This window comes from Rhinatrema bivittatum, chromosome 4 (genome assembly GCF_901001135.1).
Source record: "Rhinatrema bivittatum chromosome 4, aRhiBiv1.1, whole genome shotgun sequence".
NCBI classification, from domain to species: Eukaryota; Metazoa; Chordata; class Amphibia; order Gymnophiona; family Rhinatrematidae; genus Rhinatrema; species Rhinatrema bivittatum.
Window position 1 is genome coordinate 73,063,294 of NC_042618.1, and position 72,089 is coordinate 73,135,382.

The following is a 72,089-nucleotide window of genomic DNA, read 5'->3' on the forward strand; positions in this document are numbered from 1 at the left end:
GTGCACCTCTTGGCTAAGGCATCCATAATTGCTACTAGAAAAAGCAATCCCCCCAAAGTCACAGAAAATGAAGGGTTATGCTGTCTGAGCATAAAACAACTGACCATGATGTAACCAAAATTAAATTGCTCTCATATTGTGTCTATGGATTTACAGCTGAATTTTTCCCCCTCATTTCCAAAAGCTGTTTTCCAGTTTGGATCCTTTCTCTGCTATTCTCAGTCCCTGCACAGATCAGCAGTAACTGTGAGCACTGTGGTCATGTCCCATCAAACAGTGCTCTCGCTGCACAGAGACCAAGTCACTCCCTGTGCAGATGTTTCATGCTGGCTGCATCGGGTACCTACAGTCAGCCTTACTGTTTTAAAAAAAACATTTGTTCAAAATAATGCCATGGGAGGACAGGAGGGAAGATAATTACAGAACCAGATAATTATACTTAGCACAGTTAACACAATCTGCTTATGTGGTGAACATTTCATGAAGGTCCACTGCCTTTCAAAGCAATTCAGTGGAATAAAAAACCCAGGCAATGTGGGGCAGACCTACTGTTCATTGAACAATCTCAATTAACCAAAATAACCAACAGCCGTTTAGATGCGAAAATAATAAGCGACAAGCGTGATTCTTTCGGGTTTAATGCAAACCTTTTCCAATCAAAGAGAATTGGATTAATTTGATCCAGATGGTAGGAACGTGAGCCTGTTTTGTGGTTCTGCTTGCCATGGCAGTGATTGAGGCAAATGCATAGACTTGAGAAAGATTGCCTCAGGTACCTGCTTTTCTGTCTACGGATGGACTGGAGAGAGCATCAGGTGGACAAGAAGAGAGCAGAGAAACCACTGGAAAAAGGCGAAACACAAAGAAAAAACCCAGTGACAGTCCTATTATCCACTGCTAGGTAAGAGGATTGGGTTTACTCCTGAACCCAGGTTTTGCTTCTCTGGCTGGTCAGGGCTACAGATGCAATTTTAGAGAGCCCTTCCCCATCCCCAGGGAAGGAGATACAACGATTTGTGCAACAGTGACACCTAGTGGCTAGACTAGGTTAGAATTGAGGAGGGGGTTATAAAATAGTAAAAAAATAAACCCAGGTAGTTGGGAATAGCACCTCTTGGAGCTGTAGACCAGTAGGGGGTCACTTCCAACTGAGCTGAAATTCCAAAGGAGCAGGAGGCAACTGCTGGGCTACATAAAAAGTACATACATCAGAAAAATATAACAACCAAGAGAAGATATGTTTTTAAAAGCTGGATACAGTCCTCATACAATATCCCCAGTATTTACTCTAAGTAAAGGCAGACATACAAGAGTTGGTTAGGTTGGAGTGCACCTTTGGATTAAAAAGGTGATCTAAGAATTAGGCAGAATTGATGTTTCAAGAGGTGTAGAATGTATTCAATAAAGATCTTGAGAACATCACAGCTCAATAATGAAGATATCATTTAGGTAGAAAATTGTCATTTAAGCATGTGACACAGTCTTTGATCATAAATCTATCAACACTGATTGAATCTTAAGTATAAATGTGATTCATTGCTCAAAAGACATCTTACAGTCACCCATGGCTCAATTAGGCATGTGATGAGAAACTGAAGTACAGGGAAGGACAATTTGCTTATCTTGCCATAAAGAAATTCTGTATGTTAGACTGACAAATTGAATAAAAGAGCTATATTTAAAGAACCATGATTTTCTTTGTGAAGCTGAAATGAAGCAAAATTATTCCAGATAATCAACCTCAGTTAATGAGATCTCACAAAAATGAGTGGGCAAGAAAGTGGTGAAGGAGTTACTGATAAGTGCAAAGTAATTCAGATGGTAAGGGGGGGAAACAGTCCTCCTGTACAATAAGGAGCTCTAGTTTGGCTGTTCCCACTCATTCCTCTAATTAGACTCACCTGGTGCCACAGGAACTGTCCCTCTAGGACTACATTACCCAGCAGTCCTTTCCTTAAATTACCATTACCAGTGAGTGCATGCTGGCTCAAGTCTCCACGCTGACTTCCATTACAGGCTGCTGGTGCCTGAAGAGCACTGCCATCTGATGTACACAACCCAGAGATCGAGAAGTCCCGCCATACTGGGATGGGGATGATTATGCAATTTTTTTTTTTTTTGCTCTCACCTATAGAACATGTGAAGTTTTCTTCCATGTTTCATTCTGTCTGACTTGTTCTCTTTCAACTTGTTTTTATTTTGCCACTGAACTAACTAGAGTGTTTTTCAGCAGCAACATTTCTGAACAGTAATTATGAATGAAGATTTAGACTAGTGGTTAGAGAAGCAGACAACAATCTCAAGGAAAGCAGCGTTCAAATCCCACTGCTACTCTGTGTGACCTTGGGTAAGTTACTTCACCCTCCATTGTCTCAGGTACAAACTTAAATTATGAGCCTTCTGGGGACACAGAAATACCTACAGTACCTGAATGTAAGCCACTTTGAAGTGTCAAAAAGCAGTAGACAAATAAAAAAAAACAGCCTTAAACATCTTTGCTTTTATTTATTTTAGAAACTACTAGGTAAAAAAGCTAACATCAGAGAAAGTTTATTGGCCAAGAACCAGGTACACTGGCAGCAAAGAGGAAAGGACGTGAAGCTTTTACTGTTTATGCTCTTTATCCAGCCTCACTCTTATCAGCAGCACCCTTACAGATGATGTCCAAAAGTGATAGTAAAGCTGAAAGATTAGGACCTGTGTTTTGTCACTTGAAAGGAATGTTCATAGTGAACTTTTAAGCTTTGTTTTTTGTTTGTCTATCGGAGTCAGATCAGAGGTCTAAAACATTTTGGTTTCTTTTAAAGTATGCTCTCACTGCTTCAGAAGAAAACACAAGCCTGCAATACTCTGTCTTCATGATTGATCAACTGCCCTGTTAATGTTTTCCCAAGATACATCTTCAGCGTGGCCCCCCCCGTGCTTCTGCTGTGTGGCCAGAAAATGGAAAACAAAGGCACAGGATCTGATCAGCCACCAGGAGATCACTAGGGTTTTGAGAGCAGGAGGAAAAAAGGTAACAAAAAGAGAATGAATGTTCATACCAGTGATGGGGGATCTCTCTGTGAACCTGCACCAACACACACTTATATCAGAAACACTCATACCAACAAGCTTAGGCAAAACAGATAGCTTGCAGCAAATGAAAAAGGAAGGGGAAAAAGGAATACAAGTGAATGGAAGTATTGAAACACACTGTGTAACATTTTAGGGAATGAGTACAGTGCATCTGGTTTTATTCCTAGCAAAATTAGCAGTCTGAGGAACTGCTACAACCCAGCACTACAAAATATAGGACCCAATTCATTAAGGCTTTTCTCCCATTTTATGTCAATAGGGAAAACGCTTAGTAAACTAGACTCACGTATGTTCTGCTCCATCTGCCTAGGCAAATGGCACTTAAGCTTGACCTGACTTTCAAACTCTGCATGTGCCTGTGTGCGTGTCATAACCTACACAATTTGGTTAATAGTCCATTACTCTATGGGAAGCCCTTAAGAAAGCAAAGCTTTAGATTAGTTTTTCTTCTTATCCAAAGCGCATAGTCAGAAGAATAGTCATAGTCTCACATCTAGAGCCACCCGGGAATCAAATTTCAAAACGCTGTCTCCTATGTCGATGAAAATATTCTTTTTCTCAAAACAGGATTCAGTGTTTCGAATCGAGTTAACGAAGAATCTCTGTCCTGGAAAGATTTTAAATGACCTGGAATGATTTTCTGCTTTCTGCTTTGACATTTGTGCACATTGCATGGGCATTCTGGAATTTCAGTAGCACTGGAAATGGGTTTAGAAAGAAATAGCTGGCACTGGTCTGTGGAAATTCACAATGATTTGGCAGGATACACAGAAGGAAGGGTAAACATGGCAAGCCACAAAGAAGCAAAAGCTTTACTGACGGAAAAGATAAACAATTGACAAATTCACCCTTCTGTTTTGAACCACTTTGAATCAACTGATTAACGCCCTTCACCAGTGCTGTGTCACCACCTATTCCCTTGTTTTATGAGTACAAAAACTAAAGATAAATGCTCACTAACAGGAGGCACAGACCCAACAAAAGTATTAACGCAATTTACAAACTGCAGAATAATTTGAAAATATACTAAAATATATGCAAATTAATCTAACTCCATCCCAATTTGTTGTTAGATTTTTCATTGCTCTGGTCATTTAATTGAATATATTGTAAATGTCAGAACTACATCAGACATGCTGCTTGCTAAGCAAGCTTTTTTTATTTTCTGAAACCATTTTGATGTGTGGAGGTAGCAGACAAGCATGCACAGGAATGCATCCACAGCGCCCTGCTTTTCCATGTACATACCATCATGAAAGCACACATAACAACAACTGAGTTTTGCTGAAGTTTGAACATTTGTGCATCAGACACTTGTGCATGTATTTCGCCGAGCAGCATGAATAATCTGACCCACTGTGTAGATAATAATTTGGAAACCAGAGACTTGCTTTGGCAAAGAAAAATGAGAGGGAAAACAATAACCTTTATATAAGAACATAACAAGCCCAGCATCCTATTTACAGCCGTGGCCAATCCTGGATACAAGTACCTGGCAAGTGCCCATACATTAAATAGATCCCATGCTACTAATGCCGGTAATTAGCAGTGGCTATTCCCTAAGAGGTAGATTTTAAAAGCGTTGCACAAAAATGGCCACATATGCACGAATGTGGGCCATGCAAATTTTAAGCAGGGAAGAATGCAGAAAACGGGGCAGGACCAAGACTTGACGCATTTAACCACGAATTTTGCAAAGGCAATGCACATTTGTTGTCTGCATACCTTTGCTGCAGGAATCCTAAAGAGAGAGACTGTATAGGGTCAGTCTGATACTGACCCTATACAGGAGGTGTGTTGGGGTTAGGGTGGGTGGTGTCACCGACACATTCAGAGGTATTCATTGCAAACTTGACATCACTAAAGAATTTTAGTCCTTATAAGCAATAAAAAGGAGTTGATTTGTACAATGCAGATAGCAGAGACAGCAGTGTACAAATCAACTCCTCTTGTGAGATTTTTCATTGCTTATAAAGACAAATTATTTAGTGATGTCAAGTTTGCCATGAATACCTCTGAATGTGTCTGTGACACCACTCACCCTAACCCCAACCCACCCCGATTCAAAGTGCCCCTCTACAGAGGTGCATATATATAATCAGACTGACCCTACACAGAAGTGTGCTCCCTCTCCCTCCTTGTGTGAGCATGTAAGATACACGTGTAAAGGCTGTTGGCATAAGCGTGCTGAATGTTTTAAATGCTATGTGTGTAATTTATAAAATGAGGCATATGTTTGCTTGTGTTGCAATAAGCACACTTTTAAAATTTACCAGTTAAGTCAACTTGACTAAAAGAAATGTATGGACTTCTCCTCAAGGAGCTTGTCCAAATCTTTTTTTAAACCCAGCTAACTTCCCTAACCATATCCTCTGGCAATAAATTCCAGAGCTTAAGCATGGGTTTAGTGAAGAAAAATTTTCTCTGATTTGTTTTAAATGTGCTACTTGCTAACTTCAAAGAGGGCCCCCTAGTCCTTATATTACCTGAAAGAGTAAACAACAGATTCACATTTATCCATTCTAGTCCTCTCATGATTTTGTAGACCTCCATTATATCCTCCCTCAGCCATCTCTTTTCCAAGCTGATCATCCCTAACCTCTTTAGCCTTTCCTCATAGGGGAGCCATTGTATCCCCTTTATCATGTTGGTTGCCCTTTTCTCTACCTTCTCCAGTTCATCTATATCTTTTTTGAAATGCAACAACCAGAATTGAAACAGTAATCAAAGTGTAGTCTCAGCATGGAGCAATGCAGGGGCATTATGACATTCTCTGTTTTATTCACCATTGCCTTCCTAATTCCTAACATTGGGCCTCATTTTCTAAAGTATCGCAGGCCTGCGATACTTTAGGTAATGAGGGGCGGGGGGGGGGGGGGGCGGTCCTGCACTAGCCAGCAGCGATCGCACCGCCACGGTTTCGATCGCTGCCGGTTTCGCACCCAATAGCGCCACCATAGAAGGTGTAGCTATTGGGCGCGAAATAGGACACGAAAAGGCCCTTACCTTTTCGTCATCCGCGACGTCTTCATGGAGTCGGCCCCGGTGACACCTCGACTCCTCCTCTTCTGGGGACAACTCCACCCCTTTCTTGGTATCACACAAAATAAGGGACTTTTTGCATGCGAAACATCCCTTATCGCATGCGATCCGTCTGGTAAATGACCCCCATTGTTTGCTTTTTTCGCCACCGTAGCACACTGAGCCGATGAGTTCAAAGTGTTGCCCACTATGACACCTAGATTTTTTTTTCCTGGGTGGTAACTCCTAACATGAAACCTAACATCATGTAACTGCAGCATGGGTTATTTTTCACTGTATGCATGAAATTGCACTTGTCCACATTAAATTTAATATGCCATTTGGACACCCAATTTATCACAATCTGCTTATGATTTAACTACTATGAATAATTTTATGTAATCTTCAAATCTGATCACATCACTCATTTCGCTTTCCAGATCACTTAGAAATATATTAAAAAGCACCAGCCCAAGTACAGATCCCTGAGGCACTCCACTGTTTACCTCTCTCCACTGAGGAAACTGACCATTTAATTCTACTCTGTTTCCTGTCTTTTAACCAGTTTGCAATCCCGAAAAGTACATTGTCTCCTATCCCATGACTTTTTAATTTTCTTAGGAGCCTCTTATGGGGGACTTTGTTAAAGGCCTTCTGACAATCCAAATACACCTCACCTTTATCCACGTTTATTAAGTCCTTCAAAAAAATGTGGCAGATTTGTGAGGCAAGATTTTCCTTGGGTAAATCCATGCTGGCTGTGTCCCATTAAACCATGTCTATATGTTCTGTGATATTGTTCTATATAGAATAGTTTCCATGAGTTTTCCCACCACTGAAATCAGGCTCACCAGTCTATAGTTTCTTGGATGACCCCTGGATCTCTTTTTAAATATCGGGATTAAATTGGCCACCTTCCAATCTTCAGACACAATACATGATTTTAATGATAGATTACAAATTACGATTAATGGATCTGAAATTTCGTTTTTGAATTCTTTCTGAACCCTGGCATGTATATTATCTAGTCCAGGCGATTTGCCACTTTTCAGTTTGTTGATTTGATTCAGTTCATCTGATTCATCACCCTTGAAAACCGTCTCCAGAACAGGTATCTCCCTAACAGCTTCATTAGTAAACACCAAAGCAAATAATTCATTTAGTTTTTCCACAATGGCATTATCTTCCCTAATGCCCCTTTAATCACGCCATCATCTAACGGTTCAACCGACTCCCTCACAGGCTTCCTGAGAATATACTTTTTATTATGAGTTTTTGCCTCTACGGCCAATTTCTTTTCAAATTCGCTCTTAGCCTGTCTTATCAATGTTTTACATTTAACTTGCCAATGCTTATTCTTCCTATTTTCTTCCAATGGATCCTTCTGCCAATTTTTGAAGAGTTGGTTTTTTTTTGGCTAAAATAGCCTCTTTCACTTTGCCTTTTAACCATGCCTGCAGTCGTTTGGACTTCTTTCCACCTTTCTTAATGCATGGAATACTTTGGACTGTGCTTCTAAGATGGTATTTTTAAACAATGTCAATGCCTGTTGTACACTCAGTCTCTGTAGCTGCACCTTTCAGATTTTTCCTATCTTCCTCATTTTATCAAACTCTATCTTTTGAAAGTTTAGTGCTAGAGCTGTAGCTTTACTTATTGTCCTCTTCCTGTCACTGATTCAAATTTGATCATATTATGATCTCCATCGCCTCTCACAAATAAATTTGATAGCAAAAAATTTTCCATGTCATTTTTATCTAAAAAACAAGAATTGTATACAAAAACATTTTTGTAGTTGATGCTGCAGGTTAGATTGTTCAAAACAAAGCAGGCCAATGTACATGGGTGCAATGTAAAGGAACTGAGAGTCTTCCAAGGATCAAAGGCACTACTAACAAACGGGGTCATTTATCAAATAACGTTAAGGCGTTAACGCATGCGATAGCACCATAACGTATGGTGCGATGCAAATCAGAAAAAGAGGAGGAGTTAGGGGTGGGAGTGGGCTGGGTTTACTGTTTTGTGAAGCCCTATCGCACTGCTTTAACGCCAATTTTAGCCTTTTTCAGTAGCGTTAACTTTATCGCATGTTGCAATGTGTTCATGCCGGATTTAGTAGTTTTGAAGCTCCCGGAGAGCCCCAATAGTAAACATGGTCCCCTCAGTGGTTGTATGTAGAAAATACCACAATTCTGGCACTTATCTCAAATTGCAAAAAAGCTATTGCAATTTGCGGTAACTTAGCGCTTCGCATTGGTATTAGCGCAAATTGCAATAAACTGCCTATTACCATAAAACATGCCCCTTTTTCTATCGCATGTGATATTCAGTGCATTTTGATAAATCCATGCCAAAGTTTGTGGGTATACATTGATCATATAAATATAAACTTGGATCCATACATCTTCACTCTCTAAGAAGCTTGCAGGCTTTTTCTATAGCATCAGATGAAATTCCCATTTACTTGACATATTCATCTGTAAACATCTGCTACAGCAGAACTCTTGTGCCCTCTACAGTTCAGTCATGGCACATACTTAGTCTTGAACTAGATCAGTGCTAGTCAAACTAAAAATGAAATGGAATTGTAGAATTCAGCTTTATTCACTGCTGTAAACTGGCTTGAACATATTCTATAACAAAAAGTATATTACTTTTTATTCAGTCACAAAAAGGGCAATTTATTTATTTTAAAAAGCTTCAATACTGCTACTCAAATCTCAGCGGTTTACAGATACAACAATCAATCTACCTGTGTGGACAAAAAGCAATAAAATAAGAAAAACATAACTATGTTGATAGATTATTAGTACAAACTAATTGTTTGACTGCAAATTCTTGTATACACAGCCAGGTTTTCAAGGCTTTCGTAAACATTTTTACATCCATTATCATTCTCAATTGTTCTGGTAGGGTATTCCACAAAACAGGGCCAGTCACTGAGAAGGCCCTGCCTCTAACCTCTCCAGTGTGTGCATATCTCATTCCTAGGACCTCAAGGAGAGCCTTGTTTTGTGATCTTAATGTTCTAGATGGAGTATAGATCTGCGGAATTGACCTACCTATGGTACATTTGTGGTATAATTTATGTATCAACATTAAGATGCTGTATTGAATCTTAGTATGAATTGGAAGCTAAATGCAGGCTGGCAAGAAGTGAGGTAATATGATAAAAAAAATTTTTTTTACCTGAAGGAAACCAAGAAGCAGCATTTTGTAGGAGCTGGAGGGACCAAAGGGTAGACAACGATCAACAATTGAAATACTGTTCTGAAATCTTTGACAGTTAATATTAGTTTCAACTGTTTTAACATGCATAGTTTCAAATACCCCGAATGAATCAGGTTCTTGATATGAGACCTTATGGAAAGATTGGAATCAAGGGTCACTCCTAAATCACTAACAGTCAGAGATGGGTACGATATTCTCCCCAAATTCAAAATTCATATTCTTTGGTGTTTCTTTAGTTTGAGATAAAATAATAATCAATATTTTGGAGCTATTCAATGATAATCGATTATGATCCATCCATTTGTTAACTGCTCCCAAAAAAATGTTCAGATAATTCAGTTTAGATGTGATGGAATTCTTTATATGGACAAAGAACTGGATGTTATTAGCAAAAATGAAGAAAAAAAAAGTTAATCCTAAACCAGCGACTAATTTACACAATGGGATGAAGTAGATATTTAACAGTATTGCTGAAAGTGCCAATCCTTGCGGGACACCTGTATGAATGTTTCAATTCAGACATCTTCTCTTTAAAGCAAATTTGTAAAGATCTTTCGCTTAGATATGATTCAAACCATCTAAGGACTGTTCCAGCAAGGCCATAATCGGCCAATCAAAATGTTATGGTCTATGGTATCTAAGTCAGCAGACACATCCAAAAGAATTATAAGATAATTTTGGCAGCCATCGAACCCATGCCATCTAGTATCTAAAGCAGATAGTAAAAGTTTCTGTACTGCTATTCTTCCTGAAACCATATTGATTCAGGTACAGTAAAGTAGAATTTTCTAGATAATCGGTAAGCTAAGTCCGGACAAATGATTCAATAAGCTTTGAGAGGAAGGATAAATTGGAGATAGGTCGGTAGCTCAACATCTTCTTTGGATCTAATTTAGCATTTTTGAGTATGCGTCTCACAAATGGCTTTTTAGTGTCCTGTGGAAGGGTTCCTTCTGATAGGGAGTAATTCACTAAGGGGTCAATTTTCAAAGGAGCACGCGTCCATCCATGTGCAGGCGGTTCCCGGTACGCGCATTATAAAATAGGATATCCACGTGCGCGTATGCGGGCAGATGGCCACAAAGCGCAGGGCGAGGAAATTTTCACAGCCTATGCGTGGCGACTGGATTAAGGCTTCCCCTGTTCCCTTCCCCCTTTCCTCTCCGATCCCTAACCCCTTCCTAACTACTTACTCTTTTTTTGTTTGATTACTTACTGCTCCTCTGGAGTGAAAGTAACCTCTGCACACTAGCCGGCGCTTCCCTGGGACAGCATCAAATGGCACTGTCCCAGCCTACCCCGTCCAGACCATGCCCGCCCTTTTTTCAGGGCCTGGCCCTTCGGCACATACCAGGGTTTATGAGTGGGGCCGGGCCCGTTGTAAAACGCGCGCAGCGCATGCAAGGCCCAACCTCTCGCAAAAGCCCCAGTAGTTGCACGTGCAGACCTTTGAAAATTTACTTGCAATTGTGTAAAAGAGAAGAAATCTCTTCCTATGGGTTTCAATAATCCAATAGAAACGGGGTTTACTTTGCAATAGGCCGGATTTAACTTGCAGCCAGCGTGCTATACTCTTATCATAGAATTTGAAAATCAAGCAGAGTGCCAGTGCCAACGGGGGGGGGGGGGGGGGGGAGAGGAGGAGTCTTTACCCTCACTTATGTTGCAGGTGCAAAACTAAATCCCCATGCTCTAACCCCACCCTTCTCCCCTAGCCTCACCCTTTCTCCCCCACATACAGGGAAAAGCAGAGCAATTTCCAAAGTGGCCTTTTCTACAAGTAAACAACTGCTTAGCTGTAGAAACTCCTTTGAAAATTTCCCCACAACTGTCATCTGAACCTTTACCCACATCATACATCTTATGTTGTATTGTTGATTTTAAAAAAAAGTTATATATTTAACATGTGGAGTAGGTCTGTAAAGCATGTAAGTTTTATTTCCAGGTAGTCCCATAAGTCTAAAATAGGACAACTCCCGTTTCACTAGTATCATGGCAATCTATAAAACCTTGATTTGACATTGGGCCATCCTTACCTTCAAAGGAGTTTTGCTTCAAATAGAAAATGGAACATCACTTCCTTGAAAATAGGTCCACAAGGATACAAAAATATAACATAAGGCAACCACATTATAGTGTTATGAGTTGAGTACACACACATGTATATCAGTGTGGATTTTAATGAATCTACAGGGTGAGGAAATGTCACCTGTCAGATGAAGAGTATGTGTAAAAGACTGTTTCAGCATTGTGATTTTGATGTATGTTTGTTAACTTTTTATAATTGGATGTTAATAGACAAGGGCAATGCCTTCAAAATTTAATAGTATTTTGTAAGCCAACTACTAAAAATCTGTTTACAGCTAAAGAATGTTGTCAACTCATATTGCTATTTCATCAGACTGTCTCATATGGTCTGCCTACCCTTTTAAAATAACAAAAGATGAATATGCCTTTCAATCCAAGTTGCACAATATGTCACACAATGGAAGATCTGCCAATGAAAATTTGTAGCTAACTCCTCCCTTTTTTTTTCTGAGGATTTGTTTTGATACTAAAACAGCTGCTAATCTCAATAGGACATGTATTCTTTGCATCCAGCTAGGTCGTACTGAATATTATCTACAAACACAGTTCTTTTACCCTTGGCAAGATCTTTCTGGTAGGATTAACTTCCACATTTTTAGTACATAATCGGACATAGTAGATGTCTGCAGATAAGGATCATTTGGTCAAACCAGTTTGGGCAGATGCCCCTGCCTAATGATATCTCCCAGCTAGTAGCCGTACAAACGTAACCCCCTGCAGAAGATCCCATTTTCTCCTTTTTGGCCTTAGCTGGGAAGTGTAGCAAAGTCAATCTACTGCCTATGCTTGCAAACTTTCCATCTACCTCACCCTGATTTAGGACTAAGAATATACCAAAGTCTGAGAACTACATGCATGTTGGTTGAGCTTACCTCCTATTTTAGGAAGCCTCACATGGCTGCATTGTTGCTATGTGCAAATCAGCTTTGTCATCTCTTTTTAACTCTCTGCTGCTCTTGGTCTTACCATGGCCCAAAGTGTACTTAAATTGTCAGTTTTGGTCACTACTAGCTTAGGTATCTGCAACCCTCTCATTAAAGTATGAGAAAATATTATTCCCCTACTCTCTCTGCCTCATCACAACCCCTTGCCCTTGAATTTAAGACAAAAAGTACCACCTTTACTTTATTGAAGGCTGTAAAATATTTGAATGTTTCTTTCACATCCTGCCTTTCCTCTCTCTCTTCTATTGAGTACATTTGAGTTCCTTAGCCTCTCAGTGTATGTTTGTAATATATGGATAGCGCTGAAGGATCACTGATCCTTGTAGTGAGTTAATCAAAAAATGAAAATGAAAACTTAAGGCAAGAGAGTTTCCACCTTTTATTCAGGGATACTTGGAGTGAAGTTTCAGTCCCCTGACATGGGCCGTGTTTTGGCACATGGGCTGCAGCAGGAGGGACAGAGGCCCAGAGGACACTGCCAGCAAAACCCAAAAGGAATGATTAAATAAACAAGCCAATGAACATAGAACTGTAAATATGACCAAGAATCCACATGAAAGAAAAAGACACCATATAGCAGACAATTCAAATTAGGAACTTAATAAAAATAACAATAGCTTAAAAGGACCAAGATATAGCATCTATTGAAGAAAGATCAGGGAACATCTTTCCCTGTTTTTAAGTTCCCTGATCCTGTACAGCTTAAGCATTGGCAAGTTACATGCAAAACATTAAGGCAGGCCAAAATAGAATTTGAAAAGAAGCTTATGAAGAGACAAAAAAAATCTGAGGGAGTCAGATGGCACACTAGATGACAGAGGAAAAAGGGGCTCTCAGGAAAGACAAGGCCAAAAAGAAAAACGAAATGAATTATTTGCTTTGGTTTTTACTGAAGAGGGTGCTGGGGAGGTACCTATGTCAAACTCTGCTGATGATTCAGAGGAAATGAATCAAATCACAGTGAACCAGCAAGATATAACAGAGCAAATCGACCAACTAAAGGGTAACAAATCATCGGGACTTCATGGTATACACTCCAGAGTTCTGGAAGAACTAAAAAAATGAAATTTTTACTAATAATCTATAACTTCTCATTCAAACCAAATATGGTACCTGAGGATTGGAGAGTGGCCTATGTAACACCCATTTTTAAAAAGGGCTCTGGGGTGATCTGGGAGACTACAGACGGTGAACTTGATGTTGGTGCCCAGTGAAATGGCAGAAGCTATTCTGAACAACAAAATTACTGGCCATCTGGATAAAGACAGACTAATGGGGCAGAACCAACATGGATTAACAAACAGAAGTCTTACCTTACAAATCTGTTAGATTTTTTAATTTTCAGTAAGTGCTTGACAAAGTCTCTCATTAGAGACATCAGAAAATCAAAAGGCATGGGGAGTGGAGTGATATGGTTCACTGAAATAGACGCTTAGAGCCAACAGCTGTGGAGAAAAGTTTCTTTATTAAATGCTTGGAAGTATTTAAATGTTTTTCACATCTCCCCTATTTTGCCTTTCTTCTAAAGCAGGGATGGTGAACTCCAGTCCTTGAGTACCACAAACAGGCCAGGTTTTCAGGATATCCATAACAAGTTTGCATGAGAAATATCTGCATGCACTGCCTCCATTGGATGCAAATCTTTCTCATGCATGCTTACTGTGGATATCCTAAAAACCTGGCCTGTTTGCAGCACTCGAGGACTGGAGTTCACCATCCCTGTTCTAAGGCATACATGTTTAGATCTGTAAGTCTATCTCCATATGCTTTAGAACGAAGACCACTGTCCATTTTAGTAGCCACCCTCTAGATTGACCCCAACCTGTTTATACCCTTGTGAAGACAGTCTCCAGAATTGTAGCCAGTATTCCAAATGAGGTCTCATCGGGAGCCTATACAGAAGCATCACCACCTACTTTTTTTTTTTTTTTTTTGCTGACAATTGCTCTGCAGCCAAACATCTTTCTGGCTTTTGTCATTGCCTTATTTACCTGGTAAGCAACCTTAAGATCATCCAATACAATCACCCCCAGATTCCTGCTCTTTTTAGTGTTCAGAATTTCACTCCCTAAACTGTCTGCTCCCTTGTTTTTGAAGGCTATATGGACTCTGCATTTTATTTTATTTTTTTTTTAACATTAAATCTTAGATGCCAGACTCTAAACCATTGTTCAACCTTCACTAGATCTCGCCTCATGTTTTCCACACCTTCCTGTGGCTGTCTACCCTGTTGCAGATTTTGGAATCCTCTGCAAAATTACAAATCTTTCTCCGCTAATCCTTCCACAATATTACTGATGAAAATTTTGAAAAGAACTTGTCCAAGGATCAATCCCTCCACTACACAACCAGTAACACCCCGCTCTTTGGAATGAACTCCATTTACCACTGTTACTTCCCACTTAATCGGTTTATAACCCAGCCATCACCTTAAGGCTCATACCACATGGGCTCAGTTTATTTATGTCACCTATGCAGAACTGTATCAAAAAGCCTTTCTGAAATTCAAATATATTACATCTAGCATTCTTCCTGATCCATCTCTTTGGTCACCTAATGAGGTTTTGGAAAAAACATAAGTAGGACTATGGACTGATTTAAGTGAAACTGAGAAACCAGTTTAGGTAAAAACAATGGGCAAATTTTAAATCGCCCACACGCGTAAAATACAGGGCCTACGCACGCAGCCAGGCCTTGCGTGCGCTGTGCACATTTTAGAAGGGGCCCAGCCGTGTGCATAACCCTCGTTACGCACGCAAAGGCCAGACCGAAGAAAAGTGGGGGAGGGGCAGTGCTTGAGGCATCCATACAGTGGCCATTTGCTACTTGCTACTGCTCCTTTGGAGGAAAAACAGATAAAATTAAAAAAAAACAAGGGTAGATAGAATAGGGAGGAGAGGGGATGCGGAAGGGAGGTAAAGGTAGGGGGTAGCGAACCGGGGAAGACCACGATGTGATGCCGCAAGGAACTTGCATAAATCTACACCCCCTTGCAAGCAGCCAGCCAATTTTATAACACGCACATGTTATAAAATCAGCGTGTCTATGTGTGCGGGCGCATGTACTAAAATGTACTCCTTAATTTGAGTCCTTAAAACTATTTTAGTTTTAAAAACTGGTATATAGAAGGTATAGACTACTAAGGCCTGGATCTCATTTATTGTGTGTGCTGACATCACTGTTATTACAAACAATAACTGCCAAGTAAGAAACTTGAGATCCACCGATGCTTTGGGTTCAAAAGGGAGCTTCATTAGTTAAGAAAATACATTTAGATCCCACTGAGTAGGAGGGATTCTCATGGTAGGATGAAAATGGAAGAGACTTATTGGATGACAAGAGATTTGAAGACCTTGTAAGTGTTGGTGGCACACTGCTATGGCACTTAGGTGCACTCTGATGGAATTAGTCTTCAACCCTGACTTGGAGAGGCCAAGCAGATATCAAAGAAGAGCAGAAGTAGAAAGATGAACAGATCTTTTTGTGATATACACCGGATGGAAAATCTTTTCCATTTGAAGATGTAAGAACACCTGGTGGAAGGTCTCTTCTTGATGCAAGAATACAAATTTGACTTCCAAGGTTAACGATTATGATGAAGCAGTTGTATTGAGATACAAAAATCTGTGAATATTTTTAGGCAAGCTGGTGGAGCAACAGCTAGGCACTGAGGCCATGGAAACCATATCTGTCATGGCCAAAAAGTAGCTATTAGTAACATTTTCCCTTTGTCTTTTTGTAGCTTGAAGTTTGTTCTGAAAATGAGTGATGGGTGGAAAAGCATACATCAATCCTCGATTCCACCGAATGTAAAAGGTGGCTGAAGCTAAGCGGTCGGGTGCTAAAGAGGTAATTTGTGGTTGAATGGGGCTGCAACATGGTCTACTTGTGTAATTTCTCACAGGTGAAAGAGGAACTGTGCTGTGCAGCAACTATTCATGAGGCTGAAGGGAACAACTCAAAGTACTGACCAAGACATTGCTCTTGCCCAGGAGACAAATGGCATTAAAAAAAGTTTAAGATAATCCAATTTAAAATCTTCCACCTTTCCTTGCAAAGTCATGAGTACCTTGTTTGCTACCCAAACTGTCTATCTGGATTTGAACTACTGCTCCTTTCAACCATAGCTCAAAGACTTTAAGAGCCTTGAATGAATATCCCTTTTAGTTCCAGGAGGCTTATGTGAAGTCTTTGCTCTTGTATGGTGCAAGTCCCCTGAAAGTGCACACTACTGAGATGTGCTCCCCATCCTTGAATGGAAGAATCCATAGTTAATACTTGCCGAGTCTGGAGGATGAAAAGTTTGAATGCAAGGGATTTTTGAAGGCTGGAGAAAAATGTCTTGTGAAACATTGGCTGTAAATATTGGTTCCATTGAGATTTCACGTGCCATTGAGCCTGTCTCATAGGTAGCCTTGGAAAGGGTGTGACTTGAACTGTGGCCTACCATATCAAGAAAACCCTAACCGAAATTTGGGTGGCTGAAGATTGTATTATACAGATTATGCTGTACATTCTTTGACAAGGATGAAAAATGTTTCCTTTAAAGTGTCCAGATTTTCTCCTTTGAAGCCCAATTGATGAGTTGGAGTCAGATTGGACTTCTAGAATTTGATGATGAACCCTAGCAAGGAGAGGGTGTGGACCATATAAACAGTGGACAGATTTCCTTCTTGCCAGGATCTGTTAGTTTGCCACCTAAGAAGAGAAAAGCTAAGATATATTTTTCCCTTTCTTGACTACTGCTAGATACTTTGTGAATATTATCGGAGCTGCCGCCAAGCAGAAGAAACATACACAATACTGATAATGCTAGCCATCTCCTGTGAAGCGTACGTGAATAAAAATGTGTGTGAAGGCATCCTTTAGATCCAGACTAGTAAGCTGATCATTCTTTTTAGGTGTGTAAGGATTCTGCTGAGTTCATTTTGAGTTTTTCTCTCCTGAGCTATTTTTTCAGGTCTCTTGAGTCTAGAATAAGGTTATGGTCTCCTGACTTTTTCAGAATAAGAAAATACCTCAAGTAAAACCCTTTGCCCCTTTCCATCAGTTGGACTAAGAACATCTATCACATTGGCTGCCAACAATGAAATTAGCTCCTATTTTAGAATCTGAAGTTGCTTCAAATGAGAAGCAGTAGTTTTTGAAAATTCAGCTGTTTGTACTTGAGAATTATTCTGAGAAACCAACAATCTGAGGTACTGGGAGTGAAAAAATTGAAGCTTTCCCCCTATTAGAAAAGATTTGAGAGAGATGTGAGAATGAGGAATCTGGTAGTAAAAAAATTAGGAGCAAATTCTTCATAGGATTGTTGAAATAGTTGTGGATTTAGCACTTTCCCTGGGATGTGGTCTGCTTTGTTGCTAAAGTTGCAAGTGTTGCCTTTGGAAAGGGTATGTTTGATACTATACAGTTTTGCCTTCTGAAGGATTATGGTGGGAGTTTTTTTTGGGTTTTTTTAATAGTTTGTTTTTGAGAAGTAGCTGCAGATAGCATTTGAAGGGCTGATTAGTGATTTTTGATGAGGGCCACCATTTCCTTAACTTTCTCATCAAAAGAAATTATGTCAGGCATTTGAGGCCTTTTTTACTCAACACATAATTAAACTCTGGAATTTGTTGCCGGAAGATATAGTAAAAGCTGTTAGTGTAGCTGGGTTTAAAAAAGGTTTGGACAAGTTCCAGGAAGAAAAATCCATAAACCATTAAAGGTGGGAAATCCACTGATTGACCATGGGATAAGTAGCATGGACTCTATGAATATAGGAATCCTGCTAGGTTCTTGTGACCTGGGATTGACTACTGTTGGAAACAGGATGCTGGGCTTGATGGACCCTTGGTTTGACCTCCATGGCAAAACTTATGTTTTTATGTAATTCATCATGTATGTCTTCTCATAGACCTGATACTCTCAGCCAAGGCTTCTGGCTCCTGTAACTATACTTGCTAATCTCAAAGCTATCTCAAAATCATCATAAGATTTAATGAGATGCTTAACACATTCTTCAGCTTCATTGATATGAGGCATGAACTGGTCTTGTGAGTCCTAGGAAGATGAGGCATCTCTTATTTTCAGAAGGATATTATATAGATACTGGACCATCTGGAATTGGCTGAAATTCTACTCTGTCACATTCTGACTGAGAAATTCTTCTCTTATATTAACAGTAATTTGGCATCCTTGTCTTCAGAGCAGATTTTACCACTATGGATTCAAGAGGCAATTTAACTATTATAACCAGTACAGAATTGTAACTTATATTGAAGGTCAGGTTTTCTGGCCACCAGCAGCACAAAGAGGAATCTACCAAAATTTAGACTGTAAGTCCTAAAGGACCTTTTAAACTGGTAGGGAAATGGCTTGTTTAGGTCCTTGTATGTTTAAGACACCTTTGTTCTACCTCTTTTTTTTTTTTTCTAATTTAAATGGTACTGCTTCTGACTTTTTGAAGAAAGGCAGGGTAGATCAAGTCCTCTGGTAGAGAGATGCTTCACTAGCACCTGTAAAGGATCTAACAGAAGCTCTATTGATTCATCTTTGGAAAGATATGAGCAGGAACCACAGGAGGAACGGCATTCTGTCCGCACATTCATATCGCACTATTGCTTAGGCAGAGACTCCCAATGATAAGGTAGGTTTGCTTAGTCTGTCTTGCAAAATTTCTTTGATGCATAGAACCCAACTCATCCCTCATAGAGCCTGTTTTTTGTTCTAAGGTGCCCCTTTACCAAAAAACTATAAAGAAAAAAAGGCTCATTGCCACTAAAAACAGTTGTTAGGCCCATTGGCACTGTTTGGTTTTCCTCTTCCGTTCAGGGTAGTCTGTAGCTAGGGATTCCCCACTTGTGAGAGCTGCCATCCTGCTTTTCCTTGGAAAAAAACAGAGTTGGTTACCTGTTATAAGTGTTCTCTGAAAAAAAAGCAGGATGCTGGTCCTCACAAAACTCGCTCACCTCCCCTTGGAATCAGCTTCTCTAATAGAGACCCCTGCATGGACGCATGGTATTATGCCATACATTCCCAGCAGCGCACAATCAAAGTTCTACAAACTGATATAAAAGTTCTGAGCTGGGTCCATCAGATGCCATCACCCACTTGGGAGAGCTGCCATCCTGCTTGTCCTCAGGTTGCCACAGAACAAGGAGTCTTGGTATTATCGGGTACTAGAACCATGATGTAGGCCTGTGACTTATTTTTCAAATGGGATGTATCACACACCGAAAACCAGGGATAGGGCTCTTCCTAGATGAAGCCATGTAAAAATTGGTGATATTGTACACTTGGGAAGGTTTATTTCATTTATTTCCTGCCTAAGAATTGTGTGGTCAAGGCAGGCATTGTGTAGAGAGCAACCACAATATCTGTATACTTAGTTACTAAATACTTGCATTCAAAAACCCAGGGAATAAAATAAGGTTTCAAAAAAAAAAAAAAAGGAAGAAACAACAGATTTCCAGGGTCCACCCTGGGCACTCTGTCTCCAACATACACAAATATATCTCAAGCACATTCACTAAGGACATCCTGAAAACCAAAATGGCCATAGGGTTAATAGGATAGGTTTGTAAATCATTCAACCATGGAAAATTTGTCACTGTGGTTGGTTTAGATACGATTTATTTCACAAAACTAAGTCAGAAGAAATGCCAGGATGTCAGCATTTTGCAGTAAAAAAATAACTGTCACTGCACTAAGATTTCATCATAAAAATAGGCTCCTATTTTTCTCAAAGGCACATACCAATGCCCACTGTCATAAGAGCTGAAAATTCAACACAGGAAATTTACCTCAAAGAGTTAATCTGCTGTGTTACAGTTACAGTTTTAGAAGGTGAACAGCACAAAATATCTCAACACGTTTGGGAGAAATGTCAGAACAGTCATTTAATTCTGTGAAAAACCAAAACAATCATACTGAAATTATATGGTATAAGAGAGAACTTATTACAAACTTGTTGCAAAATGTGTACATCTGTTTGCATGGCTGAAATACAACACACTGGATTTAAACAGGCAAACAACAACAAAAAAAATTCCAGCTTTATTAGAAAATTCAAATTATGATGACTAGATTTCATTTACCATCCATTTGTAAATCCATTTCGTGGAGGGGCAAGTCTTCAAACTTTCTGCATTGGAACAAAGAGCGTGCGTACTCTCTATCTACAGCCTTTGCACCAATTCTCAAAGTGGAAGCAGGCAGCTGCCTTAACTTGCTGCGGGTACAAAGCATGCGAGCTCACTTATGCCTCCTTTTTTTTTATGGGTATTTTACTGGAAAAAACTAATCCAGTGAGCAGAAAATGCAATGTACTTTTCATCCCCTGACCTCAGCACCTCTCCTCCATGAGACAAAGTCCACTTTCAGCCACACTGGAGGAGGCAATTTTCAGTGTTGATTAGTGCAGATAAAAACACATTTTTCTTGTGTAAATGGCTTTGCAAATTGTCCTCCCCCATGCACAGGTATCTTACAGTCTATAGGGAGTTAATAAGGTAAATACTGATTTTTTTACCATACAGTGTGCGTGTTACAGATAAAATGATGAATTAGGATAATGTGAATATTATCCACTGGATATGTTGCCATTCTGCACTGAATTTTTCACTTTATTTTATCAGCAATGTATACATATTTCTAAACCTTTTAACATAACCAACGATTGCGTACGTCTTGCACTAGAAGTTTGGTAAGTGCCAAAGTTGTAACAGCCTAAGACACTAAAGGAAGACTCCTTTTGTTCCAAAATTATTAGACGGATTTAGGAGCCCACTTTCAATTAAACTTTGACATGCATTTCACATGTTTCATGCCATCTACATGACACTTCTTCTGATTTAATTGTTTGGGTGTGAGAAGTAAAGATGCCCCACTTCTTGCCTGATCTTCTTAAATCCCCCAATTATGTCCATGGCAAGAGAAGACTCCTGCGAGACAGATGACAGACATGACAACTTTCCACCTAAGTTCTAATAACTTCTTGTGCTGGAAAGAGCAAAATATTTGTTAAGCAGCATTGGTCTTAAAAGGGATTCCAAACAGTCAAAAGAGTTTTATTATCTATCCAACCCTTTTGAGAATTATATACAAACACACATCTTATGGAAGATTCAACCTCAAACATTTGGCCATCATTTTAAAAAAAACTGATACTGCATCATTTCGGGACTAATTAAAACCAAGTGACAGCTTCTAAGGCTTGCCATTGAGGCTGTGTCAATTCTATATATGAAAAGGAATTATTTCAATTATATTGCATCCGCTGCCAATGTTCCATCCCAAGGGGTTAGGATTCTATGACATGCTGGATTTAACGCCCAGGCCACTTGGAATATCACTTACTACAGTTTCCGTAGAGCAGCAAACAATCCATCATCATCATCCCTTAAAAAAAGAAAACATCAAAAAAAAAATTCCTTTCCTGGATCAAAACCACGAGACAGGCAGCAAAACTTGTAGAAAATGGGCTGGCCCAGTGACCGCACTGTGTGCTGCCATACAGAAGGTACCTGGATCCAGACTTCCACGCTCCGGATTGGCTAGGGATGCTGTGAAGGCTACATTCACATGTCTAGCAGGGGGAGAAGGGAGGGAGTCATGGTCAAGAGGAGCAACATCTGGGGGCTGGATTTAGAGCCAATGACTGCAAGATTCCAGAAGGAGCCCTGCTGTATAGCTCCCAGCTGCAATGGCCAGACGAGAAATAAGCTGGGGGTGGCCAAACCCCATGTAGCTGCAAATGAAGGCTCTTGGCACCAGGATCCCAGTCCTGGTTCTGCTTGAGCTGGAATAAAAAAATAGCAAAAAACTAGTAGGACTAAAAAAAAACCCCCAAAACATACAAAGTGATGCAGGATAGGTGTCCCCAATACCAAATGAGCCGAAGGGTGCGAACTGAATGGAACACAGGACTAGGGAGCACAGATCACGCTGAGGAATCCTTCACTAAATTTAGAGATCATCATTAAAAAGCACTTATGATGTCTCGTACCTCTTTCACAGTTTATGACCAAGTGCCCAGAGCAAAAACCATCATTGATAAAGGGACCCTAGAGACGACAAAACAACCAACTTTGGTGGGGGAGGGGACGTTTGTTGTTTTCCTGAAGGCTTCTAGTATACCAAAACCATGCTCCTCTGCCTTATAATACTGTTTACAGCAAAATAAAATGTAAAAAAAAAACAACAAAATGAAATACTTTCTCCAAATCTTTAAAAAAGCCATAAGACCTAATACATCTTTCCAAAAACAACTTTTCTAAGCAGGAAGAAAACTTTCTGAAAGTAAGGGCCAGTATGTCCCCCAATTTGCCAGGCTGACTTTGCTATGGCAAAAAAAAAAAAAGTGGTACCATCTTTCCAACCAGGCATGTTATGGAAAAGAAAAACGGCCAAACCATGGTGGCTGTGATGGCAGGAAATGCATGTCTACATCAGCAGCCAGGTAGTTTTTTTTCTTAGCACAGCAAAGAGGCTAATTCAGAACACACCGCACACTAGAGTTTAGCATTCTGAAAACTAATTTTTAAAAATCATTTACATTTATCCCATGATCTTAAAATATAAATATTAGCTGCTTAAAAAGGAGGAGGAGGGGGGGGGGGGGAAACCAACCAAGAAACCTGATGAAAACCATTCCTGAAACAATAAACCAAGGAAGAAATGACCAAGGATAAATTTGGACTAAGTCAAGAAACCACAAAACTAAGACTTCTAACGTTTTCTTCCTTTCAAAACATGAGAAGCAGAAATGCAGTTCTAAGCGTGCTTCAGCTGCTGGCATGAGCAAATGAAGATTCATTATGCTCTCATGTCACAGCACATCCTGATTTTTACCACTTAGGATTCCATTTTTAAAGGATTAGTTTGGGCACTAGTGCAGAGCTTATACACTCCTTTTGTTCAAACTGCACTGAAAAAAACACAACTGTAGTCCTCTTGGCTTATGTGAAGTGACTGGGATGAGGATAAGAGGCAGGTTGCCAAAAGACCCAGTTTAACCAGGGACAAGGGATGGAGGATGGGAAGCCAGAGACGCTGCATTCAAAACATGGATCGAAAGGGAAAAGAAGGACAGAGGGTCAAGTACAAAAGAAAACAGCAGAATAAGAGGAGCAGAGACCTTGAAGAAGAAGAAGAAGAAAAAAAAAAAAAAAGGAAATCTGAGCAAGGAGGAGGAATGTGAAAGAAGGGATAGAGCCGAAAAGGATGAACTGAAGTCTCGGGTAACAAACTATTCTGGGATAGTATGTTCATTATTCCAAACGCAGAGGATATCAGAAATCCACTTAACAATGATTATCTTAGCACTTCCCGCCCGCCCCGCTACATTTTGGTCTATTAAGAGGGGGTTTCATACCGTTTACCCCTTTCTCTGCGCTCAAAAAATTAAATTTTATAATCCCATCTTTCACCGTTTACCTGGGCAAATGGAAGAGTTTTCCCATCTAAGTACACATCAAGTAAGAGAGACAAAAAAAAATGTTATTGATATCCAGGCCTACGCATTTAACAGAGACCTTGTGAAATCCTTTCAGACCCCCCTCGCTTCAGCAGGAGGCGAGTGATCAGTGCCGTTAGCATTTCCTAGCACATAAATAAAATCGATTTACTTAGGAAAGCTTAACACAATGCTATTGCTTGGTACGGTGGAAATCTTGTTGAATGTCATATATTAGGCCCTTCCCATTGATAAAACTTTCAAGAGAGCTTTCAATTAATCTAGGCTAAATCTGGATAAACTGATATTATGAGTCACAGCTCACTTCAAATAAGTTTGAGGACTTCCAGTCCCCCCTTTTCTGCTTATCTGTCCAAATGTAACCAAAACCTGGATAGAAAGCGGAGTTAGGCTGCATCCTTTGCCTCCCTCACGCTTACAGAGGAGCGCTGTCTCAGCGTGTCCTGTGAAGAGTCCCCTTCAAGCTGATAACTGCTGTCATCTCCTTCATCGTCAGACACATCTTCCTCATCCGCCTCTTGTTCGTCGTCCAGTTTCTGCAGTAGCTTGGATCCTTCAGGGGGTGGTTTTCCTTAAGCCCAAAACACAGGCAGTTACGGACATGCAAAGATTCCCTAGGTTTATTTTGAATCACCAATTAAATTTTCCGTAAACATTTACCACTGCTGACAGTTAGTGTCTGTTGAAAATGCAGCAACGTTTTGATCACCTATGTCATTCGCAGTAAAATATTAAGAGTTTTATGTCTTCAAGGTTCACACTTTTCAATGTCCCCAACTGTTTTTCAGCTCTAAGTGCAATACAGTATAAATAAGTGCAAATTCTGTGGGGTTCAATTAGTGAAGTGGTGACAGGATAATTCTTTCCACATAGGTGGGGAAAAGGTCCAGGGAGAATGATCTGTAAACTTTTCAGGTCACCCACCAGATACAATCAGCTAGAGAGGCATTTAATGGCAGGCCTGAATGAACTGCTAAAAAAAAATAATAAAAAATTATCTGACATGCCTGGGGAACAGTTCATGCCGGTTAATCCAATATGCCAGTTATCTGAGAGCCCCCTACTTCCCGCAGGAAAAGGGATGATGCTGGAGTCGACACAGCAGGGGCAAAGCTAAGGTACTCTGCTTCCTAATCCAAGCCCTCCTCTCTTGTCAGTTCCCCTCCGGCACCTTGCAGGCAACAGGAGATGATGGAGTGGATATAGCAGATCACAGAGACTTACTGTGCTTCCTAATCTTGATTAGCATTTAAATCATCAGGATAGCAATTAAAAAAAAAAAAAAAAAGACCATTGCTAGATATCGGTTATTTGAGCTTTCTGGTTGGTTGACTGCCAGATACTGGGGCTTTGACTCTACTTACTTGGGCTGGTGCTATCACGCAGTGGCAGAGCTTCGTGTGGCTATGTGTGTGTGATGTAAGTTTGATTCCAGAGTCTACCTTCAGGTCCTCTGGCTGGAGAGGCAACAAAAGCGTGGGGTCAAGGAATCTCCGCCATTGCACAGTGGTGACTGCTATGTACAAAACTCAAGGTGCATGCAAATAGGGGCTCCAGATGGAGCCACAGTCTATGAAACCTGGCTGAAGACTCTTGCTGCAATGGCTGGGCTAGATGGAAGGACTAAAAGGGTTAAAAATGAAGAAACCCCTTGGGCAGTTGCAAACAAATGCCCATAACTCCACCACCTTTGAAGAATCTGGATCCAATTGAGATGAAAGTCTAAAGAGGCAGAGAGAAATAGCCAAGGGGAGAGATGATGTACTTACTTGGATGAGTGTCTGGCTGTGGTCTGTGCCTTTTTGATGGACATATGCAGTCTGCTATGAACACCAGTATCTGCAGTTCAAAAAAAGAATTGATCGGTTTGTAATTTCCTGAAAGAAATATCTTGGATAAAAGTAATGTAGTTGCCATTTTAGTTCACGTGGATGCACAGAAATAAAGGATAACAAAGAAAAAAATAAATACAAGGTGATACCTTTTTATTGGACTAACAATACATTTCTTGACTAGATTTCAGGAGTTACTCTCACTTCATTATGTCAAAACAGAATGAGAATAGGTCATTCTTTTCTGACCTGATGAAGGGAGCAAAGCACCCCAAAAATCTAGTCAAGATATGTATTACATTAGTCCAATAAAAAAAAATAACACCTACCATTTTTTTTTTTTTGTTGACCTTTGTTTTCACAGAGGCTCCAAGAAACATCTGCACGTATAATCGGACACATGGTAACCGTCAAAGAGGTTCTGAGTCACTTTCTCCAATAAATCTAATTTGCAGCATTTAAACAGCGCCACTGCACACAAACATAAATCCACTAAGACACATGGGCGGGCTTTAAGAAAGTAATTGTGACACAAGGAGTCCCAGTTTTCTAAGCTTCTTTTGGCATGTAATAAATCACATGCACTAAGCACAAATTATGCTGGTCCACCACTTCTGTGCTTCATCTGCCCAGAAACAATCCTCCACACTAAGATGGGAACAGAAGAGAATCAAACATGCACGAAGCAGAAATAGGCACAGTGAAGAACCCCAAAGGGAATAGCTGAAAAGTATGAAATACTCACAAAATATTGTATACAGCTATGAAAAAGAAGAGCTCCTATGAAGGAGTCTTACGACCATCATAAATTGCCTCGAGAAGCTTTCGGCTTATATATGCAGCCCTTATAGCTCTGGGCTTGACTAATCATAGGTCGTAAGAGATCCTGTTATTCTCCAACTGGAGCTGTAACATAAGGTAAGGCACTAGATATATAACTGTTAGTACGTGCACCTAACTTAAATCCACAAGCTGCATGTGAAATCCTGAAGACTATCCTCCGACACGGCAGTGTTTCGGAGTGCAATACTCCTTCTTCAGGGAGCTTCAGGAACCACAGGTTTATTAAGCCTCGGGACGAAACGCTAGCAGACTATTCTCTGTCGCACAACACTTTTTCTCGCTCCCATCAGCCCAGAACTGACCACAATAGCGTCATACAACGCATTAATAAACCTGCGGTTCCTGAAGCTCCCTGAGGAAGGAGTATTGCACTCCGAAACACTGTCGTGTCGGAGGATAGTCTTCAGGATTTCACATGCAGCTTGTGGATTTAAGTTAGGTGCACGTACTAACAGTTATATATCTAGTGCCTTACCTTATGTTACAGCTCCGGTTGGAGAATAACAGGATCTCTTACGACCTATGATTAGTCAAGCCCAGAGCTATAAGGGCTGCATATATAAGCCGAAAGCTTCTCGAGGCAATTTATGATGGTCGTAAGACTCCTTCATAGAAGCTCTTCTTTTTCATAGCTGTATACAATATTTTGGAAGCAGAAATCGGCCATTCTTAGGCTTAAACCACAGAGAGCTTGACAATCATTCTATTTTCAAAAGGTTTTCACCAGCAAATCTCAATAGAAAACAAAAAAAACCCCACATCCCAGAAGTTTTCCAAAACTACATTTTAAATTCTGAGGAACATTTTCTAATTTTCTATAAACTGTTCATTAAAGCTGTAGAACTCTGGAGAAAAGCGCAAGTCAAAAAACATAAATGTTGTTAGTATTATATTTAATGAGTGCCAGTGCAGCGCAGTTGCCAACCTTCATATCAAAGTCCGTACTTGCTGATAATTATATTACTTTGACTTACCAGTCCTAATGCTAAGCCTGACATCAGAGTTGCCAGGGCAAAAAAAGCATAGGAACCCCAGACTGGTATACCAATATCTTCTGTAAAATAATTGTGGCATTGCTAAAATTAAAAACAAAACCATGAGAATTAGCTCAGGAAATACACATTAAGCTATGCTTACTGGATAATGGTAATAACATTTTATATTACATACCCTAATCCACATGGACAACTGAAATAATGCAGACATGCAACTCATCCTAAAAGAAGACAAAAAGTGAGCCAGGATTAGAAAATATTAAGAATCACACTCCAGTGACAGCCACCCCATTTGAGGCTGCAGCAAAGGGTGGGCACATTAAAATCCAATGTTTTTCTGGGGGGGTTTTCCCCCTCGAAGTTTGAGCAGACGCTGCATTGAAAGGCTGGAGTGTGGCGATTTGGGTGATAAGGAGCATACAACGAGAGTTCTGGAGCCGGGCGAGTATAAAATACATTATCAGGCTCATTTTAATAAGAGTGGCATTTGCTTCCCTATAGCACAGCTAGCACTTCACTCATCACACAGCCTAATTCACCTACTCTCGCCAACACGTATTTGACCCCACGCCATAGAAATCTACTGGGAAAACTACAACACACGCACACATTGAGAGAAAAACACACACACAAACAGCTTAACCTGGGGCATTGTTTTTTAATTTATAGTTTAGAATAATATTGTCCTGTAGAGCAGGCATCTCCCCTAATCAGGGATTTAAAAATTGACCAGACAATTCCTAATCTCACTGAGTAACCCTGCTTAGGTTTTAAAGGAAACTACTTTTAAAATCATTTGCTTCCATGTCAAATCTAATAAAAAATACAAGGAAAATGTTTATATTCTTCAATGACTCTTCTTGTTATAGTTTCTTTAGTATCTGATTGATCACTTTTCTTTCTATCATAATCAAAGTGATATAAATACATACCCTTCTCTCCATCACCAGGCTTCATTTAGGATGTTACTTCATTTATTAATTTCTCCCCAAACCACATATACTCCATGTAAAAGACAATATCCTCAATGTGACCGACACTCTCTCCACATGCTCTGATAAAACCCACAGTAGTGTTTCCTGACCGCCTTCAATCTTATTGTTCTAATAACAAAACACTGTACATCATATGCCACCAGCTGGTCTGTGAGGGCAGTAAGCAGGTGAAATTTAACTGTTAATAACTGTACTGTCTAGTCACGTTTGCCTAGCATGCAGCCTTCATCACCAGTCACAGAGATGGAGAGGCAGCCTAGTGGTCAGAACAGCCAGGATTCAAATACTGCAGACACTCCTTGCGACCTGGGGAAAAAGTCACATCACCTTCGATTGCCTCAGGTACAAACCTAGGGCCCTATTTACTAAGAATTTTTCCCCATGGACACAAAACTGACAGACAACCTTTAATAAATAACCCCCTTAGATTGTGAGCCCTCTGGGGACAGGGAATCTACCTACAGCATCTGAAGGTAATCCGCCTTGAAGTGACTGACCAGTCATAAAAGGTGGAATATAAATCAAAAATGCACTTAAATCAAAAACAATTTCTCACAAGTTAGGAGGTCAATATATTCAGACAGAGCTGCCTAAGTAAGCTAGCCAGATAAGACTTCTCCGGCTAACTTACACTGCCCAGTTATGCCTGCTGTCCAGCTAAGTGGCAACCTCTGAAAGTAGCTGGATATTCAGCAGCTGCCACTTAGCTGGATAAGTCCTATGTTTAAATATCAAAGTATTTTCTTGTACAGCACTCCAGTACATTCTATAAGTTAAAAAAAAAAAAAAGTAACCCCATTCCCTCTCCCAACCAGTTACTTACAGCACAGAACAAGGACCAAGCCATGAGGAAACTGGTTCGATACTTTTCCATTCTTTCTCGCTTACGAAGTTTATAAAATCGTTCTTATGCCTGGAGCCATGGTACCTCCGGAACATTCCATCTTTACAGCTGCAGAAAAAGCAGTAACTTATAGTTCTGCCATATACCCATATGCATTTACCATAAGCCAATCACTTGCACGCTACATATATTTTCTTCAGTCAATTCTGTAAAGCTTTCTTGTGGATGGAAAATATGTCAAATGATTAGCTGCATGTCTAGGGGCATGAAGAACGGAAATGGCACAAGTCGTCTTCGGTTGAGAACCAGTCTTTTTAAATCTTTACACCAGGAGCATAAACGGTCCTTTCAATCCGCTAGGGAAGAATAGTGTAAGGCTCGCCTCAAGGAGTCTTTAAATTGTCCTCAGGAATTATTTGAATTAATAAATTACTAAACAAAATAGATTCACTTAGTCTGTTGGAATATTTCAGTCCTCAAGACTATGCTGATTTCTGTGTTCAATGTGTTAAGTGTTTGGTTGGTAATATGAAGGATCCACCAGCTCACTTTACTGATGGGACGTCTCTGGACAATATGGCAAGATACACATTTTCTCTTGTTGATTAAACAGGGATACACTGGGAACATTTTCAGAAATGGATTCCATGGAAGTGACAATCTATTGCATATTTTGAGGAAGGCATGTTACCAACCGAAAAGGTTTTTATCAAAAATGCCATTTGTAGATTGTGGGAGAGGGATTCGGAGAAAGAATATGTAATTTTGCTATTTAAACCACTATAAGAGGAGGCACTAGTAACTCGGAGAGGGGTAGGTTTGTGGGGGCAGTTCTACATACACCGTCAGAGGTACGAACAGCAAAGCTGACATCTATGAACATTTTCTGGCATTTGGAGCGATGAAAGGTAAAAGAGGAGTTGATTTGTATAGTGTACTCTCCACCTAGCTTGATGCACTCTCTACCTAAGTTCAGTCAAGTTAGGTAGAGAGTACATTGTACAAATCAACTCCTCTTTACCTTTCATCGCTCCAAATGACATAAAATCATCACTGATATCAATATTGCTGTTCGTACCTCTCTGTATGTAGAACTGCCCCCACAAACCTACCCCACCCTGAGTTAAAAGTGCTCCCTCTTACAGTGGAATAAATAGCAAAGTTATATATTGGTCTCTACCAGGGATGCCAACCTTGCTTATTTCCTGCAAGTTCGGGCTTTTTTTTCTAGCGATTCTTTTTTTTTTTTTCCCCCAATTCGCGGGTTGATTATTGGGTGGTTTTTTGGAGCTTGGTGGGTGGGACTTGTCCAGCTGTCCCTGTGATTGGCTACTGCTGCCAATGAGGTCTGTCCACTGTCAGAGGAGCACATGGGCAGACAGGCACTGACAACAAGCAACGGCATCTGGTGATTGAGAAAGATTTTATGCAGCAGAGCAGGCTTGAATTCTGAAGGGAGTGAAGCACTGAACTGGCAACAATCAAAAAGAAGAGGTACCTGGAGGGGGAGGAATGAGTGTGAGGGTCCGTTTTTTTTTTTTCCCCCCACTTTGAAGGAGCTACAGAGTTCAGTGGCTGAGAATGGAGTGGTGGTGCACCAGGCAACCATACAACTGGCCTGCATGGGAGGGTGGCTGGATAGAAGCCATTACTGAATAATGAATTGTGAGTTTAAAAATGTACTTTTAGTGCATACTGTCTGGAACAATGTGTAATATCATGTAATCCACAAAAATCTGATGGACATTTTAGGGGGTTAAATACTATTGCAAGCCACTATATTTCTTCCATTACACTCACAAAAGTTTTTTGTTTTTTTTTTTTGCTTTAAGTGTTTTCTATGTATAAATACCTTCTAATAAAAGTAGTTTTAATCTCATGTGTTTTGGCCTTTTTTTGGGCTTGTTTATTTGGAAAATAGCACTTGTTCTTTCATGAAAACCTGGCAACCCTGGCCTCTACAGTCTCTCTCTTCCCCCAACCCCCCCCTTGCCCAAACAGCATTTACGATAAAAACCTTTTCAGTCAGTAACGCACAGCTAATGTGAGCGCAACACACAGAAAAAAGATGTAGTTATTTCTGGCGTTAAAACCTGCATTGCTGAGCGTTACTCTATCGTGTTTGACAATAGAAGCTGCTCATTACCATTAACTCCACCCAAACTCTCCCACTTGCATAACTAATGTGACATTTGCTAATTAGTGTGCCCTGCCCTATTTACTGCATGCATGCAAAATATAAATGACCCTGTCTGTTCATGAGCCCTCTGGTACTTGAATGTAATCCGCTTTGAAGTGTCAAAAAAGTGTAATAAAAATCAAACAAATCTGTTTTGTTCCCTCAACCCCTGTCCTTTCTCAATGATTTATTTACAGAGGGAAGATTTTAAGGAGATTCTGATTACAGTAATAAATCTGTCACTGTCTGAAAATAAGATATCCTTAATGTTGAAGCAAGGAACAAAAAGAAATGTCCTGGAGTGGCCCAGTCAGAGCCCCAACCTCAATCTGACTGAAAACCTGAGGCATAAGTTCAAGATTGCTGTTCATCAACACTCCTCCAAGGAACATGACAGAACTTGAACAGTTTTGTAAAGAAGAATGATCTAATAATGAAATCTAGTTGTGCAAAGTTGGTGGAGACTCCCAGCTGCAACTGCTGCCAAAAGGTGCTTCCATTAAGTATTGACTGAAGGGGGTGGAGATTTAACCAATTGTTAGATTTTAGGATTTTTTTTTTGTTGTTGAATACTTATATGCTCTGTTCCCTAATAAAAACATTTTTGATCCTAAAAGGTATGAGTATGATTTGTTGATGAGTCGAAAATAAATCCTAACTTAAATGCAAGTCTGACGCACTGACACAATAAGTGAGAAATGTTCAAGGGGACATAGACTTTCTATAGCCACTGTATCAATGTTTTATACCCAATACTCATTTTCACAGTGAAAATCCTAATAAACATATTTCCACCAACTGAGAATTTCTGCATATTCTTAATGACCACAATGAATTTATTTACTTACATTTATATTCTACCTATAACAATATATATGGCTAGACGGGTAACTTAGGCACAAAACATTAACAAAACACAGATCATATCACAATATCTGTTCAAGAAATGCACCGGGCATCCACATTATTTACATAAAACACAAAAAACGGCCTATGAAAAGGCCTCAGAAAAGAGAACAGCCTTTAACTATTTCTGAAACAAGGCATAATCAATAAACAGAGCTCTTCAGGTAGACAGTTCCTCAACTACCGAAAAGGCCCTGGCATGGGTGGCCTGTAGATGAGTCACTCTCACTGAGGGAACTAAAAGGAGATGCTTACTTGTGGAGTGAAGGCCTTGCTGAGGTACAGAGGAGGGCAGCAGTCCAGCAACGTGGCTGGATAACCAAGCTTGACAACTTTAAAAACTACTAGGAGAGAGGTGTGTTCAAACAGTTAAAAACATCTACAGGCAAAAGCCATCTTGAAATATCAGGAAAATGTATTACACCAATTCAGTTGTCAGGCAGGCAAGCCTTGTAAAAGTTAAAGCAGGGTAATCAGTTCATGGTAACACCACCGAGAATACCCTGGCACGGGCCATGTTTTTTGCACTGGCTGCATCGGGAGGGACAGAACAAGAGAGACCTCTAAGATCTTCAACATTATTAAGACATTGTACCTGTAAAATAAGGTAGAATTGTATATGAAAAACGGCAGAACCCCACAAAAACAACTGTAAAGAAACCTTAAATTGAACATACCAAGAGGTGGACAACATATAAACATTCCGAGCGCTTAAAGTGCAAAAAACAGGCAAACCGCATAAAAACCCGGCATGATGATCCTTACAGAAAGGACTGTGGAATGGGGAGAAACTCTTGTAAAATGATAAACACCAGAGATAGCTATCATACGGGCGTACCAGACACAAAGTGCAGAGTGAAACGGACGCACCAGGTAGTGTCCCAACAAAAATGAAATATGCTAAATGTGAAACGCAGTAGTGTAGGAAAAATAATCATCACCGCCTTAAAAAACCCACAATGGAAAGCTAAAAGGGGACTGGATCAGACCCATGAAACACTAAGAAATAAAAGGGGACTGGATCAGACCCATGAAACACTAAGAAATAAATGCACTATAATTATTGAAACATAAGTATTGGGAGGCTACCCAAAATAAAAGAGAGATCAAACAAACAAAAAAAACATATATTTAACAGATATTTGGAAAGGCAAACCAGAAGGTATCAAAATCTGCAAACGAAAAAGTACGGTGCAGGAGCAAATGACAAGAATGCACTATTTATCAAAATATAAAGGGAACCCAAAAGAGAAAAAAAAAACAAACAAAAAAAAAACACAACAAAAGGACTAAACACACCTTTAAAGTCGCATGTGATGGCGTGCCAGACTGCCAACTGTATCAAGCAGCGAAGCAAAGTTAAATAGATGTGAAAGGCGCACCAAAAAGCAAAACAATGTGTACGGTCCTGATATTTCAAGACGGCTTTTGCCTGTAGATGTTTTTCAACTATTTGAGCACCTCTCTCTCCTAGTGGATTTGTCCCTTGGTATGCTCCTGTCTTCCACTTGTTTGTTGGTTAACTTTAAAAACTAAACATAAGATTTTACCTAATAAGACAACCAATGAAGCAACCTGAGCATAAGGGTCACACGTTCACCCATGGGGCGCCCTAACACTAAACCAGCAGCTGCATTTTGTAACAGATGAAGAGCTGTCATCCTCCTACCAGGTAAACCAACATACAGGGAGTTACAATAGTCAATGGTAGTTAACATGAATGCCTGTACGATTGACCAAAGTCCTCCAGCAAGAGAATACACTTCAACCGACGTAGCAGCCTTCATTTTAAAAGGTCCAATTTCACAGCATCTCTAATGTGAGGTTCAAAGGTTAGACCGGCGTCAAAACAGACTCCCAAATCCCTTACAGTATTTGAGAAAACGACAGGAACTCTCTCTAAAGTTAGCTCTCTACAATCCCTGGAGAGCAGGCACCAACTAATCCATAATGCCTCTGTTTTGCTAGGGTTAAGAAAAAATTTATTTTTTATCCAGTCACTGATTCTATCAACGAGCAAGATCACTTCCCCCAGATTACCAAGAACTGGAAAGCACAGTCGGATGTCATCAGTGCAGATTTTAAAAGTTAAGCTGAGGCTTTCTATCACATGATACCATGACTGTAAATACCTATTAAATAATATGGGGGGGGGGGGGAGTGAAGACCCCTGAGAAGCCCCTCTATTATTCGGATTAACTGGGCCCAGCCCGAAGCTGCACCTGATGCCCAGCTAAAAAATGAATGGAGCCAATTCCACTGTGCCACCTAGCCCTCGATGGGAAGGTCTATCCAGTAGAACCGAGTGGTTAATGGTATCAAACACCGATGAAATATTGAGAAGAATTAAAATCACAGATTCCCCCCCCCCCCGATTCATCTCACCCAGCGAAAAATCATGCAAGACGGTTTCAGTATTATGTGGTATTATGAAGCCACATTAATCCTTACTAAGAATAGTACGATCTGTCAAGAAGTCATTAAGTTGAACTAAAACTGCTTTTTCAATTATTTTACTCAAAGATGAGATGTAAGAAATTGGCCGAAAACTAGACATATCCCCCAAAAGATTACCGTTTTAGTATAGGAGGAAGTAACTCCTCCATAAGTGACAGATTTACAATCTGACAAAAATTCTCCACAAAAGTCTTTTAATTAACAAAAAAAAAAAAAAAATCCAAAAAGAGCACTCATCCAGGGGCAATCTAGCAGAGCCAACTTTCTGCAACAAATCTCCCACCTCCACTTTAGAAACAATGAAATCTCTCCCAAGCTATAATAGTGCCTGCTGACAGTGAACTGATCGACCAGAGACTCGCTGCCCTCCTCCTATTAACTTAAGCACCTTGTTTTCACAATCCAAAAAACCTTCACAATCAAAATTCATTGATTGAAAATTATCCTTAGTTTGTTGGGTTTTTTTGTTTTTTTTTAAAGACTATTAACAATAGCAAATTCTTCTAAAGGGAGACTGAGGGCTAATAATTTTAGACTGAAAATAATTACATCTCAAGGCCAGAAAACGGGACCGGTGATCTGCTCTTGCTTGCATATAAATAGCTTTAATAGTGGCTGACCATTGCTTGTGCCACTGGCGCTCTGCCCGGTGCTTAAGCAGTTTTGTTCTAACCAGCTTGGTGCTAAACCAATAAACCTGTGGACGTAAAAACCATAGAAGATTTCTCTTTCAACAGAGCTGCCTTCTCAATTATCTCCTTTGCAGTTCCCAGAAAAGAATCATTTAGTTCTCCAGCAAAGGCAAATGATAGGCCCAATTTTATCAATTTCCATTCTGCACTAAACAAAGTTCAAACCCACAGTCCCGCAGCAAACTTTTCTTACCACTGATGAATCCTTAATATCATCTACATGTATCTAAAGAACTGATTATTAGATATTCAGTACTCATCCTTTAATGACAATGTTCCTATTAGCAAGTAATCATCCTATGCCTTCTATACCCTTATGCGTCCAGAATTTCAAAAGTTTGAGCCAGCTCTGGTGGGAGTTTTTGCATCCTTCAAGGAGGCACTAAAACCAATGCCACAGCCTTCAAGTCCCACCTCCATTAAAATCTAACCCCAGATATCCACTATGCACTTCAAAATATAAATCATGACTAGTGGAAAAACCCATCAAAAAACTAATGGGATAGAATTTCATCCCTGCCATTTGCCCACCATTCCCTAACCCCCTATAAACCCTCTTAGCCAACTTTCCGGTAGCTTAGATCTCCAGCCACTCCTCTCCATTCCCTTCTGCAATTACCCTATGGGAATCAGAAGATTTCAGGGTCAGCAGCAACGCCCAGTCCATACTGCCCCAGGGATTGCAACACTGAAGATGGCAGGGTCACAGCCACAGCCCCAACTCTTGCTTCCCTTTTGAGCTCTCTGTGCATGCACCAGAGGGAAAACAATTCAGCGGAAAAGATTTTTTTCCACCGATTTTTTTTTCTGTCATCACATTGAAATCCCCAGGAAAAAAAAATGTTAAAAACTAAAAACCATAATGTAAAGCATTCTTTTACATAGAGAAATGCCTTTGAAAATTACCCTCTATTTGACTTCTTTTGATCCAACCAGGGCAGAGCCTCACTTTCCAGGATTAAATGATGCAAGATAAGATGTGTCTCTTATAATGGCAGCTTTATAAGTGCCTGAAAAAAGGTCTCTTCAACAAAACATGCACATACTGTACATACAAGCAAAAAAAAAAAGTGAAAAAATTCTGTATCTAAATGTTGTTTTGCTTATGAAATTTAATTGTACATATTTTTTCCAACAAATAGATCCCAAAAGACTTTGCAGTAACTGACAATTTAGCATTAACATCCATTAGGTTTTATTGCGCTAAATACACTTGACCTGTATCCACTTCCATTGCTTACATTGTAAAACTAGAAAGTAAAAATATTTAATGAAATCTCCCTTTACTGAATGCACGTGCAAACCGTAACACCCTCAGCTGTGCAACCAGCTGCCCTTTATAGTCCACAATCAAGCCATTCTCTTTCGGGTACTTACTGGTAGATGGTGGGAAGTGCTGTTATGATAAATCTGCCACTCAATCCTGCAAAAGGATGACATGATATTTTTGTAACAATTCATATTTTTTTTAAAATAAATACAGCACCATATTTTTGACCAGAGATGTTTTTGCTACACAATACAAATACTACAAGCAAACTGGTACATTATGTACTTATCCCTGAAGTAAAAAAAAAAAAAAATAATAAATATTCATGCCTGATGTAAACTTCACCACCGAAGTTAAACTTTTTAGGTTTTTTTTTCTATTTTCCTTATTTTATCAGTCTCCCTTTTGAATGTTAAATGCTAGAGTTGTAGATTTACTTAATATCCTCCCTTCAGTCATTAACTCAAATCACTGTTGCCGAATGGCCCCACTACTGTTACCTCTTGTGCTAGCTAAATCCTATGTTCTATTAAGAAATAGGGCTTTGCCATTATCTCTTCTGGGCCGGCTTAATCTCTTTAAGATGATTATTTTGCCCCAATGGCTCTTTTTATTTCAAAATTTACCTTTTATTATACATGGATCAGATATCAGACAATTGGAGAGAGTTCTGCGGGGTTTTTTGTGGCAGGGGAGGCGGGCGCGTATACCCCTTCGATGCTTGCAAAGGAGGTGGGGCTCTGGTGGCTTGGGGGTGCCCAATCTCCGTCTCTACAACTTAGCGGGCAATCTCCGCCTTATTAGGGATTGGCTCCTGCGTAAATCGGTGTGTCTGAATTTGCCAGCGGAACAGGCTCTGGTGGCCCCGGTGGACTTAGGGTTTATACTGCAGGGGGGTCATGGAGGGTTTGCCTATCCTCCCCTTGTGGAGGCTTTATTTGCTCCCCTCAGGGTAACGTGGAGGGTTACAATGAAACTCCTGAAACTTCCCCGTGTATGTGCTTATTTACTGCCCCTGCGGGGGAATCCTGACTTTACCCCGGGATCCCAAAACGCTAGTTTTAAAGTATGGATAGATAGGGGCATTCAATATTTGGGCCACTTGTTGGACGAAGAGGGCAGGTTGTCATCCCTTCCCTTGTTAACACAGCAATATGGCCTGCCCTCGACGCAAGTATTCTCCTATATGCAAGTGTGTCACTATATTCGTTCCCTACCTCCTGCCAGCAAGGAGCCGAGTCATTTCGGTTCGTTGGACACTTTTTTTGCTTTATCTGCTTCAAAGGCCCCCACATTATCTCAATTATATAAAAATCTAATGGGGAAACAAAAGAATGACATCGCCACGATGTTGGAAACCCGGTGGCGTAGGGAGGGTCGGACTGAGGTAACGGCGGCTATGATAAGGAGCTGCTTTCGTCATTTATCTACTGTCTCCTCTAGTGCATATTACCGGGAAATGCAATTTAAATTCTTGTGGAGGGCCTATATCCCGCCTGTTAGGGCGGTACACTATCAGCTAGTGTCCACTGGAATATGTGGGAAGTGTCAGAAGGCTGAGGGCACTCTGCTTCATATGTTCTGGGAGTGTCCCCTGGTGAGGAAGTTCTGGTCGCGAATGCTTCTATATCTTTCCAGGCTTCTGGATGTTGAGCTTCCTTGTTCTCTTTGTATGATTTTGTTTGGACAGATCCCTATGGACCTCATTCGGGGACAGGGCCCTCGCCTGCTCCTGCGGAAGGGTTTTGCGGTGGGGAAAAAAACTATACTTTGCAACTGGAAGACCGTTGTTCCCCCTCGCATTGGCAATGGAGAAATCAATTTCATCAGTTGATGTTGATGGACAAGCAATGGGCGACAACATCTTTTCAACGGGATCGTTGTTTTCTACGTACTTGGGACGCATATGTTCAATCGCTACCACATAGGATTCGTAGCCACATTTTGAATGCTTGAGACGCCAACACTCTTGGAGAATGTTTGGGGGCATGGAGACCCCGGGACTGTGGGCAGAGACTATTGGGCTGACTATGGGGTGGGGGGAGGGGGGGTTGTTAATTTGGTAATGCTTGCTTTATATTTGATATTGTATTCTGTATGTTGAAAACTAATAAAAACCGTTTTTCAAAAAAAAAAAAAGAAATAGGTCTAAAATGGCTCCCAGACCAGCAGCTCCACAAAGCAGTCATTTACTTCATCTAGAAACTTTACCTCTCTAGCATGTCCTGATGTGACATTTACCCAGAAAATATAGGGGAAACTGAAATCTCCCATTATTACTGTGCTGCCAAATGTATTTATTTGAAAGTTTTTGTTTACCGACATTCGTTAAGAAAACATCACATCGGTTTCCATAGAACAATAAGTAGCCAACAGGGCTTTACAATGAAACAGATAATATAAACTGGGGAGGGGTTAGAGGGTGCGGGAAACCAAGGTTATGCTGTACAAGTAGGTAAACACAAAAACATAGTTAAATACAATTATAGATAGCGTACATGAAAAATATAGTTAAATACAGGTATAGATAATGTACATTAAAAACTAGGAGGGGAGAATTAAGAAAGGGGTATTCGGTGAAGGACCTAGGGGGGTGAGGAGGGGTGAAGGAGGGAAGGAGCGTTAGGAACGGGGGGCTCATACATAGGATCGGGTGAACAACCAGGTCTTGAGGTTCTGTCTGAATTTCTTAGTGCAGGTTTCAAGGCGAAGGTGGGTGGGCATAGAATTCCATAGGGAGGGTCCAGCTAGGGATAGCGCACGTTGTTTGGTGGTTGTTAGATGGAAGAGTTTGGGAGAAGGTGTGTTAATGTTAGCGGTGTAGGGTGCTCTGGTGGGTCTGGAAGAGGAACGGATGTATAAACAGTCTGAGAACCAGAGCATGTCTGGATTGTGGATGGCTTTGTGAATAAGTGTGAGGGTTTTAAATTGAATTCTGGCTGTGATGGGGAGCCAGTGAAGTTGTTTGAGGATAGGTGTGATGTGTTCTTTTCTGCGGGTGCCTGTTAATATTCTTGCAGCTGCATTTTGGAGTAGCTGCAGGGGGGCAAGGCTGTTCTTCGGGAGACCTAGGAGTAGAGCTTTTGCGTAGTCTATTTTAGATAAAATGAGGGCTTGTAGGGCAGTTCTGAAGTCATTGAGGTGCAGAATAGGTTTGAGTTTTTTGAGGGTGTGTAATTTGAAGTAACAGTCTTTGATAGTGGAGGAGATACATTTCTGTAGGTTGAATTGCAGGTCAAGTGTGACACCTAGGTCTCTTACAAAATGCGAGAGGACTGGAGGAGCAAGAGGGGAGTTGGCTGAGGGTGTGGGTACGTGGATGATGGGTTGAGGTGAAATGATCATGAGTTCAGTCTTGTTAGGATTTAGGGCTAGATTGAGTTGGGTGAGTAGACAGTTGATGGATGAGAGGGCACTGTCCCATCTTTTAAGGGCGTTGGAGATGGAGTCGGTGATGGGGATAAGCACTTGCACATCGTCGGCATAGACGAAATGAGTGAGGCCGAGATTTGAGAGTAGCTGGCAGAGGGGGAGGAGGTATATGTTGAAGAGTGTGGATGATAAGGAGGAGCCCTGGGGTACGCCCTTTGTGATGTGGATTGGCTCGGATTCATGGTTTTCAATTTTCAATTTATTCGCTTCCCTAATTTCCTTTAGTACTTCATTGTCCGCCTGTTCAATTTGGCCAAATGGACAACAGAATAATCCACCTCTAAACTTTCCCATCAAACATTGAATTTCCACCCATAAAGATTCTAATGTGCATTTAGTTAAAGCAATACTGGATGCACCAGGAGAAGGATGCTAGTTCTGAGCTCCATATCACATTTACAGGCCGATTCAGTAAAGTCCGCGGGAGAGCGGGCGAATGCCCGCTCTCCCGGCACGCACACTGGACACTCGCCAGTGCACGCGATTCAGTATTTAAATTAGGCCCGGCGGTAAAAACGGGCAAAAGGAGCGGCGGCTGTCAGCGGGTTTGACAGCAGATGCTCAATTTTGCCGGCATCTGTTCTCGAGCCCGCTGATAGCCACGGGCTCGGAAACCGGACGCCAGCCGACTTCCAAATTTTTTTTTTTTAAACTTTTTTTTACTCTTCGGGACCTCCGACTTAATATCGCCATGATATTAAGTCGGAGGGTGCACAGGAAAGCAGTTTCTACTGCTTTTCTGTGCACTTTCCCGGTGACGGAAGAAATTAGCGCCGACCCTTGGGTCGGTGCTAATTTCTGAAAGTAAAATGTGCGGCTTGGCTGCACATTTTACTTTCGGAATCACGCGAATACCTAATAGGGCCATCAACATGCATTTGAATGTTGAGGGCGCTATTAGGTGCCGCGGGTTGGACGCGCGTTTTCCACCCCTTACTGAATAAGGGGTAAGGGAAAATGCGCGTCCAATAGCAGACTAACAGTGCGCTCCGTCGAAGCGCACTGTACTGTATCGGCCTGTTAGGGATTTAGGATGGTGCGGAGTGGGTGGAGACAGCAAGAGGTAACTAATTTTGAACAAGAGAGGCAGGAGGAGGGATGCCGATCTGCCAGAGAGAACAGAAAAGGGAAGGGGGGGTGGGGGGGAGTAGCAGCTCTTTATGTCACAAACAATATCCAAGCAACTGAATTGCAAGGGGTGTGGGATAGAGAAGAAGCATTATGGACAGTCCTAAAAAAAAAAAAAAAGGGAAGATGGTGTTTCCATTTTTATTGCTGTGGTCTACAGGCCTCCAACTCAAACAGAAGAACCAGAAGAAGGGAAAAGTACTGCTTGTTGGAGATTTTAATCTGCCGGATGTAGACTGAAGAATCCCTTCTGCAGAATTTACGAGAAGTAGAGAAAAATTGGATGCCCTGCAAGGGGCTCTCTTCAAACAAATGGTGATGGAATCCACAAGGGAAGATGAGATACACGACCTAGCGTTCACCTGAGCACCAGTGATCAAACGGTATCGTTTGATATCACAAATGTGATACAGAGAGGTCACATGAAGACTTGAGTTCTGAATTTCAAAAATATGGATTTTGTTGAAATGGGGGACGTACCTGGAGAAAGAACTGGAAGACTGGGAGAAAGTGGGAGAGGTGGAACAAAAGTGGGCCAAACAAAGGAGCAATTACATAAGGCAACTAATCTTTATGTTAGAAAACTAAATAAAAGTAAGAGGAATAAAAAACTGATGGCTGAAAAGATTAATGCAAAAAGAACAGCGTTCAAGAAGTATAAAGGATCCCAAAAGGAGGAACTCAGGAGAAGAATATCTGGTGAAACTGAGGGAGATGAAGAAAGAAATAAGGAAAGCAAAAGGTCAGGTGGAAGAAAGGATTGCCAAAGAGGTAAAGCAAGGTGACAAAACATTTTTCAGAGGTATCAAAGAAAGGTCTGAAGTGGTACAGTGAAATTGAAAGGTGTCAAAGATCAATGGGGCGGATTTTCAGAGCCCTGCTCGCCTAAATCCGCCTAAATCCGGGCGGATTTAGGCGAGCAGGGCCCTGCGCGCCGGTGCGCCTATGTTCAATAGGCCTACCGGCGCGCGCGGACCCCAGGACTTGGGTAAGTCCCAGGGTTTGGCGAGGGGGGCGTGTCGGGGGCGGGCCCGGTCGGCGCGGCATTTTGGGGGCGGGCCCGGGGGCGTGGTTACGGCCCGGGGCAGTCCGGGGGCGTGGCCGCGCCCTCTGTACCCGCCCCCAGGTCGCGTCCCGGCGTGCTAGCGGCCCGCTGGCGCGCGGGGATTTACGTCTCCCTCCAGGAGGCGTAAATCCCCCAACAAAGGTAAGGGGGGGGTTTAGACAGGGCCCGGTGGGTGGGTTAGGTAGGGGAAGGGAGGGGAAGGTGAGGGGAGGGCAAAAGAAAGTTCCCTCCAAGGCCGCTCCAATTTCGGAGCGGCCTCGGAGGGAACGGGGGTAGGCTGCACGGCTCGGCGCGCGCCGGCTATACAGAATCCATAGCCTTGCGCGTGCCGATCCAGGATTTTAGCAGCTACGCGCGTATCTACTAAAATCCCGCGTACTTTTGCTTGCGCCTGATGCGCCAGCAAAAGTACGCCAATTCGCGCGGTTTGAAAATCTACCCCATTGTGTGGAGACAGACAAAAAAAAATGGTTGAAATATTAAACAAATACTTCAGTTCGGTGTTCATTAAAAAAGACCTGGAGAAGGACCATCGCTGGTTGACAAGACTGTGGATGGAGGTGGAGTAGATGAAACTCTGCTTACAGAAGAGAATGTATTGGAAAAGCTAAGAAAACTAAAAGTAGACAAGACCATGGGGCCAGATGAGGTTTATCCCAGGATACTGAGGGAGCTCATTGATGTGCTGGCGGGTCCGCTGAAGGACCTGTTCAATAGATCCCTGGAAACAGGAGTGGTGTCACAAGATTGGAGAAGAGCAGTGGTGGTCCCGCTTCACAAGAATGGAAGCAGAGAGGAAGCTGGAAACTACAGGCCAGTAAGAGTGCTCAATGTGATTTACTTGGATTTTAGTAAAGCTTTTGATAGAGTTACACATAGGAGACTCGTGAACAAAATGAGAAGCTTGGGAGTGGGTGCCAAGGTAGTGGTGTCAATTGCAAACTGGTTGACTGACAGGAGACAGCGTGTAATGGTAAATGGAACCTATCCTGAAGAAAGAACCGTGTTAAGTGGAGTGCCGCGCGCGTGTCATAAAATCAGAGGTTGGCGCACGCAAGGGGGTGCACACTAGTGCAACTTGCACGCGCCGAGCCCTCGCGGAGACCAGCTGGCTTTCCTTGGTCCCTCCGAGGCCGCTCCAAAATCGGAGCAGCCTCAGAGGGAACTTTCCTGTCTCCCCCCCCCCCCCCCGGTACCTTTATTTCACAAGTTACACCTGCTGGCCAACTGCTGGCATGCGATCCCCGGGCCCAGCGGCCTTGCAGAGACCTCTGGCCATGCCCCTGCCATTTTTTCAAGCCCTGGGACTTACACGTGTGCCGGGGCTTTACGCGCACCGCCGGGCCTTTTTGAAAATAGGCCTGGCACGCATAGGGCTTTTAAAATCTGCCCCCTTTGTGAGCAACATTGCGGAAGGGATAGAAGGTAAAGTTTTTGCGGATGATACCAAGATCTGCAAAAGAATGGATAAGCCTGAAGGAGTAGAGAAAATGAAAAGTGATTTACGAACGCTTGAAAACTGGTCGAGGATTTGGCAGCTGGGATTCAGTGCCAAGAAGTGGAGTCTTGCATCTGGGGTGTGGCAATTCAAAAGAACTGTATGTGGTGGGCAGTAAAGACTAATGTGCACGGACTGGGAGAGAAACCTTGGTGTCTGGTTATCTGACGGTGGCAAAACAATGTGACAAGGCAATAGCTAAAGCTAGAACAAAGCTGGGTTGCATAGAGAGGAATAACCAGTAAAAAAACAAAACAAAACCAGGAGGTGGTGATCCCCTTGTACTGGGTCCTTGGTGAGACCTCACCTGGAGCACTGTGTTCAGTACTGGAGCCCATATCTCAAAAACGATAGAGACAGAATGGAGGCTGTTCAGAGGAGGATGACCAAAATGGGATAGGATCTGTATCAGAAGACTTATGAGGAGAGGCTGAAGGATCTGCATATGCACCCCGTGAAAGAGAGGAGGTGCAGGGGACTTATGATACAGACCTTCAGAGACCTGAAAGCTTTTAATGATGCATGTACTTTGAACCTTTTTTGCTGGAAAGGAAACGGTAGAACTAGGGGTCCCGAAATGAAACCCCAGGGAGGGGGGGTGGCTCAAAAAATATGTATTCATGGAAAGAGTGGTGGATGCCTGGAATGCCCTTCCAGAGGAGGTGGTGAACACAAAAACAGTCTAAGAATTCAAAGAGGCATGGAATAAACACTGTGGATCCCCAAAGGCTGAAGGATGGAAATGAAGAAAAGGGTGCATTTTTTATTTATTTATTTAAAGGGTTTTGTATACCATCATTCGTGGAACACATCACGACGGTTTACATCATACAAAGATCATAAAACAATAGTCAAAATACATTAATGTTTCTAATATAAAATAAAATTAATTAATAAAACAATGAATAAAAGAAAATAAAATTGCATTTCCTCATACTAGCTATTCCTTTTCTCTAGATGATCTGCACTGGCCTGCTCGAAGAGCCATGTCTTCAATGCTTTCTTAAAAGCTTTAAACTCTGCATCTAGACGCAATTTGACCGGCATTGCGATCCAGATACAGGGACCAGCAATCGAAATGGACCTGTTTCGCACTAGTATAAGGTGGGCTGAGTTCACTGATGGAATTTGCAGTAGTCCTTTATTAGCTGATCTCAAAGATCTTTGTGGGATATGTAAATGAATTAAGAAGTTCAACCAATCTGTTTTTTGGCCGTATATAGCTTTGTGTAAAATACAAAAGCTTGGGGGTAAGCTGTTCGGGGGACCGTTCCCCGAACAGGTTACCTGCGTGGAGGTAACCTGTTCGGGGATTACTACCCTTATCCAATAAGCTTTGATGCAACTGCTCTCCATTTTGACAACATGGGAGAAAATGGGGAATTGGATTCAGAGGACAACCAACATGGGACCCGACTTTTTTACGGTCCAGGTTACTGATGCACAGACATAATGGAAAAAGCAGAGGACTGTTTCTATGGTCAAGTTCAAAAGCAAAGTACATCAAGCATTATTTGAATTTTCAAGGCAGCTCCTCACCAGGTAAAAATGTTGCTTTGTTTATATATAAGGCTTGGTGTTAAGCTGCACAGAGTGGCAGCTACTACCACAGGAGACTTCCTGGGCAGACTAGATGCACCATTCGGTCTCTCTCTTCCGTCAGTACTATGTAAAACTTTCTTTGGAGGGCCTTGGGGAGAGGGGAAACAGGGGACAGGGCTGCCAGGCCCCGCTCAAGAGGCATAACTCTACAAAATGAAAACAAGTTGCAGTGGCAGACACATCTAGCATTACAAGGCCAATGCTCCTGTCACAACATGGATGGCCCCATTATCCCAGCATATTTACCAATGGCCCACCCCCTGGACGGATTTGACTAAAATGTGGCAACAGTGTTGCAGCTTCTCCTACCAAACCGCAGGCAAATCAGTCTACAGACAAGACCTCTGATATATGCATATGGATGGACCTGCTTACAGACAGTCAGATATGGCAACAGCAACAGATGCTTGTACTGACACATTTAAAAAGGCATGCAATATTTAATCCCAAACAGGAACAAAGATTCATTAGTAAGTAGTCCTTCGGTCAAATGTTATGAATTAGTGCACTGCAATACAGGCAACTGTTACCTGGCTGTTCTGTAACATCAACTTTTGCAATCTTAACCTCTAGGTCTTCCCCCCATTCTGAAAATTTTTCCCACTCAGGCTGAAGGTTCTGACAGGCAGGACACCATGGGGCATAGCTAGGAAACAAAATTAATATTAGAAAAGGGGAAGGAAAAATCAAAACAACTGCTCTATTCATCTATTAATTTAATAATAAAGTGCATCTAAATGTTACACACAAGCCAAAATATTCAATATCACTCTTTCCTAAAATAGCTTACGAAAACTACAAAATTATTTTAGTAAAAACAGAAGTGCAAGTAAATTTCTCTTTTCTGCTGAAAGCACTAGGATGCCATTACAGAGCAATCTGCAGTTATAGTTTCTTTTATGACATTCTCTAAAACAGTGGTTTTCAATCCAGTCCTCAAGGACCACTTGGCCAGTCAGGTTTTCATAATAATCCATATTGAAGATGCACGAGACATTTAAATGCACTGCCTCCATCATATGCAAATATATCTCTTGTATCTTCATAGTGGATATTCTGAAACCTGACAGGCAAGATGGAAAACACTACTCTAGAACTTTATCATACCTTAAGTGGATCTACCAATTTGATTTCACTTATATATATAACAAATTGTCTTTAGAAGTCATAGTAACACATTTCACTTCCGCTCTTCATACCGACAGCTTAAAGCAGTATGTTACAATAAGGTTGTCTTAGATGCAGTAAGAAAAAAACTGACAGGGTTTTAAAAGCTACTTCATTTGAAAAACCACGCACACAATTCACCTTTATGTAACTGAAAGCAAAGAAAATGACTAGATGGCCTTTGTACTCCCTCTTTTCTTGTGTTCAATCCTAGGATCATGGGTATCACAAAATCTATTTTGCTTCAAGCTCAGAAAAACATTGGAGGAGGGAAGAGTAGGAGAGCATGAACATCCAAAATGAAACAAAAAGTCATCACACACTGCATATACTGACACACACATACACTGCAATCTTACTTCTCTAATTTGAATAAAGTGTGTAAACACCAGACACAATAATTAGGATCAAGGACTGTAAGAGAATTCTTATTTATCTTGTGCAGAAAATTCAGCAGAATATAGATTTGGGAAACTTTATTGCTATGCCAGTTTGCATGTGATACTAAAACAATTTATAAATATAGCTAACTACACATTTACAAAACGTTTTATTTTGCAAATCTTAAAATGTTTTTCTCAAAATATCATCTCTCTCTCTCTATATATATATATCTATGCACGTTCACATATACATTTTTTGGAAGAATACTGTTAACAGTTTGATATTTTTGGTCCACAAAAAAAACAATAAAGCTTTTGATCCCCAACTACTGCAATTAAGTTCCTTAAGAAAAATTAGGGGGGAAGTGTTACCTTTTTCTATTTACTGTATCTTAACTACATTCTGTACCCTGAAAACAGACATATTCACTGAACAAGCTAAAGGGAAAATAAATAAAAGAAATCCCATCAACTCAGTTTACAACTCCTAACTTTAAATTGGATGCTGCTGCTTTGCCAATAAATGTAATATTAAAATACCGGAAGAGCTATACTATAATTTCTTACATCCCTGCTAAAATACTGAAAAAGAATCAAACACATGCCACGTTTTTTTTTTCGCAGGAATCCCAAATACTTGTATAAATAATTTCTGTAGTACTGAAATGTTAAAGAATTATACGACAATTGAGCAGATTTCTAAAGAAAGAAATAGGCAATGAAATATGGGGGTATGGGAAGAGGGGTGGTTTCAAAATAATCAGCTTATTAGCATTAAAAGCAAATACAGTAGTTTTTAGGATATCCCAAATTAATATGCATGAGCTACATTTGCATACAACTAAGTAGTGCAGTCAGATAAAAGACATGCATATTCATTAGGGATGCCCTGAAAATCAGACTGGCTGAGAGGTAGGGAAATTTGCGCACTACCCAGAAAAAGTAAAGCCCCGTCAATGCTTAACCGGAAAGGGAACTTAAAAGCAAATGGCTTAACTGTCCTTTACATTTCAAAAGCACACCAAAAACTTTTAAGTACTCAGCTCTGTACAGTGTGTAAAACATTAATTCCCATCTGGGTTAATTCCAGTAGTGTGTAGCAACCCACTGAAGTTTTAGCACAAAGTAAAACAAAAGGGCTGGAATACAGCACGTTTCCTAATAATAAACAGCATGATCGCTAGAATAGCGTAAGAAATGTTGTTTGGCACATGACAACTTTGTGATAAACAAGGGGCCACCGTACAGAGCAGCTCTTTATTGCCTCCCTCCGTCCTACCCTGTAAAATAAGGCTTTTCTGCATATTTATGAGTTTATTTCGCTCGCTTTCTATCCTTTTTCCCAAGAAAACGCTTCGGCAAGTTCGTCAATTCTCTGCCCTTTAAAAAGCTGAGGCGCACACCAAAACGTGCTAAAAAGGAGTCGGGCTGCAAGAACGCATCGCGCCGGGTATCAGCCCTTACAATTCAATCATCCACTCCCCTTCCAGGATCTCCCGCCAGTTGGCGTCCGTGACGACCCGCACCTCGCCCTTCCTTCCCAGCGCCACTCGCGCTATGAGTAGAACCCAGCACAACACACAGGGGAAAAGCAGCCTACTGCACAGCGCCATGACAGCTCTCTCCCGCCCGGCCTCAGCGGTTCAACAACCCCGCGCCACTTCCGCTCTCGAGCGCACAGCCCCCAATGCGCAAGGCAAGCCCGGACCGGCACATCACGAGACCCGCCCCTCCGTCTTACGTCTCCAGCCTCTTTAGCGTACGTCACCCAGCTTCTCAGTGCCAGACCTGTCTCTCTCTTCCTCTGTGAGGCGTGACGTAGTATCTAAAGTGAGTACAACTTCCTCTGTATCCCTATCTCCTCGCCTCTGCCTTTAGAGTAGCGGAAGATGGCGGTTTTTGAGTGTCCTTCATCTAGACCTCAAGGAGTGCTGAGCCTGGAATTTGCCAGGTTACTAGTTATTATAATTCACACCTAGCATCTATATAAAATATAGTATTTATTGAGTTAACTTTATTTCTTTATTCAGGGGAGGCCAAGGTGGAGGGTTCCCATTTGCGGTCTAGCTCTTTCAGTGATTTGAAATGCTGGGAAGGCGATGCAGAGAGGTCAGGGTTTCCAGAGAAGTGGCAGATAGAGCATCAGTGATAAAATTCCTGGGAAGCTGGTAGCCCTTCTAGACCCATGGGAACCCTACCTCCCACCCTTCCCCAGCATCTGCTCCTCAGGATTTGGGGAATGGGTGAATGGTTGGGGGTCTATGTGTGCGGTGTACTCTCTCAGGCCATTGCAAGTATATTAGGTGCCCAAGGCAAACCTTACAGCCATGAGCCAACTCCCCTGCCCCTCCCCACACACAATTAAATATTGTGCTTTTTTTTCTTCATATTAGCCACTTCTCTGAACCAGAAAGGGAGATTTTATATGAAAAAGGACATTCAAAATATAGTCTTCTGAGATAAAAACATCACTTATAACATGTATATTATATTTGCATGCACTGCTGTGGTGCCAGTCAGAAAACCCTGTAGAAAAGACATCTGGCCTATATTTATTTATTTATTTATTTGTGTTTTTTCTTGACCGACCATCATCAGAGATATCATGCTGGTTTACATGTAACGGGTAAAAAAAACAAAGCAGGAAGAGAGCAGTTACAAAAAACAGGTTAACACAGAACTGGGAAGTGCAGAGACAGTTGCACGATGGAACGAAAGCTTAAGGCTAGAAATCTGAACATTATGAAGAGACGGGGGAGCAAATGTCTCATGTCTAGTACAAAGTGTAGACAGGTTAACAGGGCTATAAAATTACTCGGAGAGCCACACCAGAGGTGTAGACAAGGTGGTATCTACGGGCAAACTTATCATGGTTACTCTGGTGGCGTAGGGAAAGGTCGAAAGCGGGGATTAGATTGAGGGGATGTCGCGTAGTTAAAGAGCCATGTTTTGAGTTTTGATTTAAACTTATGTGCACATTGCTCTGGTCTTAAGTTCGGGTGGCAAGGAGTTCCAGGCATAGGGGCCGGCAATTGAGAAGGCACGCTCTTTTGTAGATTTGAGGTGAATATGTTTCGGGGGGGGGGGGAGGGTGTGGAGGATACCTTTGTGAGAAGATCTCGTATGTCTGGTAGGAGTAAGGTAGCGGATAGTATCTTTCATCCAGTGCATGTTTTCGTTGTGGAGCGATTTATGCATTATAGTGAGAGACTTGTAAGTTAATGGTTGTTGAATGGGGAGCCAGTGCAGGTCTTTGAGTATAGGAGTGATATGGTCACATTTGTGAGAATTATCGCCGCTGTGTTTTGCAAGAGTTGTAAGGGTTTAATTGTGGCTTTCGGTAGACCAAGAAGGAGGGAAGTACAGTAGTCTATTTTGGACATGACCGTAGCTTGCAGGACAGTACGGAGGTCGCCAAGGTAGAGGAGGGGTCTGAGTTTTTTTAGCGTGTTGAGTTTAAAGAAACACTCTTTCATGGTGGCGCCAATGAATTTTTGTAGGTTGAGGTGGTTATCTATCGTAACACCTAGATCTCGGGCTTGAAGAGAGAAGGAGGTGCCTGCTAAGGGGGTGCATTGGGCGAAGGTGGGAGGAGAGATAATGAGGAGCTCCGTTTTAGAAGTGTTAAGGGCGAGGTGGAGAGAGGTAAGGAGGCAGTTTATAGATGAGAGCATTTTCCCATCTTTTCATGGTGGCGGCTAGGGAGTCGGTGATGGGGATGAGTATTTGTATGTCATCCGCGTAGATGAAGCGGGTGAGGTGAAGGTCGGAGAGGAGTTTGCAGAGGGGAAGTAGATAAATGTTGAACAGAGTAGAGGAGAGAGAGGACCCTTGCGGGACGCCTCTGGAGAGGTGGATTGGTTTGGATTCACAATCATCTATTTTTATTTTGTAGAGTCTGTTGGTTATGTAGGATTCGAACCATAGCAAAGGGGTGCCAGTAATGCCAATTTCAGTGAGGCGCGTGAGGAGAATGTTGTGGTTCACAGTGTCAAATGGTATATGGTATTAGGCCTGTTATAAAACACATTAGATGTGGGTTTGGCCCTCAGAAAGCCATGAGTAAACCAAATTACAATATAGTAATCCTCCCATGCCAAAACAGCACTAAATACCAGTACTCACGGGCCGATTCAGTAAAGTCCGCGGGAGAGCGGGCAAACGCCCGCTCTCCTGGTGCGTGCACAGGCCACTTGCCTGTGTGCGCGATTCAGTATTTAAATTAGGTCCGGCAGTAGAAACGGGCAAAAGGAGGTGCTGGGGACACTAGCGCGTCCCCAGCGCCTCCTTTTGGCCCATAGCGGCGGCTGTCAGCGGGCTTGACAGCCGACGCTCAATTTTGCCGGCGTCAGTTCTCGAGCCCGCTGACAGCCACGGGCTCGGAAACCAGACACCGGCAAAATTGAGCGTCCGGTTTTCGACCCGACAGCCTCCGGCCGACTTAAAAAAAAACAAGTTTGCTTACCGTAAACGTTGTTTCCGTAGATAGCAGGATGAATTAGCCATGCTGTCCTGGGATATGTCAATCAGGTCCAGGAGGCGGAGCTTGATAAAGCAGAGGTCGTTTTTTGTTCCCTTTGCGGCTGCACGTGGGTTCCCACGCAGGAAGTACAGATTCTCCTCAGTCTGTGATTAAGCAGTGATGGATTGAGTAGGCTTCGTGATTGCTAGGGAGGTGTGTGGGTCAGCATGGCTAATTCATCCTGCTATCTACGGAAACAACGTTTACGGTAAGCAAACTTGTTTTTTCCCGTCGATAGCAGGCTGAATTAGCCATGCTGTCCTGGGAGTCACAAGCTCCCAATCACGTTCTGGCCTGTTCTGTTCGTGGAACGTGATATTAGAGAGTATGGCAATCACTTGGCATGAGCTGTCGCGGATTGTAGGATTGTTTGTCCTAACTTTGTATCCGATGATGCTTGCTGATCTAAGCAGTAATGTGCTGTGAACGTGTGTAGGGAAGTCCATGTAGCCGCCTTACAGATGTCTATAGGCTGTATGTTCTTGAGGTGTGCCCACGATGTTGTTAGGGCACGAACCTGATGTGCTTTGGGTTTTTGTACAAGCGGCATGTTCTGTTTGTTGTAGCAGAATTGGATGCATTGTACTATCCAGCTTGATATGGTTCGTTTCGTGATTGGTAGACCCGGTGCTTTAGGGTCAAAGGAAAGAAATAGTTGAGACGGCCGTGATGGGGAGGTCGTTCTATTCCCGTAGTACGCTAGCGCCCTCTTACAGTCCAGGGTGTGCAACAGTGTTTCACGTTCGTTGGCATGGGGTTTTGGAAAAAAAGTCGGCAGCTCGATATTTTGATTAATGTGAAAGTGAGAAATGACTTTTGGTAAAAACAATGGGTGCGTTCTAAGCACTACCTTTTGGTGAAAAAATTGTAAGTACGGTTCGTAATGTACCAGTGCCTGTAGTTCACTGACTCGTCTTGCCGAAGTGACTGCGACTAGGAATACAACTTTCCATGTCAGGTATTTTATATGCGCTGACTCCATTGGTTCAAAGGGGGAAAGCATCAGTTGTTCTAAGACTATATTGATATTCCACGGAACTGCTGGTTTCATGGTTGGAGGTCTAAGATGCAATAGTCCTTTGAGGAACCGGGCGAGGAGCGGATGTGCTGATATGGTGACATTATTATACGGTCTGTGGTAGGCCACAATAGCACTTAGGTGAACGCGAATAGAAGCCGTGGTTAAGCCCTTCTCATAGAGAGTATGTAGATAGTCCAACAATTGCTCCGGTGAGCAATCCAAGGGTGATATGTGATTGGACGTACACCATGTAGTATATCTTTTCCACTTATAGCTGTAATTCTGCCGAGTGGAGGGTTTCTGTGACTCTAGGAGTATGAGTTGGGCGCTGTGGGATACCTTTTGTTCCGTCAGTAGCAGCCTGTCAATCTCCACGCTGTTAAGTGGAGGGAGGAATGCAGCGGATGAAGAAGAGTTCCCTGATCCTGAAGCAGAAGATCCCGTCGATTTGGAAGACGGATTGGCTTGTTGCTGGATAAGCGAAGGAGGTAACTGTACCATGGCTGTCTGGGCCAGGCCGGGGCGATAAGAATCATTTGAGCTCTGTCCGCTATGCATTTCTGAATTGTCCTGGTGATGAGGGGTATGGGAGGGAAGGCATATAGCAGCCCTGTCGACCACGGAATTAGAAATGCATCCTGAGCAACTCGGAGTTTGCTCGGTCGTATGGAACAGAAACTGGGAAGTTGTGTGTTGCATTCCGTCGCAAAATTTAAAAACATTCATCAACCGTACCACCAAGGACGGCTTCTACAAACTACAAGTATTGAAAAGAATAAAACCACTTCTTCACTTTCAAGATTTCAGAACAGTCCTACAAGCCATAATTTTCTCCAAGATAGACTACTGTAACTCTATCTTGCTTGGTCTCCCTTCCTCTTCCTTAAAACCACTCCAGATGCTGCAAAACGCTACTGCCAGGATTTTAACAAACGCCAAAAGAAGAGATCACATCTCCCCCATTCTCAAAAAATTACACTGGCTCCCAATTCACTTTAGAATCCTCCACAAGACCATCACCATCATCCACAAAATTATCTACTCACAAGCCACACTCAATCTTCAAATCCCGCTCAGACTACACTCCTCGTCAAGACCAATCAGAGAAGCATACAAAGGATCCCTACACGTTCCACAAACAAAAGTTACACACCATCAAACATACAGAGAGCGGGCCTTTTCCACCGCTGGACCATCATTATGGAATACCATACCCCCTGACCTCAGACAGGAACCTTGCTTACCAACATTCAGAAAAAGACTAAAGACATGGTTGTTTAGGCAGGCCTTTCCTGATCACATCTGACGATCACAACGGACTCTTATAACTCTCTCCAGACATACCACAACCACTTGTAAATTTCCCATCAACACTATGTAATTAATTGTAACACTTTGTAAATAAGTTAATTTATTCTGCTCATTCTTATTGCCTAAATTATTCCAGCTACTCTTCTTCTCACCCAAGTTCAATTTTCCCTTGTTTTATTGTAACTTTTTTATATCTACCTATAAACACCAGTTTTTCGTTCAATGTTATCACTCCCCTGTTTCCTGTAAACCAGCATGATGTGATTTTATCATGAAAGCCGGTATAAAAAAAGCTTTAAATAAATAAATAAATAAATAGATCGATTGATGGCGTCCCCCATCTGTTGAATATGCGGAGAGCCACTTCCGAGTTGAGTGATGGATGATGTTCGTGTGGATGGAAGATGCGACTTAACCCATCCGCTCTCGTGTTTGCGATGCCTGGTAGATAAGTGGCTTGTAGGTGTATGCAATGTTGATGTGCAAATTGGAAGATGATTAGTGTCTCCTTGCACAGGGTCCAGGAGCCGTAACCCCCCTGTTTGTTGATGTAGAACATCGCTACTTGGTTGTCCGTGTACACCATGACTCTGCGGCCCTGCAGAAATTGTTGAAATGCCTGTAGAGCGTTGCGAATTGCTCGGAGTTCTAGCAAGTTTATTTGCAGCTTTTGTTCCGCTAAGGTCCACAGACCTTGTGTCTCGTGCACCTGTAGATGCGCTCCCCATCCCTTTCGTGAAGCGTCTGTGGTTAGGACTGAATTGTGGATGGGCGGTCGGAACAATGCTCCCTTCGCTAGCGTGGACGGAAGGAGCCACCAAGAGATGTCCTTTCTCATTTCTATGGTAAGGACGATTGGTTGTGTGAGGGGCTGAGAGTGTTGTCTCCACTGTCGTTTCAGTCCCCACTGCAGGCGTCTCATGTGTAACTTGGTATTTGGGACTAGGAAATTGGCCGCTGCCATACGTCCCAGAACAACTAGCACCTGTCGTGCCGAGGTTAACCGTCTCGTCTGCAAGCTCTGCAAGAGTTGTTGCAACTGTATTTGTCTGTCTAGTGGCAGATATGCTCTGGATTGTGTGGTGTTCAGATACGCGCCTATGAATTGTAGCTGCTGTGTTGGTTGCAGGTGAGATTTTTGGAAGTTGACTACTAACCCCAATCGCTGTAAGCATTGAAGGATCAGGTGGAGCTGATTCCGGAGCATTTCCTGGGTCGGAGCCACTATGAGCCAATCGTCGAGGTAAGGGAAGATTGTCATCCCTTGTTGTCTGAGATGAGCCACCACCACTACCATGCACTTGGTGAATACTCTGGGTGCAGCTGATAACCCAAAGGGGAGTACTCTGTACTGGTAATGTTTGTGTTTGTAGCGAAAGCATAGGTACCGCCAAGAGGAGGGGTGGATTGGAATGTGAGTATACGCATCCTTCAGGTCGATGGAACACATCCAGTCGTTGGGTTGCAATAGTGGCAGAATTGACTTCAGGGATACCATCTTGAATTTCTCCTTGATCAGGAATTTGTTGAGTTCCCGGTGATCTAAGATGGGTCGCAGGCCCCCTGATTTTTTGGGAATCAAGAAGTAAGGGGAATAAAAACCTTGATTGTGGTGGTTCTGGGATAGGAGTGCAATGGCCTTCTCTTTGCACAGGTGGGAGATCTCTTGTTCGAGTTGTGGTTGAGCCCATGCATGCCGTTCAGAGGCGAACTGGGGTAACGTCGGTTTCGTTTGAAATTGAAGACGATACCCTTGACTCACAATCTCCAACACCCATTGGTCGGATGTTATTTGTTCCCAAACATGAAGACAAGACTGGATCCTCCCTGGCGGTGGTACAGGGTGTGATGGTGGCATTAGCTTCAAAAAGACTGTGTAGGTTTGGGTGCCGCAGCTTGTTGTTGGCTCTGTTGACGCTGTGCACGCGGCTTGCCTCTACGAGGGAGTTGCGACGGCTGTTGGTGAGTTTGTTGTCTTTGATAAGTCGTATACGCTTGAGAACGGTATCCCTGGTATGGTCTATAAGGCCGGCGTCCATACGAAGATTTACGAGGGTATGGGTAGAAGCGCTTGGAGGATTGGTAAGTCGGTTGCGATTGTAGGGATTGCACCGCTAACACCTCATCCTTCAGCTTACCCACTGTTTCCTGCAGTTTCGTGCCAAAAAGGTTCTCTCCTGTGCATGGAAGATTGGCCAGTTTCTCGTGGACGTCTTCCCTAATGGAACTGGAACGGAGCCATGCCGTCCTCCATGCCACTATGGCTGTTGCCGAAGCCCTCGAAGAAGTCTCCATGCCCTCGTACACTGATCTGAGGAGATGCCTAGCGCATTCCTCCATGTCATGCAGGATTTGAGGTAATCGCTCTCCCGTCATTGAGAGTAATCCTTTTGTCGCTTGAATGCACTCATACATATATTGCACCATATAGAATTGATGATGCATGATCCTTGTGGTGAGCATCGCATTCTGATAGATTTTCCGTCCCACTTCATCTAGGTATTTGTGGTCTTTGTTTGGCGGATAGGTGGCATGAAGTTTAGGTTTCCTAAAACGTTGCATAGCGGATTCCACTACTACGGAATCATGCTGCAGTTGTGGGAGTGCGTACGGGGTATCTTTCCTGATGCGGAATTTGATGTCCGATTTTCTAGAGACCGCCTGTAATGCCTGGGGAGTTTCCCAAGACTTTAAGAGTAGACGATGGAGTAGATCATGTGGAGGAAGTGTGGTAGGTTCCCCGGGAACATCGAATATTTTTAACAAACCCAGGGTTTCCACTCTGGGGTCAGGTTCTTTTTGAATCTGTAAGTGGAGGATGTTGCCCATCTTTTCCAGAAACCGGGGATAGGTAAGGTCTTCCGGTGGGGAATATGGTTCTTGTTGGCTCTCTGGTGTATCGGAGGGAAAACCGGTTGATGAGGCTGGGGACCCGGAAGGGGAGTCATAGTGTTCGCGTGAGTCCGAACGTGTCGGTGAGTGATGCGGGGTTATTTCCTTGGGGGAGGAAGGTGTTTCGCCTGTCGTGCCTCTCGGGGGGGGCGAAGCCGTAGGTTCTGGTCGTGAATCTGAGGGAGCTTTGCTTAAGGTAAATGAAGCTTCCAGTGTTTCATAAAATCCAGCCAAGGATTGAGATAACTGCCAGAAGGCATCTTTGGTCGCTTGCGGCATAGTCTGCTTAGTCGGTCCTTGTGACTGTTGGTCTTTGAGTGGTCGAGAACTGTCTTCCGGTACCTCTGAGGCACTCGTCGGTGATGGAGATGTCTGAGACGACGTGAGGCAGATCGGTGATTGTTTATTAAGTGTATGTGACGCCAACGATGACCTAGAAGTGGATGGACTGACGTCTGTCGCCTTGTGTCGTTTGTGACGAGGTTGACTATGCATCCTGTGCCTCCGTTTATGGTCCGTCTTGAACTCGGATGGGCTATGTGTTCCCCTTGACCTGCTAGGGGAGGTGTTCCTATATCTAGAGTCACTTGACGTAGACTTTCGTCTATCATGATGTTTACGTTTACGACTCTTGCCCTCTCCGATGTGCACGGTTTTCCCCGATAAGGAATATAACTCCGGTCTTTTTTCTGTTTGCACAGCGATGAAAGACCTCCCTGGAGCCGGTGTTGTATTCTGCGCGCCTGTTATCGTACTTGCTGATGGCTCCGGCGGCGTGTTGCGCGGTCTGGGCTCCGGCACCGTTTGCCGCGCCGACGGTTGAGGCGTCGGTTGAAGCCCCGTTGGTTCTGGCGCTGTCTTCCGCACCGATGGCTCAGGCACCATGTTGCGCGATGGTTCCGGCGCCGTGTGGCGTGGCGCTAGTTTCGGCGGCGTTTTTGGCGCCGTATCGCGCGCCGAAGTCTCTGGCGCCATTTTGTGCACCGCATCGTGCGGCTCCTTTCTGTGCGCCAAAGTGCGCTCCCTATGATGGGATGGGCGCGGCGCCGATTTGTCTGTATCTTTCGGCATCCGGCGGTGCAGCGATCTTCCTCGCTTCGAGTCCCGGCTGGAAGTCGAGTGACTGGAAGATCGGCTCCGGTCGGGTACTACAGAGCCCTGTTTCCCCTGTACCTGGATGTCTCTTGGCCGCGAGGTATCTGAAGAAGTCGCCCTTGGTGCCGAATATTGTAATTTCTTCACCGGGCCCGGTGAAGAGTGGGCCTCCGATGGTTCAGAAGTACTTAAAAGTTCTTGTAGCCGATAGGCCCTCTGACGCTTGGCTCTCGGCGACATTTTTGCACAAAATTCACAATTAGGAACGTCGTGGTTGCTGCCGAGGCAGCGGTAACACTGGTCATGGCTGTCCGTGACCGACATTACCCTGCCACAGCGGCAGCGCTTGAATCCAGATTTCGACATGAGGAGATGTCAGCTCCGCGTGCGATCCTGCGCGCGGAAGAAACAGACTGAGGAGAATCTGTACTTCCTGCGCGGGAACCAAAAACTACCTCTGCTTTATCAAGCTCCGCCTCCCGGACCTGATTGACAGATCCCAGGACAGCATGGCTAATTCAGCCTGCTATCGACGGGAAATTTTTTTTTTTTTTACTTTTTTTACCCTTCGGGACCTCCGACTTAATATCGCCATGATATTAAGTCGGAGGATGCACAGAAAAGCCTACCTTTGGGTAGGCGCTAATTTCTGAAAGTAAAATGTGCGGCTTGGCTGTACATTTTACTTACTGAATCGCACGCAAATACCTAATAGGGCCATCAACATGCATTTGCATGTTGAGAGCGCTATTAGGTTTGGCGGGTTGGACGCGCGTTTTCCGCCCCTTACTGAACTGTATCGGCCCGTTTATTAGTATCAATCCTGCAAATATTACACCAGGCCCTAAAATACCAATACACCTCTTATTAGGAAAACAGAACAAGCTAGGCTGCTATAGATCCCTAAACAGAAACTACATGGATGCTGGGCTTGATGGACCCTCAATCTGACCCAGTATGGCAGCTTCTTCATGTCAGCAGAATACCTCACCTTGATCACATATACAGAACACACAGACCTTCACCAAATATAAAATAAAGATACCATAAAATAGGGATGACCAACCCTGGTCTTGAAGAGCCACAAACAGGCCTGATTTTCAGGATATCCATGATGAATATGCATGATATAGATTTGCATAAAAGGGAGACAATGCATTCAAATGTATCTCATGCATATTCGTAAATATCCTGAAAAAAACAGTCCTGTTTGTGGCTCTTGGGGTCTGGAGTTGGTCACCCCTGCCATAAAGTGTAAATAGGAACATGCAAACAAAAGCTGAAAACCGCAAACCAGACTCTGAATGCAGAAACATAAATATTCCTCACTAAAATAAAAAAATATAAAGCAATCATAATAGTAAACTATACTAATAAAAAGAATGTTTCAAAATAGCTGGCAAGCAGAATAATATCTGATAATTAAACTCATAAACATTTTTAAACATTACCACCCCCCCCCCCCCTCCAAAAAAGTACAAATTCAAAACAGCAAGATACATCAAGTAATGCCTAATAATCAAATTATGGATTAAAAAAATTCCCCACTCTCCATACCTGGGAACTATTGATTTCCAGTCAGTCTGAGATTGTTATGGATTAGTGGGTAGTAGAAGGGGAGCACAAACTTTCTTCTCTTTCTCTCTCACACACACACCTGTCCCAGCCTGTGTCTGTATCCAGTCCTAATCCCTTCTTAATATCCTGTCCAGTCTTGGCCAGCCTGTTTCAGTTCCAGTCCTCAGGTCCTTGCCTGTTCCAATACCCAGGCCTCTGCTTCCTGTCTGTCTCTGCCCACAACGTCCAGCCTGTCCCACCTTGTCCAGTTTATCCAGCTCCAGCCAAGCCCTACTGGCCCCCAGAACCCAAGGGCTTAACCAGGGAAGGGGGCTGGCTAGGCAGATGACCAGCTCAGCTTTCAGCTGTGACCAGCCATGATGTTCTGCCACTGAAGCCAAGCCCTACTAGCTCCCAGAACCCAAGAGCTCAACTTGTGGGGGAAGGGGCTGGCTAGGCAGAAGGCCAGCCCTGCAGTCCTGTACCACACCTGTGGGGGTGTATCCTAACCCCAACCAGGCACCCTATGTCGCATACTTCAGCACTTTTTGGGCATTTGGGTCTGTTGCTGCCATTAAATATGCCTGAATGCCTATGATTGTAGCTCTGGAGGTGTAATCTTTATGTAAGACCCATACTACCCTCAGCTCTAGGGATATACAACCTTGGCATACACTTATAGATTACATCATGAGCATGAAGGAACTTTCTTATTTTTACATCCAATTTTTCAAGATCTCTTATTACTATTTCAAAGCTGTATGAGAGTGCAGGATTGCAAGCAGGTTAATATTTTATTCTGTGCGGATGAAGCATTTTTCAATATCAGTTTTAGCCTGCTGATCTTTTTTTTTTCACCTTCCTCTACTCCTAAGTGTTTGTATACTCCTTCCTATTCCAATTCCTTTATATTACAATCCTCGTCAGGGAGATGTTTTCAGTTTTTCTTACTTTTTCTTTAAGGAAGGTTGCCTTTGAACTTTTGTCCATACTGAGTTTATCCTGAATTCATCTGGGAAACTGTTCACTATTTGGAGTTGTTCCGCTAACCGTAGCAGGAACTGTAAAGTCTCAAGTCATCTACAAACAGTAGGTGAGATGTCATTGGTTGGGGATTGGTAGCTCTCGGATTAAGGCTAATTCCATAGCCCAAAGAGTTAATTAGAGAACTCAGTGGATTTAATGTCAAATAAAACAAGAACGGTGACAGAGGATCTCCCTGAAATATCCCTCACTGGATCTTCGTGTTAGGACTGACGCATTGTCCATACCCATAATTTAGATGAAGTGGAGTCTGCACTTTTTCATGGTGAACTCATCAATGCAGAGATCGCTTTATGCATGTCAAGGTATTCTGCTGTATGAAGAAGCAAATATGTAAACTAACCCAAAAGAAAACAAAATGGAACAGTCACATGTACTTTCTCTTATTGCAAATGTATTTATCTAGTATAAAGGTATTATCTACAATTTGTTTGACTTGGTTGACAGAATGATCTGTTAACAAGTGTATGAGGAGCAGGTGGAAGTCTAATGAGAATTTTAAATTGCAATGTTTTTGTTTTATTGTTTATTTTATATTGATGATTTTAATGTACAATGTAATTTGTTTGATGTTTTTATGTATTGAAATTTATGAATGTAAAAGATATAATCTGCCTTGGAGTTGGAATTGGCAGAATAAAAAATGGAATAAATAAATAAAACCTAAAAGCTTGTTTATAGTAGAGTGCTGCCCAATTCCAAAACAATTTTATAACCCTGCAGAGAGCTTACTAGTCCATGGGAAAAGTCCCACAGAGTTTTCTTTTGAAAATAAGAGACTGGCAATGACCGTGGGTTAAAATGTGCCTGCAGAATTTGCACCTGCTTTACAAAGTGAACTGCTGGTGTGTACTTTGCCTTCTCTCAAATCCAACCCTGTCCTCGCCTCGTTTTCCCCATGCTATGAGCTGCAAAGGGGAGGGTAATTTTTCAGCCTAGGGAATTTATCTGGCTATCAGTTTAATTACCCAGCCAAATTCTTTTGAAATTTGGCCTCCCCCCTCAGTAGCTGCAATACTACACAACTTGAAATCAGAGTAGTAAGCATACAAGAAGAAAAACAGTATAGCTTTTCCAGACTTACATACATTTCCTTGGTTTCAAAATGTTGAGAGGCCAATAATCAATGACATTTCCATGAGTAAAACAGAGTTTTAATGGCAGAAATAGGCTCTTTGATTATTGCCCATCTTGTATGGTTTTCAACAGGGCACATACTACTTTTACGTGCATACTGCAAAGGCATTCCCGAGGGTGCAGGGAGCCTGGAGAAGGAACAATGTGTGTAGTTTGTTTATTCTGAAAAATTACCCACAGAAAAAAACAGGTGCAGATCTCTGCAGGCAATTTCTTATTAAGCAGTAATCAAAGCAGTACTGCTGGCATGGGTTTGATTTGTTTATTGGTGCAAACTCCGTGGGTAAAAGAACCTATGGAGTTTGCACCAAGGCGGTTACTTTTGATTACTGCCTCTGAATGTCCTTTTTCTTATTAAATTTGTATATGCCTTCCTTTCTTTTGTTTATAACTAGGATGTAAATACAGTACTGTCATGTTTTCTCACAGTGCAGCGCACTTATGTAGATAAATTGATAAACAGTAACAAATATAATTATCAAGGACATTAACGCACAATAAGAATACACTAATATATACCTTGAAAAGCTTTAATAGATGAGAATGATCCATCAGGGGATTTAATCTCTTGTAGAGTTGTGTTTATCTTGACTTGCTGGCATACATCCAATCTTAGATCATACTGCATAATCCCCAGGGTGAATATTATTGTTACACACGCCCTAGATCCATATTAATTACTTTAGTGGCAGTGCATGCATACACAGTTTATACCATACCAATCACAATTTCTATTCCATCAACAGTGAATTTCTTTCTTACTCTTACATGTATAGTGTTAGCTTGAAAGACGTACTGCAACAACACCTTCGTCTAGCACTGAAATACAAGATTTCCTAGCTTGTAGCAGATGGAATGTTGCGACCGTCGGTGCCCGACGTCTTCACTCCGCCCTCTTTACCTCTGTGGTCACTCCCTCCGGGGTTGAAGGACGGTTGGCTGCTGCGGCGTCTCCCTGCCGACTCTCTCCGGCGTCCCCAGACCGGCTCGATGCTGCAAATCCGCCATGTTGCCTGAAGCCTAGAGCACGCGCGCTCCGATTGAAGTACCAGCAAGGGCGCGAACCTCAGGGGCGTCCCCCTGAGTTGACGTCATCCGCTTCCGATATTTAAAGGTCTCTGTTATCACTAACAAACTGAGTTAGCAAGGATTCGTCCTAGCTACTCTGCCTCCTCGGACTTACCAGAGGTACCCGCTCCTCGGGGGCCTCGCTCTCTCTTTACCTTTCAGGTTTACAGACAGGAACCGGTACTCGCTCCTCGAGGGCCCTCGTTCCTGACTCTCTGCTGATTCTCTTCTGCCTGGAAGCTGTCGCTGCCTACATCATTGTGAGTTGCCATTGCTCTCTCAGAGCTTTCCCTGGAACCAGATACTCACTCCTCGAGAGCCTACCCATTCCAGCTGCTGAGCCTCTCCGAGACCATTATTGTGAGTGTTGTCATCTAAGTTCTGTTCATGAACTGTGCATACCCTGCCTCCTCACTGTCTACAGTTTCTCAACAGCTCAGCCATCCTGGGATCGCTGTTCCAGTATCTGAGGGACTTCAGCCCTGCCGGGCAATTCAGCTCACTACTGCCACCTCTGGTGGTTTCAAAAACCTGTTTAATAAAAGAACTAGTGTGTGTCTGTCTCCATACTCTAAGCCTAGCCGGTGGTCCCTCTCGGGATCTTTCCCCGGGGGTGTGGTCATCTGCCACCGGCCCAAGGATCCAGCCACAACTAACACCAGTATTATTACAGATTGATAACTCCCCTATCTGATTGCTCCTCCCATCAGCATAGCGGATTATTACTTGGACTCAGGACCAATGGGTATAGTGTACTCCTGATAGCAGTTGGAGACAGATCACATTTCAATCTGATGTCAGCCCTAGTACATATACCCCTGCAGGAAGTGCAGCTCTTCAGTATTTTCCATCTCCATAGCAGTTAGGGGCTCTATGCATGCTCGCACAGCGTTAGAACATAAGAACATGCCATACTGGGTCAGACCAAGGGTCCATCAAGCCCAGCATCCTGTTTCCAACAGTGGCCAATCCAGGCCATAAGAACCTGGCAAGTACCCAAAAACTAAGTCTATTCCATATAACCATTGCTAATGGCAGTGGCTATTCTCTAACTGAACTTAATAGCAGGTAATGGACTTCTCCTCCAAGAACTTATCCAATCCTTTTTTAAACACAGCTATACTAACTGCACGAACCACATTCTCTGGCAACAAATTCCAGAGTTTAATTGCGTTGAGTAAAAAAGAACTTTCTCCGATTAGTTTTAAATGTGCCCCATGCTAACTTCATGGAGTGTCCCCTAGTCTTTCTACTATCCGAAAGAGTAAATAACTGATTCACATCTACCCGTTAGAGTAATTTCACCAAAAAAAACCAAAAGAATAAGAAGAAATCTTTTTTTTTTTTTTTTTTTTTTATATTTATATTTTTTTATGAATTTTAAACATTACATCAAGAAATCACTTCTTGTTTGAAAACATATACAAATCAAATCATATAAGAAATATCTCAATACGAATAATATAATATATCATTTTGTATCATAAATCAAAGTCCACAATCCGAGATCCAAAGTACTACCTAAGGAATTCAATTATTAAGCTTTTAAAGAAATTTGGAACAAAGCACAGTGATATACATCATAGATGAACGAATTATCTAGACAGATTTCCCTAATCTTTTGGGGATGAACTCTCAGGCATTACCCTCTTACCCACAAGAAAAGTTGAAAGTTGGTTCGGGTGGAAGAAAACATAAGATAAACTTTGATATTTAATTAGACATTTACAAGGATATTTCAAAAGAAACATTGCACCAATTTCTAACACTCTTGGTCTTAAGATGAGGAATTGTTTCCTCCTTTTTTGAGTACTCTTGGCCAAATCAGGAAATATATTAACTTTGTATCCCATAAACAATTCAGTTCTATGTCTAAAAAACATTCTCAAAGTCATTTCTTTATCTGCTTCCATTAAATAGGAAACCACCATAGTAGCAGGTATAGTTTGATCATTTTGAGAAGTTTCTAGAAATTCAGTTAAATTAAGTTGTGTAGGGGCATTGTTTACCTTTCTGTCTTCTCCTTCTTTAGCAATACTACTACCAGGAATATAAAATATCCTAGTAGTTATTGGTAAAGCCTGTTCTGGTATCTTTAATACCTCTAACATATATTTTTTCCACATCTCCTTCGATGAAATTAAATGACTTTTTGGGAAGTTGATGAAATGCAAATTTTTCCCCCTTAGGGTGTTTTCAATATTTTCCAATTTATTTGTCAAAATTATATTATCTTTAATTATCGCACTCTGTTGTGCTTTATTGCTTTCTATTTCAATCTTTACTTTAGCGGTATTTAATTTTTCAATTTGAATTTCTTTTTCAACTTCCACAAGTCTCACATCCATTTTCTCCATATTACTATATACTGGGGACATTTGAGTATAAATATTCTCATTTAGAGACTGGATAGCCTCCCATATTGATTCCAGAGATATAATTTCAGGCTTTTTCAGTTCTAACCTCTTTATTTGTGGAAGGATAATTTTTGCCTCAGAGTTTTCCCTTTCATTAGGTTTACTGACATAGACCTCAGGTTCCGATGACTCAACAGAGGAGCTAATCAAATCTAAGGATGGAACATGACCTTGTTCCGGTGTTCCCAGGCTCTCATTAGCCTTTTCCGGTTCAGGTACTTGCATTTGTAGTCTCAACTCTGCTGGATTACCTGGGGGACTTCGTTCTATTGGGGATAAGGTGGTACAGAGTTCAGGAGAGAGGCAAGGTAAAACTTCCTCCTTACCTTCTCTCAGCGAACTTTCACCCAATAACAGTGCTCCGCGGTATACATGTGCATCCATCGGGCCCATTTTAGTGGAAACACAGTCTTTGGAGGCCTCTTTTTCTTTGGCCCTCCGCTTTCTAGCTGAATGTGGCATTGTTAATGTTCTGGGTCAGTGGTACTCACGTTTACCGACGTTCCAAGTTCAACACTTAGATCTCTCGATTTAAAGTGGGGCTGTAGAGGGCTTTCAATCCTTTCCAAATCCTTCACAAAGCCGCACTAAGCCGCGCGCCCCTTGGGACAGCGCGGCTTAGGACCAGCGCCGACGACGACAAGCGCCGTTACACAGCCGATTTTATGGGCTGCGAGTCCCACCCTGATGACGTCACTTGGTGGGCGGGGTTTCCGGCGTCGTCGACGGGGCCAGGCAGCCTCACCAGGGCATTCCAGGCCGGGCTCCCCTCACCCCAACGAGCAGGTCAGTAGAAATGTGGAAATATCAAGTCCTGAAACCTCTGCAGCGCCCCAAGAAGAAATCTTACCTCTACAGATGAGCCTCGCTCTCCTGCGGTGACACCCATTGGGTCCCTCCCCCAGTTGAGAATTCCCAAGGTGATTTCCGCGATCCCTCGGAGGTAAGCCTCGGTCCGGTGGCCGACCCTCGGTGGGGACCTAGCCCCCGACATCGGGTGAGGCTGAGAGGCAGCGGGTGCAACCTCGAGAGCAGCAGTGAAGGTATTTTCCCTCTACCCCCGCAGCCGGAGACTGGGAAGCGCCGAGACAAGGTAAGGTAGAAATCTAATTAAAAGTCTCCAGTCCCCGAAGCTCGAGGAGTTGCACAGGTCACCAGCCAGGACCAGTGCCACCAGGTTGATCTGCCCTAGCAGGGCTAGACCCCGGTTAGATCCGAGGGTCCTTCCACGTGGAGACCCTCCGAAGTGGTCACCATATTGTCCACGTGGTCGCTGTCACCATTTTGCTCTGTTCACCGCCCTGTTCGCCGCCCCGATCCGTGCACACAGAGGCGAGCTGTGCGCACAAATCCCTTGTGTGCACAACGTCACGCGCACAAGTACCGTGCGCACAGACGACACGCATAGCCACGCGCTTACTGTGCCGGGTGCACAACTCGATCTGTGCGCACAACAGCGCGTACATCTCCCTGAGCGCGGCAACAAACCTACGCGCACAACTCCGACACACCAGAGCACACAACTGTATTTTACGCGCATGAGCCATGGCACCACTGGAAAAGAAACTCAAGGCTCAGGGCCTTTGCTCAGCATGCCACATTAGAGCTGCACAGCATGAGGAGGCCACGGCCCTGTGTATACAGTGGGGTAGATTTTTAAAAAGCGCGCCTTCGCGTACTTTTGTTGGCGCATCAGGCGCAAACAAAAGTACGCTGGATTTTAGTAGATACGCGCGTAGCCGTGCGTATCTGCTAAAATCCTGGATCGGCGCGCGCAAGGCTGCCGATTTCGTGTAGCCGCCGCGCGCCAAGCCGCACAGCCTGCCGCCGTTCCCTCCGAGGCCGCTCCGAAATCGGAGCGGCCTCGGAGGGAACTCGCTTTCGCCCTCCCCTCACCTTCCCCTCCCTTCCTCTATCTAACCCACCCCCCCGGCCCTATCTAAACCCCCCCCCACCTTTGTCGGGGGATTTACGCCTCCCGGAGGGAGAAGTAAATCCCCGTGCGCCAGCAGGCCGCTAGCGCGCCGAGACGCGACCTGGGGGCGGTTTCGGAGGGCGCGGCCACGCCCCCGGACCGCCCCGGGTCGAAACCACGCCCCCGGGCCCACCCCCGAAATGCCGCATCCCGCCCCCAAAACGCCGCGCCGATCGGCCCCGCCCCCGACACGCCCCCCTCGAAAAACCCCGGGACTTACGCGAGTCCCAGGACTCTGCGCGCCGGTAGGCCTATGGAACATAGGCGCACCGGCGCGCAAGGCCCTGCTCGCGTAAATCCGGGCGGATTTACGCGAGCAGGGCTTTTAAAATCCGCCCCAGTGTGAAGAGGCCCTAGGGGATCCAACTCGTGGCCCTCCCTAGCCGGTACCGGGTTCCAGCCTCTCGAACAGTACGCCAGACTTAGCATTGCACAGTGGGACCCCCCTTCAAACGGGGCTCCCCAGGGACATGGCACCCCTTAGTCTAGACCCAGCATCTATCTCCTAGGTGGAATTCTTCAAAGGTCTGTATACCTTTGTCCACATGCAACCAGGGCCTCCTATAATAAGGCCACAAGCTCCACCAGAGGACCTCAACGTCCCGGGACCCTCTATGCCCAGGGAAGTGATCCCACCATCCAGAAGCCCCACCTTCGGGGACACGGACAACTCGGATGAGGATTCAGAACCCCTGGAGGAAGGGGAACTCCCTCCGGGGACAGAGCCCCACCAAACCATGAGACGCTTCTTCACCAAGGACGAGCTTCCAGACCTGGTCACACACAGCTTAAAAGATCTTGCTATCCCAGGCACAAGTGGCTCGGGGGAACCTAAGATGAACCTATGAACCTAAGATGAACCCCCTACTAGAGGGACTTTGTCAGACCTCCCGTCATTTCCCACTATTACAAGCCATCCAGCAACTAATTGACCTGGAATGGGAATCCCCAGAAACTACGTTCAAAGGGGGGGCGTGCTCTGGCAGCCATGTACCCTCTGGACCCAGCCGCCAAAGATCTCCTGGCATGTCAGAAAGTGGATGCCATGGTCTGTGCGGTCTACTATCCCGGTGGAGGGAGGTCGATATAAAGGGGCAGACTAGGAGCGGGTCAGGGGCATTCTAGGGTAGGGCCAACATTTATGCACATAAATCCTGATTTTAAAACCGGTGAAAGCAGCATGCGATGGGCTGTTACCTGTGCATATTTACTTCTGATCTTGTTCAGGTGTAAGTCTGAAATAAACTTGTTACAGCCAAAAACTGACTGGGTGAGGGGTCTGGATAAACTGGAGGTGCTTGATGACCTAGAGATAGACTGGGCAAACTGGTGGACTAACTGGGCAAACTGGTTACTTCCTTCATGCAATCATCTTTTAAAATGTGCTCACTTTCTGTTAAAGTCAGTAAGTCCTAAGGAGAGATATGTGAAGAACATTTTCTCATGCAATCACTTAAAATTAGGAGCACACATATGTGTGCGTTAGGTGTATTTTAAATCATTCGTGTGCACTTGAGCAGTTGATTTAAAATTCCAGCGTGTATGTGGGCAAACCGTGCGCTTGTTTTAAAGTGACTATGTAAGTTTTTGGACATTTAAATGTTTTAATTGCAAGAAAAAAATATATAAAGTCAAATGGACCTATGTTTATTACAAGGGCACAGTATATGCCTATGAATATGAAGGTGCTGTGATACAAAGCAGCATTTATATGAAGTATATGTCAAGGGTTTCCAAACTTTCAGAGAACGCAGACCTCTTTTCAGCCTCTAGAAGATTCATGGACCCCCACCCATAACAAAAGAATGAATGATATGCACTCCAGAATCATCAATAATGTATAATATTTAATATTAAATCATTCTTACTGGAATAAACTGAATATATTGGGAGAGAAATTCCGAAAGCGATTTAAAAATTGCCCTAATAATTTGCAGGCTGAGGCCACAGAGGCCTCCACCTCTTGCTCCAGCTGCAATGAGGAAAAGGACAAAAGTTCAAAAAGGTTCCAGGTTGGTGACTTGGTGTGACCTGGCAGAAAATCAGCACCGCTACCTGCAGACCTGCACTCTCATTTTCAAAGGAAGAACATTTGCAGAGTTTCTTATTGAAAACTCAGGCTGGCGAGGGAAAGCCACCATTTTTTGTAGCTGTGTATTTTGCACCTGCTTTGTGGTGGGCACCAGGATTTCAAAATTAAATCCCTGCATGTACTTTCCCTCCCCCGACCTAGCCCGGCTCTTCCCCCCCCCCCCCCCCCCACGGGTAAAAGAATGCATGCTGATCACGGTGCAGATACTTTTTCCCGTCGATAGCAGGGCTGAATTAGCCATGCTGTCATGGGGATCTGTCCATCAGGTCCGGGAGGCGGAGCTTGATAAAGCAGAGGTTAATTTTTGTATCCTCTGCGCCTGCGTGAGTGTGTTCCCGCGCAGGCAGATCTACTTTCCTCAGTCTGTTTTTTCCGCGCGCGGGAGCGCACGCGGAGCCGAATTGTTCCTCAGAAATGTCCAAGTCAGGATTTAAATGCTGCCGCTGCAACCGGGTAATGTCGGTAACAGACGGGCATGACCGGTGTTACCGGTGCCTGGGCAGCGCGCACGCCGTATCAACATGTGAATTTTGTGCCAAGATGTCCCCCAGGGCGAAGCGACAGAGGGCCTACAGGCTCAAGGAGCTCCTCAGCACACCGGAGGCGTCAGAGGCCCACTCTTCACCGGGACCGGTGAAGAAAATACAATATACGGCACCTAAGGCTCTATCTGATACTCAGGTAACAAGGGAGCAGGCCCCTGCGACCCTTCCGAGCCGCAAACTTACTGCTCATTCGACGTCCAACATAGACTCGAGACGTAGCCGATCGCCTCATAGGCAACCCGAAACATCCCGCCATTTGATGCCGAGTCTCAGCCCCTCGCCGCGTCATGAGCCGCAGAAACGGCGCCGTAGGGATTTGCACGCCAAAGAGGCGGCGCCGTCCGCAAAAATGGCGCCTCGGCAAACGGAAAGCACAGTGCCGCACTTCAGAACGGCCCCAAAAAGCCCTATGGCGCCGCAGGCCCATAAGGAGCGGAAGTCCCATATGGCGCCAAGACATATGGCGCCGGAGGACAGTATGACGCCGAAACACCGTACGGCGCCGGAAGGCAGTACGGCGCAGAAAGAAGGTACGGCGCCCAAGGGAAGTGCGGCGCCTACGTCAATGGCGGCGCCGAAAGGAAGTTCGGCGCCAGAACCCAGCACGGCGCAGAAAAGAAGTACGGCGCCGAAAGACAGGACGGCGCCGAAAGACAAAACGGCGCCGAAAGACAAAACGGCGGCCAAAAAGCGTGCGGTGCCGAAGGATAAGACGCCAGAAAAGCATACGGCGCCACAACAAACAAAGCACCTACACGGGGCACCAGAGGGCCCTACAGTGCCAGACAAACAGCGACCGCAGGCAAGGCCAAAGCATCCGGACTCCAGCAGTCACGAGACGCCGGAACATTCAACGGAAGGCGGGGAAAGACCAGGGCCATCCGGGACTGTGAGGGGTCCTCCGTCCAAGGGACATAAAAAGAACCCCACAGGGAAGTTTGTAACTATACCTACAAACCGAGACCCAGGGATGTACGCATTGCCGGACACCAGGAAGGAGTCTCATAAGCGCAAGAGGTCACGGAACTCCTCTTCGATCAGTTCGCATCATAGAAGATCCAGTTCCTCCTCGCACAGCTCACGAACGCGTGACACGGCACAGGACCTCGTCGCTCGTCGTAGTAGAGAAAGGAGAAGGGACTCATACCGAGACCACAAAGCACATTCAAGACATACCCCAACGAATACGTCGACATCCAGATCGTCTCGAGGGTCCCATCACCGGAGCGAGGGCGCCCCGATATATATCACATCATCTCATGCTTCGCCAGGGTCAAGGTCTGAACCGGAGAAATCAGATCACACTCCTAGTCCTCAAAAGGATCAGAGCGGGCAGGACATGCTGAAAGCGATGCCGCCGGCGGCAAAGGATGCCTTCTGGCAATTATCACAATCCTTATCAGGATTTTACGAGGCCATTCAAGCATCTTTCACCACTGTCAAAGATAAAGGGACCCCCAGGCAAGTTCAGACATCAGAACCGCCGGATAACGTGACCGTACAACTCTCTCCCCATTCGCAGCGAGCTAGTCCGCTATCACCGGCCCGTTCCGTATCGGTTGACCGGGACGATTCGTTTTCGGATTCCCCTACGTCATCTACAGGATTCCCCTCAGACCCTCAAGAAGGTCAACAAGAACCGTACTCACCTCCGGAAGACCTTTCCTAACCGAGGTTTTTAGAGAAGATAGGAAAGATTCTTCAGTTACAGGTTCAAAAGGAACAGGATCCTAGGGCTGAAACGTTGGGGCTTCTAAAAATCTTTGATGTTCCAGGTGAACCGACCGCACTTCCACCGCATGACCTACTACATAAGTTGCTCCTGAAGTCGTGGGAGACCCCCCAGGCCATGCAATCCGTATCCCGGAAAATGGATATTAAATTTCGGATTAGGAAAGACTCTCCGTACGCTCTTCCACAGCTACCGCATGAGTCAGTGGTAGTCGAATCAGCGATGCAACGCTTTAAAAGGACGAAACTCCACACCTCTTATCCACCAAATAAAGATCATAGGTATTTGGACGAGGTGGGAAGGAAGATATACCAAAACTCGATGCTCACTACGCGGATACTGCACCACCAGTTTTATATGGTGCAGTATTTATACGAGTGCGTCCAGGCCACCAAAGGCCTCCTTTCCGCTTCGGGGGGGCAGACCCCGCAAACCCTGCATGATATGGAGGAATGTTCACGTCATCTACTCCGTTCAATCTATGAGGGCATGGAGACCTCCTCTAGGGCGTCCGCGACGGCCATAGCGGCTCGCAGAACGGCATGGCTTCGCTCTAGTTCCATTAGGGA

The 72,089-nt window shown here is 43.2% G+C and overlaps 1 protein-coding gene and 1 long non-coding RNA gene across 3 annotated transcripts; one reads left to right on the plus strand and one right to left on the minus strand.

The window, feature by feature from the left end:
• Positions 1-734: 734 nt before the first annotated feature.
• On the plus strand, positions 735-32,075 carry LOC115089907. 2 transcript variants are annotated; one of them, XR_003856265.1, is made up of 4 exons: positions 735-901; positions 2,231-2,347; positions 2,808-3,016; positions 31,709-32,075. It is a non-coding gene; the product is annotated as an uncharacterized LOC115089907 (long non-coding RNA). The 2 variants fall into 2 exon arrangements; XR_003856266.1 differs by having other exon boundaries at positions 2,234-2,347.
• Positions 20,227-48,828, minus strand: TMX1 (thioredoxin related transmembrane protein 1). Its single transcript, XM_029598339.1, has 8 exons — positions 48,577-48,828; positions 46,093-46,208; positions 36,944-36,989; positions 29,312-29,440; positions 27,669-27,714; positions 27,473-27,574; positions 25,593-25,662; positions 20,227-24,394 (listed from the first exon to the last, which is right to left on the minus strand). Exons 1-8 carry the CDS (start codon positions 48,723-48,725, stop codon positions 24,210-24,212), a joined length of 843 nt encoding a protein of 280 aa, XP_029454199.1. The 5' UTR covers positions 48,726-48,828; the 3' UTR covers positions 20,227-24,209.
• Positions 48,829-72,089: the final 23,261 nt, after the last annotated feature.

Bases quoted from the DNA above. Each gene is read 5' to 3' on its own strand.
- TMX1 (XM_029598339.1), bottom strand. From the start codon at position 48,725: ATGGCGCTGTGCAGTAGGCTGCTTTTCCCCTGTGTGTTGTGCTGGGTT. The intron at 46,209-48,576 runs GTAAGGGCTGAT...TTTGTTTCCTAG, and splicing joins GGGGAGTGGATGATTGAATT to CTATGCCCCATGGTGTCCTG. The intron at 24,395-25,592 runs GTAAGTACATCA...TTTGGGCTTAAG, and splicing joins ACAGCCAGACACTCATCCAA to GAAAACCACCCCCTGAAGGA.